The following is a 72,089-nucleotide window of genomic DNA, read 5'->3' as shown; positions in this document are numbered from 1 at the left end:
ATTATGACATATTTATATATGTAGGTGATCATTAGTACATTGATATGGTCAATTACAACAATGTAATTAGTCAATTACAAAAACCAATTATGACATTTATATTTTTGTCGATCCTACCTTGCTTCTTTATGGTTTTTGGGAGTAGCACTTTTAATTTCGCTGTAAAAAGTAAATGGTCCCGACGGGTTTCTTCTAGTCATTAACTAAAGGAACTTGCCAAAAGTAAATAAAAAATTAGAATGTAAAAACTAAACTAAAATTGAAAATATAAAAAATAAAATAAAAATGGATAAATTAATAAAAATAAAGTGTTCCTAATATTTTAGTCCCTAGCAACGACGCCAAAAACTTGAAGGTCACTAAATTAACTATAAATACGACAAAGGCAAGTGCACCTATCAAACGATAGTATAGCTAAGGTGAGTAGAGAATATCGTATCCACGAGGACTAAAAGTATTAGTAATTATCATTTTTTTATTATTTAGCTGATAATTTGGAGTGATGTGTTTTAATCTAAATTTACTAAACTAATTTAACTAAAAACATGCAACAATGAATGAATCAAGGAAATAATCAAATATTAACCAATGGGATAAACAATACCTAGAAAAGAATTCATCTAGACTTCACCTATTATTATGAATCTGAATTAAACGATTTATTCACTTGTGTCTTAATCCGTAGAAATCCCTAAATTATGTTAATATCTCTTTCAAGAGTAAAAACAACTAACTGTAGGTTGATTAATTGAAATCTCTTTCTAATTAAAACCCCTATCGTCGCATTAACTCAATCTATGGATTCCCTTACTAGATTTGACTCTAATCTGGTAGATTTATGTCTTTCTATTTCTAGGATTGCATGCAACTCCACTCAATTATGCTAAATCTACTATTAAACAATGACTTTTCCTCCACTAAATTATGCACATTAAATATGAATTAATATCCTGAAAATATTAAAATAAGAAATAAGCATACATAATTGAGAACAAGAATCAAGTATGTATCACGTAAAAACAAGCATTAATTAAAAGGATTCATCATAGGTATCATCCTCTCTAGGTATATAGGGAATTAGTTCTTAATCTTGAATGAAAAGATCTCAAAGTCAGAATAACCACACGACATAAAGAAACTCAATAAAACTTCAAAAGAAATTAAAAGGAGATCTTCGATCTTGATGCAGATCCACATTCTAGTCAATTTCAATGGTGTTCTTTGAGTGTTTTCTTCGATCTTCTCTAATGGCTCCCTTATGCCTTCTTCTCATTGGTATTTATAGACTTTAAAATGCTCAGAAAGCCTAAAATTTTTTTTTCTGCATAATTTTGAAGCAGGGGACAAAATCGACACAGGTTGGTACATGGGCGTGTGTCTAGCCCGTGTGGAAATTGCGCAGGCCGTATGGCTCCTGAAAAAAACTCTATTTGTATGATTTTGGCTCATTTTTCACTTATTTTTCTCCCAAATGTTCTCCTAAGTATAGAAGCATGAATTTAAAGAATTAAGAGCATCAAATTCACTAATTTGCAAAATTAACCATCCAAAACTCATTAAGAATGAGATTAAAATATGTTATTTTTATTGCTTATCAAATATCCGCACACTTAAGCGTTTGTTTGTCCTCAAGCAAAATCCTGAACTCACATGTAAGTTAACATTTCTCATCTTGTAATTCTCATCAACAATATCTCAAAATAATTCACAAATAATCATGCATTGGCAATTGAACTAAAAGAGCACTAAAGTCTCAAATAATCCAAGTCGAAATTTTTTTAAAGCATGAAAACATTGGTATTTCCTCTTATCTAAGTAATTACCTTTAATTCAAAATTGACAAGAATCAACATCCTCACTAAAGATTCACTCAAATCACTCAAAGTGTTTAAGGTTCAAGAATAAGCACTTAGTAGTTAACAAGAAATGTCATTAACATAGGCTTGCATAAATATCAAATCTCCACTACTATAAAATGATATGATACACAAACCAAAAGGTCTTTAAGAGGTTGTAATGGAGCTTAGGTTAAGGGTGTGGAAAAAGGATAGAAAAGTTGGTTAGAATCGAGATCAAATTGATAAATTACCAAACTAGAAAAATAAAAAAATGCTAAATTAATGCAAATGCATAAATCAAGAACAATTCAAGAATAAGAAACGAGCTTCTTCTCAAAATATGAATTTAACTGTTCAAGCTCGATCAATATAGAACTAAATAATATTCGATATTTTTTGATATTTTTTTAGAACAAAAAGAAATAATTCAACAAATCAAACAAAGAGCATAGTTAAGTAATTAACCATAAAAAATCTCGACAAAAAGGGAGTTAATAAAATGAAAAAAAGTCTCCAAAAAAAAAGAGTTATGGGTTAACAGTAATGGGTAAATCACGAAATGATGTGTTAGGCTCAATGAGGTTCACTAACGGTTAATTAAAACGGTAGGCTTTTTATGGGATAAGTGGGTTAAAACCTAAGTGCCTTTATCATCTTAGTATATCGAATCAAAGGTGTGGTCTCGACATGTATAATAGAAGCAAGTTCTAGAATGACAAATCAAAATGACACACTCATAACCAATAATAAAATGAACAAGAAAAATGTATGCTTTAAAGGCTCAAAATCTCACAAAAAATCATGGTTTTTTTTGTCAAACTTGTAAATTTAAAACTTCAAGATAATACCTCAATCCAGAGAAACAGACTAAATTTTTTTAATATCTAAAAAATAACTTATCATGCTTGATTCTTTCATGTCTTAAAGTTTAAATAAACCAATGCACAAATATCTACAAATTAATCCAAAACACATCAACAAAAACCCCAAATCAAAAAAAAAAATCATTTTAATGGAAGTATGAGAAACTTGCTTAAATACAAAACATAATTCAGGGATTTTCTAATAATTATACAAATAACCTCCTGAAACTTAAGATGTAGATTGTCCTCAATATACAAACAGATATAATCACAGTATAAGCAGAATATTATAAGAGAGGAAAAAAACTGAAACTGTCCTGAATATTGGATGGAATCGCCAGAATGGTGAAAAGCAGAATTGTATGCAATTCTAAATGTAGTGCAAGATTCTAAGAAAACTAATAAGAAAATAAACAAAAATAATGAAGAAGATTAAAATGTTACAACTCAATTAGAAACAACCATAAAAATAAAAATATAGTTCAAAAGATAAAAAATGGAAAAAAAAAACTAAAAACAAAAATAAAAAAATATGATAATAAACTAAGAAAAATAAATCAACCAATAATAAGAATAGTAATAACAAAAGTAATAAAATTAAGGTAGCATGTAAAATAGTAATTGTAACACCCCAAACCCGACCTAGACGCTATGGCCGAATCTGACGATGTCACATGGTAGTGCTTTTCGAAAAATATGTCGTCGCTAAATCCCCTTTTCTATTTAACCATTTTTTTCAATATCTTATGTTACTTTCAAATCGTGTCGTTCGTTTTCAAAACATTATTCATTTACAAATCGTTATTCAATTTCAAAACATTTTTTTATTGCAGAAGATTTTAAATAGTTTGCATATTCGTGGTATTTTTGATAAAACATTAATTTTATTTGAAAAACCGAGTTTTACCTAACACTAGCAGATTTAAATCATAAAACCGTATAAAATCTAAATTTAAACCAAAATTTGTAAAGGCCATAATTACAACAAAATACTACCAAATAAAAGTAAAATCATAAATAGGTAATAAACAGTGTAAATAAAGTCGTGTGGCCACCAATGAGTCCTCCGCCGCACTGATCTACCTATATCTGCAGAATACCTGTAAAGATTAAACAGAAGGGGTAAGTTTACGTAAACCTAGAGTGTAATCCCCATACAAATGAACAAATAGTAAACAGATAATCACAGTCTAGACTTAAGCCTTTTTCAGTATCAGTATCAGTCTAGTTTGTGCCTTAGCCCATCTTAGTACAAAAACAGTCATGCAATAAGGCTTTAGCCCATCACAGTATCAGTAGCAGTAATAGATATGCAGTCACAAAAATCCTACCCATCCAGCCTCTACACACTATCTCCGTCCAACCCTACACTCCATGTGGGGATATAATCAACCCGTCCATCCCTACACTCCAAGTAGTACCGAATGCAGCACTAGACAGTAGTTTGCAGCTGAGTTGCCAGTAAATTAGGCTCGAGGCCTTTCAGTACACTTCCTCCAAACATTATAATCCCCCAACCCAATGCAATGCAATATACAGATATGACATGCTATGACATAATATCCTGCACGTAAATAGAGCATACAGTATCAAATCAGTGGGACATCATCAGGCTTAATCATATCAGTCATACAGTCATTTCAGTCAATTAGGAGTCTAGTTAAGCTTACCGACCCTACAGTAGATTCATAGTCAACTTGGGTGACCCGTGCAACCTTTTATGTCAAACAGTAAAAATGGGCCTATAAGCCCATGATGTTCGCCCATGTAGGCCCACACGCCCATGTGGCCTACATGACCCAAATTGGCCTTGGCCTCGTGATCCATTTTAATGTAACCCGTGCTAGTTAATTATTCATATGTGTTTCCATTATTTACTCATATGATCCTTCAAAGCTATCTACTTGAGTCATTGTTACTAAATTATTTGTATCTTAAGCTACAGAATTCTGAATTAACATCTGCAAATTTTCCCTGAAACCAGACTCACATATCTTTTTACCATAAAATTTTCAAAATTATTGGTTTAGCTAATAAGTACAGTTTATTCTTTAAAATTTCTCCGTTCTGCTTTTTGACAGTTTTGACCTTTCTGCACTAAAAATTAATTATCTTCTCGTATAGAATTCTAATGATGTTTCTATTTGTTTCTCTTGAAAGTAGACTCATTCAGGATTTTAAAAATATAAATTCTAACCTATAATTATTTTTCTCCAATTTTTGATAATTTTCCAAAGTCAGGATAGGGGATTCTGGAATCATTTTGACCCTGTCTCACTAAACTTCAATTATCTCATAACATGAAATTTTTTTGCTCACTTCGTTTCTTCTATGAGAAACTAGACTCAAATATATTTTTGTGGTGATTTTTCAAAGTTATCCTACTGCTGCTGTCCAAACAACAAGCAATTTCAGCTTTTTGTCGAATCCCTTATTTTTGTGTTTTGGGTACACACCTGGTTTCGTGTCACTGCAAATATGCTCCCAAGCACTCCAAGACCTAAAAATAAATAATTAGATCCCAATTTAGATCACTAACAAAAACTCACAACTGAAAATCGTCTACATCAAAATCGATAGCAAACCTAAACACTTATCGACAACAAACCGAAATTTCTAACGCTCAATTTGCTTGGGCAGCCGCAACTGATTTCTGATTTTTGCCTAAACCAAGAGAGCCAAAACAATCCTTTTTAGGAACTAGCTAAGAAACGATAAAATAAAGGCATTTAGATACTTACAGAACAAGTGTATACAATTGCTGGCCAGAAAGTAGGCTAGTAGAAAAATCAAACAGAGAGGGTGGACTAGGGAGCAAAAATTCGGCAAAGCAAAGAAGAAGAGGATGGCAGAAAAATTGGGGAGAAGAGGAGAATGCCAAAATTTGGGGAAAATAAAAACCAAATAGAAACTTAGATGATATCGATAGCTACCCCCACATACCTAAATTTTCTCCCACTAATCCTACTTACCTACAACCACTCCAGAATCCCTCTCTGCCGAAATACTTGACCACCACTGCGTAAAAATAATGCCTACGCTCCAGCATGGATTTGAACGTAATACCTCATGCAATCAAACACTCCACTTAAACACTAGACCAGCAAGCCAATTCTGTTATTTGATTACCAACTATTAAACTTAAGCCTTTTAGGCCAGGTTAAGGCTTTATTTATAAAAATACTAAAATTTACCCAAGTCATGGCTTGAACTTGGGACCTCCCAAACACACCCAAAACACAAAACCACTAAAGCAGATAGATATTTGTGTCACACATTCAGAATACCCAAAATTAAAATTTTGGGGTGTTACAGTAATAAAACAATAAAATTAAAATCACTAAACAGAATAAATAAAATAAAATAAAAATAAAACCAAGAAAAAGAAATTAATAAAAAGATAAAATAAAATATTAAAATAATAAATAAAATAGGGAAAATGTGGCAAAAGACCAACGGGGGTTGGAGATAGTGGCAGGAGACGTAGCGGTGGGGCGTGGCAAGGAAAGGGGCGTGATGGAAAGGAAGAGAAAGGGGAGGTTCTTAGGGAGTGGGTGGTGGTGCGATAAAGGGGTGACGAGGTTTGGATTAAGAGAAAGAGGAAGGTTGTTTGTGGGAGGAAAAAAATAAAGCGAAAATAAAAGATTTAGGGTTTGGGGGTGAAAAGATGGACACAATTGTGTAAGGACCCGTGTTGGGCCACATGGCCATGTCACATGCCCGTGTGGGGCTTTACCAGCCCGTGTGCGATTAAATATGCTAAGCTAGTCTTCACAAGGCCTCGGACACGCCCGTGTGTCTAGGCCGTGTGGACTACCTCAAGTCGTGTAACCTTCAAAATTTTTAAAAATTAAGTCCCAAGACTCACACGGCCAAGGACATGCCTGTGTGTCCATGCCGTGTGGGTTAATTTTTTTATTATTAAAATTTATTTTAATTAATTTGAAAATACATGAAGTAAAGTTAGCAGAATGTTAAATACTCAGGTTGCCTAGATTATTCATTCTGCCTCTATTTATCTCGCATTACATTACCGGATGTACTTGTGTAAAAACATGCAAACCATCAATTTTCTTATTTAAAAGTTCTACCTGATTCGATAATATAGTGATTGCATCAATATTAAAAATACCAGCAGCTTTAATCGGCTTAGTCCTCATGACTTGTCACTGATAATTATTCAGTGCCATCTCTTCTATAAATTCATAAGTAGCTTCAGGTGTTTTATTGTTAAGTGTACCACCAGCTGCTACATCGATTAATTGCCTCATTTAAGGGTTCAAACCATTGTAGAAGGTTTGAACTTGTAGCCATAGAGGTAACCCATGGTGAGGGCTTCTTCTCAATAAGTCCTTGTATCTCTCCCATCATCGTACAAAGTCTCTAAATCTATCTGAACAAAGGAAGAGATATCATTCCTCAACTTGGTTGTCTTAGCCGGTGGGAAGTACTTCAGAAGGAACTTCTCGGTCATTTGAGCCCATGTAGTGATGGAACCTCATCGTAAAGAATTCAACCACTACTTTTTTTGTTCCTCAACGAGAAAAGGAATAGCCTTAGGCGAATAGTGCTGTCAGTGGTGCCATTAATCTTGAAAGTATAAAAGATTTCTAGGAAATTTGCCAAATGAGTATTTGGATCTTCGTCTTATAAACCATCGAATTGAACAAACTGTTGTACCATCTGAATAGTGTTCAGCTTTAGTTTGAAATTATTTACAGCAATGGTAGGTCTCACAATAATCGATTCAGCCCCAGTTAGAGTGGGCTTGGCATAATCATGTATAGTACGAGAAACAGGATCTGGATCTGCAGCAACTGCAAGAGGTAGCTGATTATTCTGATTACCACCCATCTCTTCATTAATAATAATGCGCTATTGTTCGTCTACTATATTTTGTTGATTTTGCCTTGCTTCTATACGATTTCTGCGAGTAGTACTTTCAATTTCATTGTCAAAAATCAATAGTCCTTATGGGTTTTTTCTAGTCATAAACTAAAGAAACCTGCCATAAGCAAATAAAAGAAAAAAATTAGAATGTAAAAATTAAATTAAAAAAATATAAAAATAAAATAAAAATGGCTAAATTAATAAAAAATCAAGTGTTCCTAATATTTTAGTCCTCGGCAACGATGCCAAAAACTTGATGGTCACTAAACTAACTATAAATACAACAAAGGCAAGCGCACCTATTGAACAATAGTATAGCTATGATGAGTAGATAATATCATATCCATGAGTACTAAAAGTAATAGTAATTACTGTTTTTCTATTATTTAGTCGATAATTTGGAGTGATGTGTTTTAATCTAAATTTACTAAACTAATTTAACTAAAAAAATGCAACAAGGAATGAATCAAGGAAATAGTTGAATATTAACTAATGAGATAGACAATACCCAAGAAAGAATCCACCTAGACTTCACCTATTATTATGAATCTAAATTAATTGATTTATTCACTTGTGTCTTGATCCATAGAAATCCCTAAATTATGTTAATATCTCTTTCGAGAGCAAAAATAACTGACTCTAGGTTGATTAATTGAAATCTCTTTCTAATTAAAACCCCTATCGTCATAGTACCTCGATCTATGGAATCCCCTATTAGATTTAACTCTAATCCGGTAGATTTATGTCTTGCTATTTCTTGGATTGCATGCAACTCCATTCAATTATGCTAGATCTACTCTTAAACAGAGACTTTTCCTCTATTGAATTAAGCCCATTAAACAAGAATTAATATCTCAGAAATATTAAAATAAGAAATAAGCATATATAATTGAGAATAAGAATAAAGTATTTATCGTGTAAAAATAGGCATTAAATAAATGGATTCATCATAAGTTTCATCTTCCCTAGGTACCTAGGGAATTAGTTCATAATCTTGAATGAAAAGATCTCAAAGTCAGAATAACCACAAGACATAAGCAACTCAATAAAACTTGAAAATAATTTAAAAGGAGATCTTCGATCTTGATGCATATCTATTTTCGAGTCGATTCCGATGGTGTTCTTCGAGTGTTTTCTTTGATCTTCTCTGATCGCTCCCTTATGCCTTTTTCTCATTGGTATTTATAGACTTTAAAATGCTCAGAAAGCTTAAAAATTGTGTTTTTCTATGTATTTCAGAAGTAGGGTATGAAATCATTTCTCATTGGTATTAATATAAATTCTCGATTCTTTGTACGCTACATCTCTGATCTGCAATCTGTTTTATCGTTGTTGGTAAGTGGTTATGGTATGATAAGGAGTCATCTGTTACTTTTTGAGAAACAGTATTGAGTGATAAGTGGGGTGCAATTGAGATGGTTTGTCAAGTATGAGTCTAATATAAAGATGGTGACTTTTGTGTAGGTGGTGGTCGAGGTTGATTGGCACATTGCCTGGGAACTAAGGGTATGATGATCATTGATTTTCGGAACAAGAGTGTTCGAAACGAAATGAATCTTCAAATCGCATCAGGTGTGTAAGCACCCCACTGTAACTGTAGAACGAAAAAAGTTGAAAAGCTAGAAATAAGGCATTTGAGACCAAATGAGCGTGCGATCGCTCGTGTGGTAAGCCAAACCCGTGAATCAAGGCCTTTACAAAATGGGCCATGTGGGCTCAATGGGCTCGTGGGCTCCACACGGATAAAATCCACGATTTGTGGCAAATACTGGACTGGGCTATGTAGATCTCATAGCCTTGGCGAAATCTATGCTGAACGAGCCGTACGAGCGTGTGGGCCCACTTGGGCCAAGTAATGGGCCTTGGGCCTATTTACACTGTTCTGACCATTTAGGTTACCTGAGTTGCTTAAGGTGACTGCGGACCTTTCGAGAGGTCGATATATACACTGAAACCCTAAAATAGGTAAAATGACCAAAATACACCCATAAAGCAAAATGACCGAAATACCCCCATAGGGTAAAATGATTGTTATGGCCTTATGTTCTGTATGACTGATTTGCTCTATGATATGTATGATCATGATTGTTATGGGTTGTTAGATTTGGAAGAAGTGTATCGTATTGATAAGGTTGCACAGGTCGCTCAAAACGACTATAGACCTACTGATGGCTATATGCTGTTTATTTTACTGGCAGATTTGTTGAAATACTATTTAGTGCCGCAATCGATGCTAATCTTGGTGTGTCTGGCTGGGTGGGTCGATTTTATCCCCATATAGTGTGTTTAGCGAGACGGAGTGGTGTGTAGAGGTTGGATTGGGTAGGATTTCTAACTTCATATCTACACTAATTAATGATTTTGTACTGTTACTGCATCGATTAATGATATTACATATTGTTCATTACATGACTGATATTTGTTACTGTTATGGGCCAAGGCCCCACTCATACTATTACTGAAATTGGGCAAAGGCCCTACTGATTACTGGCATTGTGATGGGCTCAAGCCCAATCGTTTACTGTTACGGGAAAGGGCTTAGGCCCACACTGAACTGGATTGTTACTGTAACGGGATCAGGCCCAAACTGCATTTATCTACTATTTAAATGACTGTTTGCTTGTTAAGGGATTACACACTGAGTTTTTTGTAAACTCACCCCTCTTTTTAACTGTACAGGTATTCCCTAGTTGTAGGTGGGTCGGTGCTGTGAGGGACTCGATGATGGCCACACAACCGCATCAGCTTTTGTTTTTAGCATTTGATTTATAAGTAACTGAATTTGGGTATTTTTATGTAAAACGGCCTCTTTAAAGTTATACACTTTAAATTGGGTTTTCATTTACTTAGTTTGTTATAAACTGTTAGTTGTAGAAAAAGACGGGTTTTCAAAAGGTCACTGTGTTTAAAGACACCATGTTTTCGCAACATTTCCAAAAAAAATTCCGCAATAAATGAGATTTTGGGAAGTTTATAACATTTTAAAAGTGCTTAGCTTTTAATGATGCACGCTTGGAAATGAACAACCAGTTTTGGAATCATCGTTTAAAAACAAAATGATTAATTGGTTTTAAAGATTTCAATGAAAACAAGTTTTACGCTAAACACCTGAATGTCACACTGCCAGATTCAGCCTTAACTTTTAGGCCAGGTTTAGGGTGTTACATTTAGTGGTATCAGAGCCAGGTTACAAAACTCAGCTGTGGAATGGGTTTTGAAAATAGTTGGAATTTCTAGAAAACTATTCTTGAAGTGTTTTGGATGGTTTACAAGTGTGGCACACCGAGTTTCTAGCACCAAATCCGTAAGTTTTCTTTATACTGTAGACTGCTTAAACTGAAATATACTGAGAGACTACTATAGATAGTAGGACTGTACTGAAACTCTTTAGTGAGAGTAAATTGAAACTGTAGGGAGACCTTGATTTGTGAAAAGAAAACTCTGATTACTTTTTTTCATAAGACATCTGTTAATAATTACAGGAATTAAAAACTGATACATAAAAATTCTTAAATTGATAATACGTTATTGGATATGAGCACAAGAGGTACACACGGACGAGGTACAAGAGGCCATGGTAGAGGCCGTAGAGGTGTTCGAGTTGGGTCCTCGTCGCTTTGGCCATATACCTAATTTAGAACTAGAGTGCGCAACGGAAGCGTAATGGTGGAGTCTGTATTATGTGACTGATCTGATAATTGGAAATTTTGAGGACGTAATTTCTTTAAGGAGGGGTGAATTGTAACTTCCCGAATTTTGGGCTTAGAAGAAATAGGTTTTGAACAACGGAACAGTTAGGAGACTGCACATAAATATTTAGTTGTGCAAGGAAGTGACATAAATGAATGTCTGCTTCAGTAGTTAAGTGATTTAGGAGTGTTTGAAAGTGTCTAAGAAGTCAGGGGTTCAAGCCTTAGCTTATGCAAAATTTTTATTTTAAGTAAATAAAATCCTTGGATCTAGATAGTAGGTTCTTAAATTATTGTGGTTAGAATATGATACAAAGGAGTTGTTGGTCTAGTGGTAAGGGGCGTGTGGAGTGTACATGGGGTTTAAAGTTCGAGTGGTGGCGCATAAAAAAGGGAGTATTTATTTTGTTGCCTAATTTGTGTGGGTGGTAGAGTTGGATTGAAGTACTGCTAATTGGAGTTTGAACTGGTCATAGAGAGAATTGAGGAGGGATATTTGGAGAGATTTGAGGATAGAATATTGGGATTTGGGGAGGTTGTTGTTGTGGAGAGATAATAGTAGAAAATTAGGGGATAGGAAGTGGATGGAGAGTGTGTAGCCGAATTGGAGGAGGAAATTTTAGGATTTGGGGTTGTTGTTGATTTGGTGAGAGTTAGAATTAAGGTTTCATTGCTTTTCTTTCAACCTTGACCGAATACAGCTTCTCTCCTCCTTCACCATTTTTCTTTTCGATTTTCTCTCATAGTCGATTCTCCCTTATTCTTTTTTTAACCTCTGCCGAATAGCTCTCGGCTTTAGTAAGGGTTTGTTGATTAATTGAGAGCGCACTGTTTTTCTCTTTCCCACCCTCAAGTGCTCTCCGTTGGCTAAATACTGATAGATTAATCCCGATTCTCAGTTCTTTGTATGCTACATCTCTGATTTGCAATTTGTTTTATCGTTGTTGGTAAGTGGTTATGGTATGATAATGAGTCATTTGTTACTTTTTGAGAAACAATATTGAGTAGTAAGTGGGGTGCAATTGAGATGGTTTGTCAAGTATGAGTCTAATATAAAGATGGTGACTTTTGTGTAGGTGGTGGTCGAGGTTGATTGGCACATTGCTTGGGAACCAAGGGTGTGATGATCATTGATTTTCGGAATAAGAGTGTTCAAAACGAAGGGAATTTGCAAATCGCATCAGGTGTGTAAACACCCCACTGTAACTATAGAATGACAAAAGTTGAAAAGCCAGAAATACGATGTTTAAGACCACATGAGCGTGCGATCGCTCGTGTGGTAAGCCAAACCCGCGAATCATGGACAATAGACTGTGGAGGCCTCCATGAGCATTTTCATGGGCTTAGGCCGTAATGGGTCACATTAGGCCAAAATGGGCCGTGTGGGCTCAATGGGCTCGTGGGCCTCACATAGATGGAATCCACGATTTATGGTAAATATTAGACAAATCTGGGCTAAACGGGCCGCATGAATATTTGGGCCCACTTGGGTCGAGTAATGGGCCTTGGGCCTATTTACATTGTTATGACCATTTAGGTTACCTAAGTTGCTCGAGGCGTCTGCGGACCTTTCGAGAGGTCGATATCTACATCGAGACCCTCTAAATAGGTAAAAAGATTGAAATACCCCCATAGGGTAAATGGCCGAAATACCCTAATAAGGTAAAATGACCAAAATACCCCCATAGGGTAAAATGACCAAAATACACCCATAGGGTAAAATGACCGAAATACCCCTATAGGGTAAAATGACTGTTATACCCCTAGAGATGAAATGACTGTTATGGCCTTATGTTTTGTATGACTGATTTGCTCTATGATATGTATGACTATGATTGAGCATGACATTTTGCACACACATATGATATTATGTCACGATATATTGCATGGGAATGGGTTGTTATATTTAGAGAAAGTGTACTGTACTGATAAGGTTGCATGGGTCGCCCAAGACGAATGTGGACCTACTGATGGCCATATGCCATTTGTTTTATTGGCAGCTTTGTTGCAATATTGTTTAGTGCCGCAACCGGTGCTAATCTTGGTGTGTCTGGCTGGGTGGTTCGATTTTATCCTCACATGGTGTGTTTGGCGGGACAGAGTGGTGTGTATAGGCTGGATTGGGTAGGATTTCTAGCTGTATATCTGCACTGATTAATGATTTTGTATTGTTACTGCATCGATTAATGATATTACATACTGTTCACTGCATGACTGATATCTGTTACTGTTATGGGCCAAGGCCCTACTCATACTATTACTAAAATTGGGCAAAGGCCCTATTGATTACTAGCATTGTGATCGGCTCAACCCCAATTGTTTACTGTTAAGGGAAAGGGCTTAGGCCCACACTGAAATGGACTGTTACTGTAACGGGCTCAGGCCCAAACTGTATTTATCTACTGTTTAAATGACTATTTGCTTATTAGGGGATTACACACTGAGTTTTTGTAAACTCACCCCTCTGTTTAACTGTATAGGTAATCCCTAATTGTAGGTGGGTTGGTGTTGCGAGGGACTCGATGATGGCTACACAACTGCATCAGCTTTCGTTTTTAGCCTTTGATTTATAAGTAACTGAATTTGGGTATTTTTATGTAAAAAGGCCTCTTTAAAGTTATAAACTCTTAGTTGTAGAAAAAGACGGGTTTTCAAAAGGTAATTGTTTTCAAAGACACCATGTTTTTGCAACATTTCCAAAAAAAAACTTCCGTAATAATTGGGATTTTGGAAAATTTATAATGTTTTAAAAGTGATTAGCTTTTAGTGATGCACGCTTGGAAATGAACAACCCATTTTGGAATCACCGTTTAATAACAAAATGATTAATTGATTTTAAAGATTTCAACGACAAGTTTTACGCTAAACACCTCAATATGACACCGCCAGATTTGGCCATAACTCCTAGGCCGGGTTTGAGGTGTTACATATATAAAACATCAAAATAAGTATCTAATTGCACAATTTTAATTAAGTGATTGTTTGTTCTTTTATTTAACGTACATGGACAAGTATGTTCAGTTTTTTAGTGAAAGGATGAAAGTGCAATCAATAGCCTCATTATATATATATTTATTTGTTTATTTACTATAAAACATACAAAAGGGTTAGTCAATTATAGATAAAAAAAATCAAAACAACAATCCAAACCCAAGTCTATAAACTACCTGTTGTCAACCATGCTATGGTATTATTAGTAAAGTTCCATGTTATGGGTGTTTGAGTATTTATGTGTACAATTGTTATATATGAGTATGTAGTTCTATCATATACAATTGTCTGGTGTGGATTTTATTTAAATTGTTTGTCTTTTTTATTGATTTTATTTTATTTTGTAATCACTTGTACATATATTTATACTTATAAACTATCAAGAAAACAATATACCAATATAAATATATAGTTTTTTAAGCCTGGCTTGTTATGTGCTCCAAATTTTATTGTATCCCACCCATACTTGTAAATGGCTAATCTAAATTCATTTAGATTTACCAGTATATATATATTAAACCTCCTAAATTTCTAGTAGACCTTCAAGCTTGGATGAGTAGTTTGGCCCTTAAAAGTTCCACTAATATAGGTCAATACAATGCACAGCAGACGAGGAACCAAACAAAACAGAACAAAATTCGGAGAGAAATCAGGCAAAACCCACACACACCATATGCACATGGTGTAAGACAAACCTACACATCTTAAATGCGGCTGGTGGGGCTCAAACCCAAGCCTTCTAGGCTCGCGGCCATAACCTTTGGCAACAGTGCCAAGGCCTCATTGGCAGTACTAGTATATCTTGATTTAGTATTTCAGGTTTATCTGCATTTTCAAGTATTTTTCACATATATATATTTATAGTCTAATTTCTTTTCTTTTTTTTCATAAAATACATATCATAGATGCAAATATATCTCAATTACATGTTTTAAATACATATACACACATATAAATTTTAAAATTATTAATTAAGTTCATTAACTTAATTTAACAATTATACTTTTAAAAGAATTATAAAAATAAGAATAATTAAAGAAAAATAAAAAAAATTGACATAAAATATGAAAATTTTGTATCAATTTATATGAATTTCATAGAATCTAGTATTAAACTTTGAATCCAACCACAAAGAATAGGATAAAAATGATAGAAGATTAGTTGTTTCTCCCTATTTTCTAAGTATTTTTAAGTTGTGAGGTTGTATTTTAAGAATCCAAACAATATAGAAATATTATTTGCTTGACAAAATAAAATTAAAAGATCTATAAAATTTTTATGTATGTATATATGGAATCACATATATTTGTATGTATAGATGTATGGATTATCAAAGGTTTTACCCTGTAGAGCCTGCCTGACAGCACACGATGCTCTTCAGTCAACCAACCAGCCAGCAACCAACTATAGTGGGGGTCGTTGCTGTCAAAGTGCCTAACAGTACCTCCTGGTAGCTTCCTATTGCTCATTTGAGGAGGCTGATCTTTTACATTCTGCAAAGTAACCATCGATAGTGGCAATAATTGATTTGGTTTGACATTCGCTGTTCTTACATTCCTTCTTGAGCTTGACTCACCACTTGAAGTCACTATGACCACTAAAATGCTAATGCTAAAATGTTTATGCATGCGTTGTTTCCGGGTGTGTTTTTGCACCCTTTATAGGCCCTTGGAGGGTTGGTGTGCTTTTCTCTTTTTAAGATTTTGCAGTTTTTGCTCTCAATTTTGCTATTGTTTTTAAATTAGTCCTAATAGGTTGTTTCATTTCTTTTATTTGAGCTATTATTCAATACTTTGGTTGAGGAAGCATAGTTTTTCTTTTGATATACCCCTATCTCATTATGGACATGCGACGTGCATGCACGAATAATATTACGTACGTTGCATGAAATTGTGTACAGCATGTATTTTTTATTTTAAAATTTTCACATATTTTTTTTAATTTATGGTTTTTAACTTAAGCATCAGAAAAATAAAAGTATTAATTAAACAATTGCATTATGGATTAATTTTTAAGTAAATGAATCATCATATGTGTGCTGCTACATTAATTATTCTTAAAGAAAATAGTATCAACATGATAGTAATAGTGTTTCATGATGTTATCAATATATAAATCTATACACATGGGCTAAAACTGCTTCACACGGGTGTGTGACACGATCGTGTGGCACACACGACCATGTCACATAGCCGTGTGAAACCTCTTTCTCTTCTCCCATGGCCGTGTGGCTCGATCGTGTCTCACACACGGCCGTGTACCTTACCCGTGTAACTCTCTGACTTGACTTAAAAAAGAAAAAATTAGCTCCACGTTTCACACGATCGAGAAAATGCCCGTGTGTCCAAGCTGTGTAGGGCACACGACCATGTTGCCAGGCCGTGTAACTCACTGTCAAACCCCTTATAGTGCACATGGCCAGGGACATACCCATGTGTTCAGGCCGTGTAGGTCTAAAAATATTCTTTTAATTAATTAATTTTAAAATAATCATGGAATAAAATTAAGAAAATTAGCTATGTTAATACTCGGGTTGCCTCCCGAGAAACACTTATCAAAGTCTAAGCTCGACTTACCTTTTGCAAATAATTACGAAGGTTCACGGAGCCGAAGCTCCTCTCTACCATTTCTAAATTCGTCACCACTATAAAGTTTGAGTCGATGATCATTTACCTTAAATGTGCCATATGCTGGATGGGTTACCTCTATCGTACCGTACAGGAAAACAATTTGTACTATGAATGGGCCTGACCATCTTGATTTCAGCTTTCCGGGAAACAACTTGAGCTTTGAGTTGTATAAAAGGACAAGATCTCCAGCTGTGAATTGTTTGGGCTGCTTCAAATGAGCATCTTGGCATCATTTTGTCGCTTCTTTATATAGTCTCGAGTTCTCCTAAGCATTCGCTTGCCACTTATCTAACTCGTTCAGCTGATCAATCTCTTTTTACCTGTAAGTTTAAAATCATAGTTTAGGAATCTTATTGCTCAGAATACTTTGTACTCAAGTTCAAGCGGTAAATGAAAACTTTTTCCATATACAAGTTTGTAAGGAGATATTCAAGTTCAAAGATGCGTTTGAGTTCTCAATTCGCAACTTCAACTTGCCCACTAGTTTGAGGGTGATACGGGGTAGTCGTTCTATGATGCACCCCATACTTGTAACAGCCCGATTTTGGGTCAAGTCGGAATAGTGGTTTTAGGACCAGAAATTGGACGTGGAAAAATGAAATGGCCTGAATTTTCAGGGGTGTCGGAACGGTGATTCGAGATCACTAAATCTGACAAATGAGTAGAAAATATTATTAATTTAGTGAGTATAAGTTAAATGTGAAGTTAAGAAAATTTTTGAAATAGTGAATAGTGCACTAGAAATAAATATTAAAATAATTAGAAAAAACAAGGTATCGAGACCTTAGAGATTTTAAACGGAGCCATAAATATTTTTATAAATATTTATGGAGTGTTAAAAAGTTAGTATTAAAGTTTCGTTAAGAAATTTTAAAGTTTCGATAATTAATTGAATAAAAAGGACTAAATTGTAACAAATGCAAAATTAAGGGAAATGATTAAATAGCTTAAATGATAAAAGGAAGAGGGCTTAAAAGACAAATAGACGCAATGTCTATTTGGGCTGGACGGCAAAGGCATGAAATCAGCAAGATAGTATGGAGAATTAAGGGCAAAATTGGAATATTGCAAAATTACTTAATAAAGCTAGGATCCAAGTGGAATTATCTAGATTTCTCTTTATTTTTCTGCATTCTCATCAGAAAAAACACCATAGAAGGGTTTCCTTAAGCTGGTTTTTCATATTTTTACTGCAAGTAAGTTCAATTCTTGATTATTCTTAAAATTTTTGTGTTTTTGTGACTTTTACAACTAGGCCTACTTGTTGAATTCATTAGTTTTTGATTCTATGATGATTCATTAGTTTATATGCTGATTTTATTGAAAGAATTGAATAGAAAGTGAATGTTTGGGACCTAATAGTAAAACAAGTTAGGGTTTTATGAAGAAATTCTGAATTTCAATAATTATGAATAACTTATAATGTCTAGGTAAAGTACTAATTGAGAAAGATTAGCTTAATTGAGGGGTTAATTAAGCAAAGACTGAATTGTATGAACTGTGAAATTTGGGGCAAAATGGAAATCAACATTTTGCACTAAAACAGTTTTGGACAGCAGCAAGAGTTTAATTTTGAAAAATCACCAAAAATTATGGGAATCGAATTAGAGAATGAATAAAATATGAAATTAAAGCTTATTGAGTCTAGTTTCTCATAGAAGAAACAATGTAAGTAATGGAATTATAAATTATGAGATATAATAAATTTTGTGAGACAAGATCAGAATGATTTCGGGTTCCCCTGTTCTAACTTTGGAAAATCATAAAAAATTGAAGAAAAATAATTAGGGGATTAAATTTATATATTTAAAACCCTGAATGAGTATATTTTCATGAGAAATAAATGGAAACATCATCCGAATCCCGTACGAGGAGATAATTAATTTTAGTGAAGAAGGGTCAGAATTGTCTAGCAATGAAACATGGGAGAGTTTAAAGAATAAACTGTACTTATTGGCTAAGCCCAAAATTCTGAAAATTTTATGGTAAGAAGATATGTGAGTCTAGTTTCAGATAAAATTAACGGATCTTAATTTGGAGTTTTGTAACTCAAGATATAAATAATTTAGTGACTCTGACTTGGATTGACATATTTGAATTTACTTATAAGTAAATAGTGAAAATATAGTTAATGTTATTTAAGCGTGTTATATACATTAAGGATGTGGAATGGAGAGGAGGAGGAGGAAAATTGGAAAATATAAGAATGACTTGTGTATAAATCGGTCATATATTCGATCATAATCGATAAACGTTGAGTTAAATGGTAAATACGTATTAGTATTGAACTTAATGATATTGAATTGTATGAGAAGTAAATGAAAATTTCTATTGCTAGTGATATGATTTGAATTAAAAGAATTATTGTGATATGGAAATGTATATTGGATTGAGAAATTAATTTGAATTGTGAACATGAGAAATTATGAATTGAATGAAATGGAAATGAAGCATTGAATTGTTAAGACTTGTGAATTGCATGAATATAAATCGGGTTTCGTAGGCCCTATTTATTATGAATATAATATTTAGAGGATATATTGTGAAGAATTATAAAAGCATGTTAAAAGTTTGAAATTTTTAATTTAGATGAAATTTTATAATACGGTTAAATACGTTTACAAGTGTATGTGTTATGGTAATGCCTCGCACCCTATTCCGACGACAGATACGGGTAAGGGATGTTACAATACTTCTTAAGAACTTTATCAAATTCAGTGTTACAAAAATGAGTACCCCTATCACTAATAATTGCTCTAGGTGTTCCCAATCAAGAAAAGAGCTTATTAAGAAATTAAACTACCACTCTAATATAGTTGGTAGGTAAAGCTTGAGCTTCTACCTATTTTGACATATCGTCGACTGCTACTAGGATGTATTTGTTACCAAAAGAGCTAGGAAATGGGCCCATAAAATCAATTCCCCAGACGTCTAAAATTTCACATGAGAGCATATAAGTTTGAGACAATTCATCATGTTTAGAAATATTACCTGTTCTCTGGCATCTATCACAAGAAGCAACATACCTGTTAGCGTCCTTGAACAGTGTGGGCCGATAAAAACCTGATTCAAGTGTTTTATGTGTTGTCCTAGTCCCACTATAATTTCCTCCTGTTGGTATTGAGTGATAGTGTTCCAAGATTTTACTCACTTTTGATTTTGTAACACACCTCTGAATTACTTGATCTGCACATACATGAAAAATAAAAGGACCCTCCCAAAAATAATTTTTCACATCGATAAAGAATCGCTTCTTTTGATGATGGGACAACCCTTTTGGTAGATCTTAGCAGCTAAGTAATTTGTGATATCTGCAAACCAAGGGAATTTATAATCGGTTATAACCAAGAGTTGTTCCTTAGGAAACGAGTCATTTATCTCATTCTCATTAAGCTCCTTGAGATGTGAATTCTCTAGTCTGGAAATGTGATCTATTGCAAGACTTTCAGCTCTCTTCTTATCCTAGATTTCCAAATCGAACTCCTAGAATAATAAAATCCATCTTATAAGTTGAGGTTTTGCATCCGATTTAGTTAGGAGATAGCGAAGAGTTGAATGGTCAGTGTAAACACCAACTTTAGATAATATTAAATATGGTCTAAATTTATCGAATGCAAAAAACCACAGCTAGCAATTCTTTTTCTGTAGTAGTGTAATTTTCTTGTGCGTCTTTCAACGTCTTGCTGACATAATAAATTGGCTTAAAATGCTTGTCCCTTCGCTGTCCAACAACTACACCTACTGCAAAATCGCTCACATCACACATTAGTTCAAAGGGTAAATTCCAATCAGGTGCAACCACAACCGAGGCATTAATTAATTTTCCCTTAAGAGTATTAAATGCTTCTAAGAATTCTTGACTAAAATCGAAAGGCACATCCTTTTCTAGCAAATTCGTTAAAGGCTTAGCTATTTTGGACAAATCTTTAATAAACCTTCTATAGGACCCAGCATGTCCTAAAAAGCTTCGAATAGCCTTAACTGAACTAGGGAAGGTAATTTCTCGATGGTTTCAATTTTTGCTCTATCAACACAATCCCTTCTCGAACCATAAAGTGACATTTTTTTTCCAATTAAGCACAAGGTTTGTTTCCTCACATCTCATTAAAACTCGTTTTAAGTTTTTAAGACAACTATGGAAAGAATTACTGAATACCAAGAAGTCATCCATAAATACCGTCATAATGTCTTCTACAACTTCATCAAAGATGGCTAACATGCAACGCTGAAAATTAGTAGGAGCATTATGTTGGAACGTCGGCACCCCTACGTCGTAGTGAAAAAATAAAACATCCGGTGATCCTAACCATGGATCCATGTGTGAGGAACGAATCGACGTGAAATAAAGGTTTTGAAATTACCGAATCTTTATTCTGAGTAGACACCGACACCTCAGCAACGAGTAATCTGATCTGCTATCGAACCAAGCCGCAATCTATCGTGACTCCGGCCTCTACGTAATCAACCCAGTTGACAATGAACGGAAGGAATCCCCAAAACTGTTTTGGAAAAGACTTTGCTTTGACGGCTGCTAGACCCACCAAGCAAAGAAAAAACAGGATTTTATAACTATTTTTAGGGTTTCTAGAAATTAAATAAATATAACAATATTTTTAAACCAAAAATTATAATTACATTAATTAATGATTTCGATAAACTATATATTTATTTGAATTTATATATGAACCAAATTCAAGTTCTCATTATGTGTACAACAATGTTGTACATATAATGTATTCGATATTTGATTACCAAATTAAATTAGTTCTATAATTAATTTAATTTAAGCGACAACCAAACACAATATCAACTATGTTTTATTCCGTTCATTTCAACTATAGGGTGTGACCTTGTAGGTTCTTGTCATGTTAGTAGTAATACTAGAACGATTCCAATGTTACAAACAATGAGTGGCACCTAGCAATGCATCATTGCTACCTAAGTCAGAAGAAATCATGATTCGACATAACCTTTTTATGATTAACCTTTCATGCAATAATCCTTAAGTCCTCTATCTCTGGATTGGACACAAGCCATGGAATAGTCACACTTCCATAGTCCATTCCATGTTCCTTAATATCTTAAGTAGACTATGATATACAAATAAGTGTGGCATCTCATATCAGCTTATTTGAGCATGGCCATGCATTTCTAGTCTCACTCAATCAAGTGGCCTAAGATATTACTCCCATTATGTAGGAGGGACTTATCCTATATCGATCAACCTCTACACAGATCGTGGTATATCCAACATCAGCCTTTATAGAACAACCAGTTATGGTGTACGTTTGACTGTATCAAAATATACAACTCACGATGTTGGGATTATTATGATCTCAAGTCTGAGGATCATATGCATATTAATCACTATGAGTAATGTTATGACAATTACATAATAATCCAAGAAACATACTCATAACGGGTCAGTCCAATATGTTGTTCTCTAACACATATATTCATGCATCGATTTTGACATTTCATATCAATGACAACTTTTTATCATCAATCAACTACATGTTAGTCTTAATGCATTATTGTTGTCAAAGCCAACAATAATACTTGACTAAGGACCTTTTAAGAATAATCATATTATTCTCAGGAAATTATTATAAAACAGTTTATTTATACACACAGAAAAGAAATTGAAATAATAATGGTAACGCCTTATATTAATAAACATGATAAATCAAGTATGTTATTACAACCATCTCATGATTGATCTTTGGGCATACTCTAACATATTACATAATCCAAAAGGCATTCTTCGATAAGCAAAGTACCATATGGACATGTAAATGTCGTTTTTTCTTGGTCCTCATGAGCTATCAGGATTTGATAGTAGCCACAGAGTCCATCTAAGAAGCAATAATACATATGCCCAATAATCTTTCCAACATGTGATCTATGAATGACAGAGGAAAATGATCTTTTCTCGTGGCATCATTCAACTTCCTATAGTCAATACAAACTCTCCATCCCGTGACTGTTCTTGTTGGAATCAACTCATTCTTCTTGTTGGCTACAACAGTCATGCCTCCTTAGGAACAACCTGCACAGGACTCACCCAAGTACTATAAAAAATAGGATAAATAACTCCAGCATCTAGAAGTTTAATTACCTCAACCGTAACAACTTCCTTCATGTTAGGATTTAGCCATCTTTGAGCTTGCACACATGGTTTGTATTCATCTTCCATTAAATTTTATGGGTGCGAAAAGGACTAATCCCTCTCATGTTAGAAATTTTCCAAGCTATAGCTTTTTTATGTTCCTTCAATACTTTCAATAACTCATCTTTCTCATTTGGCTTTAAATCTGAAGCAATAATCACTGGTAACGTAGAATTGTTTCCAAGAAACGTATACTCTTGGTGATTTGGTAAGTGCTTTAGTTCCAATTTGGGAGGTTCTTTAATAGAGGGTTTCAATTTCAATTCCTTGATTACCTTAATGTCCTCATACTTTGTCTATCTCAGTGAAGACTCATTAGAGTCTAAATCGATTTTCGTCTTACCTATTAAAGCATCATCGCCATCGACCTCCTCTCCTTGAACCAGACACAGTTCCAACGTGTCCCTATGAATGATTTAATGTAATGAATCTTGAATAACATGATCAATTGTAACACCCCAAATTTTGGGCCTAGAAGAAATAGGTTTTGAACAAGGGAATAGTTAGGAGACTACACATAAATATTTACTTGTGCAAGGAAGTGACATAAATGAATGTCTACTTCAGTGGTTAAGTGGTTTACGAGTGTTTGGAAGTGTTTGAGAAGTCAGAGGTTCAAGCCTTGGCTTATGCAAAATTTTTATTTTAAGTGAATAAAAGCATTGGATCTAGATAGTAGGTTCTTAAATATTTTGGTTAAAATATGATACAAAGGAGTTGTTGGTCTAGTGGTAAGGGGCGTGTGGAGTGTACATGGGGTCTAAGGTTCGAGTGGTGGCGCATCAAAAAGGGAGTATTTATTTTGCTGCCTAATTCGTGTGGGTGGTAGAGTTGGATAGAAATACTGCTAAATAGAGTTTGAACTGGTCATAGAGAGAATTGAGGAGGGATATTTGGATAGATTTGAGGAGAGAATATTGGGATTTGGGGAGGTTGTTATTGTGGGGAGATATAGGTTGTTATTGTGGGGAGATATATATCATCTCATTTGTTCTTTGTTCTCAATGGGAGATCGGCGAGGTTTTCAAGGTTTTCGTCGCTTTTTCCAACCTACATTGCTTTCATTCCTAATTGGTGGTGGTCGAGGTCGATTGGTACATTGCCTGGGAACCAAGGGTGCGATGATCATTGATTTTTGGAATAAGAATGTTCGAAACGAAGGGAATCTGCAAATCGCATCAAGTGTGTAACCACCCCACTGTAATTGTAGAACGGCAAAAGCAGAAAAGCCAAAATACGACGTTTGAGACCACACGAGCGTGCGATCGCTCGTGTGGTAAGCCAAACCTGCGAATCATGGGCGATAGACTGTAGGGGCCTCCATGAGCATTTTCATACGGTTAGGCCGTAATGGGCCACGTTGGGCCAGAATGGGCCGTGTGGGCTGAATGGGCTTGTGGGCCCTACACAGATGAAATCCATGATTTGTGGCAAATAATGGACTGGGCTATGTAAATCTCATATCCGTGGCGAAATCTGGGTTGAACGGGCTGCACGAGCGTGTGGGCCCACTTAGGCCGAGTAATGGGCCTTGGGCCTATTTACACTGTTATGACCATTTTGATTACCTGAGTCGCTCGAGGCGACTACAGACCTTTCGAGAGGTTGATAAATAACCCAAATAACCCTATAAGATAAAATGACCGAAATACCCCCATAGGGTAAAATGATCGAAATACACTCATAGGGTAAAATAACCAAAATACCCTTATATGGTAAAATGACCGAAATACCCCCATATCATAGAATTACCAAAATACCCCCATAGGGTAAAATGATCGAAATACCCCCTATAGGGTAAAATGACCAAAGTACCCCCATAGGGTAGAATGATCGAAATACCCCCATAGGGTAGAATGACTGAAATACCCCAATAGGGTAAAATGATCGAAATACCCCCATAGGGTAAAATGATCGAAATACCCCCATAGGGTAAAATGATCGATATACCCCTATAGGGTAAAATAACCAAAATACCCCCATAGGGTAGAATAATCGAAATACCCTCATAGGGTAAAATGACCGAAATACCCCTATAGGGTAAAATAACCAAAATACCCCCATAGGGTAGAATAACTGAAATACCCCTGTAGGGTAAAATAGCCGAAATACCCCTATAAGGTAAAATGATCGAAATACCCCCATAGGGTAAAATGATCGAAATACCCCCATAGGGTAAAATGATTGTTATACCCCTAAGAGATGAAATGACTATTATGGCTTTATGTTATGTATGACTGATTTGCTCTATGATATGTATGACTATGATTGAGCATGACATTTTGCATACACATATGATATTATGTCACGATATATTACATGGGGATGGGTTGTTATATTTGGAGGAAGTGTACTGTACTGATAAGGTTGTACGAGTCGTCCAAGATGACTGTGGACCTACAAATGGTTATATGTCGTTTATTTTACTGGCAGCTTTACTGCAATACTGTTTAGTGCCACAACCGGTGCTAATCTTGGTGTGTCTGGCTGGGTGGGTCAATTTTATCCCCACATGGTGTGTTTGATGGGATGGAGTGGTGTGTAGAGGCTGGATTGGGTAGGATTTCTAACTGCATATCTACACTGATTAATGATTTTGTATTGTTACTGCATCGATTAATGATATTACATAGTGTTCATTGCATGACTGGTATCTGTTATTGTTATGGGCCAAGGCCCCACTGATAATATTACTGAAATTGGGCAAAGGCCCTATTGATTACTGGCATTGTGATGGGCTCAAGCCCAATCGTTTACTGTTACAGGAAAGGGCTTAGGCCCACACTATACTGGATTGTCATTGTAATAGGCTCAGGCCCAAACTGTATTTATCTACTGCTTAATTGACTGTTTGCTTATTAGGGGATTATACACTGAGTTTTCATAAACTCACCCCTCTGTTTAACTGTATAGGTTATCCCCAGTTGTAGGCGGGTTGGTGCTGCGAGGGACTCGGAGGTGGCCACACAACTGCAGCTGTTCTACACTTGCTTTTATTTAAAATTAAAGTTTGTGTTGGGTTTTGTTAATGTAATAAGGCCATTTATGTTTGTTTAAATTTTTAATTGGGCTTTTGCTTACTTATTTTAAACTACTAGTTTAGCAGAAGATAAATTTTCAAAATAATTATTATTTTCAAAGACACGAAATTTAAACATTAGAGTTTTCAAAAGCTTCCGCGATTTTAGATCAACATTTTATAACAATAGCAGATAACAATATAAACATTTTGACTAGATGATTTGTTAAATAATAAAGGGGTTTTTAAACCTAGAAACGAATTTTTACCAACGAGTTCAATTTTTGCTAAACACCTCAATGTGACACCGCCAGTTTTGGCCATAACTCCTAGGTTGGGTTTGGGGTGTTACATCAATAAAGTCAATAAAATAACAAGAACCATCTTGTTCTCTTCAAAATCGCATAGTATTATATATTTTAAAGATAATCTCTTTGTCACCTACCCTAAGCACAAGTTTACCATCTGTCACATCAATGATAGCCCTAAAATTAAAGGACAACCTAAAATTAAAGGCACCCCGACATCCTCATCCATGTCAGGCACAACAAAATCAACAGGGAATATGAATTTATCTACTTTTACAAGGACATATTCAATAATACCCCTAAGATAGTTAACAGATCTATCAGCTAATAGAATACTTATCCTAGTGGGTTTTGGGTCCCCAAGGCCAAGCTGCTTGAACATTTTATAAGGCATCAAATTGATGCTAGCACCCAAATCACCTAATGCTTTCTCAATGTATAAATTACCAATAAAATAGGAATAGTAAAACTTCCTGGATCTTTTAGCTTAGTTGGTAGTTTATTTTGGAGAATAGCTGAACATTCCTAGTTGAGTTCCACAGTGGATAGCTCTTCAAACTTCCTTTTATTTGTTAATAGCTGCTTTAAAAATTTTGCATATGTGGGCATCTGCGAAATAGCTTTAACAAACGCTAAGTTAATATGCAACTGTTTGAAAAGTTCAAGAAATTTACCAAATTGTGCATCCATGCGGTCTTTCTTCAACTTTGCTGGATATGGGACCGGTGGTTAGTAGTCTTTAAGCACTTGTGTTTGAATTTCTTTTGGATTTACCCCTCGTCATTTTCCTTATCAGATTACAGCTTCTTTTCAGGTTCAGCCAACACTTTTCCATACCTTAATGTAACTGCTTTCACATGCTCTTTTGGGTTGGGTTCGGTGTTACTAGGTAAAGTACCTTGCTGCCTTTCTGAACCAATTTAGAAAGTTATCCAATTTGATTTTCGAGGCCATGAATTGATGCTTGCTACTTTTTCAAAGCTGTCTCGGTGTTTTGAAAATGGGTCTCTAACACCAAAATAAATTTTGCCAACATCTTTTCAAGGTTCAGTTTCTTCTCTAGCTAATAGGGTTGTTGAAAGCCTAGAGGGGGTTATGGTATTTTGTTTCCTTGACCACCCCATGAGAAATTTGGGTGGTTCTTCCATCCTGCATTATAGTTATTACTATAAGGGTTATTTTGAGGTCTATAATTATTACCCATATAATTTATTTACTCATTCTCCATGCCAAGACCGAAAGGTAAATATTCTGGATTATTTATTCCTCCTCCATTTGCATCGCATTGCATCATCGGATGTACCTACAAAGAAACACATAAACCATCAAATTTTTTATTTAAAAGTTCTACCTGATTCAATAACATGGTGACTACATCTAAGTTGAAAACACTGGCTGCTTTCATCGGCTTTGTCCTCATAACTTGCCACTGATAATTATTCAGTGACATCTCCTCTATAAACTCATAAGCCGCTTCAGGTATTTTATTGTTCAGAGTACCACCGGCTGCTGCATCGACCAATTGCCTAGTTGAGGGATTCAAACCATTGTAGAACGTTTGAACCTGTAGCCGTATAGGTAACCCATAGTGAGGGCACCGTCTCAATAAGTCATTATACCTCTCCCATGCATCATATAGGGTTTCTAAGTCAATCTGCACAAAGGAAGAGATATTATTCCTTAACTTAGTTGTCTTAGTCGGTAGGAAGTACTTCAGTAGGAATTTCTCGGTCATTTGATCCCATGTAGTGATAGAACCTCGTGGTAAAGAATTCAACCACTGCTTAGCTTTGTTCTTGAACAAGAAAGGGAATAACCGTAGGCGAATAGCATCGTCAGAAATGCCATTTATCTTGAAAGTATCACAGACTTTCAGAAAATTAGCCAAATGAGTATTTAGATCTTCTTCTTGCAAACCATTGAACCGAACTAATTATTGTACCATCTGAATAGTGTTCGACTTTAGTTCGAAATTATTCATAGCAATGGTGGGTCTCACAATACTCGATTCAGCCCCATTCAGAGTGGGCTTGGCATAATCGTACATAGTACGAGGAACAGGATTTGGATTTGCAGCAATTGCAAGAGGTAGCTGATTATTCTAATTATCACCCATCTCCTCAGTAATAATAATGTCCTCTTGTTTGTCCACTATACGCTGTCGACTCTGCCTTGATTCTTTACAATTTCTGCGAGCTGTACTTTTAATTTTGCTGTCAAACAGTAATGGTCCCGACGGGTTTCTTCTAGTCATAAACTAAAGGAACCTGCCAGAAGCAAATAAAAGAAAAGAAAAATTAGAATGGAAAAATTAAACTAAAAATAAAAAATGGCTAAATTAATAAAAATTGAGTGTTCCTAATATTTTAGTCCTCGGCAACGGTGCCAAAAACTTGATGGTCACTAAACTAACTATAAATACGACTAAGGCAAGCGCACCTATCGAACAATAGTATAGTTATGGTGAGTAGGGAATATCGTATCCATGAGGACTAAAAGTACTAGTAATTACCATTTTTCTATTATTTAGCCAACAAATTGGAGTGATTGTTTTTAATCTAAAATTACTAAACTAATCTAACTAAGAACACAACAGAAAATGAAATAGGAAAATAATCGAAGATAACACATGAGATAGACAATACCTAGGAAAGAATCAACATAGACTTCACCTATTATTATGAATCCGATTTAAACGATTTATTCACTTGTATCTTGATCCGTAGAAATCCCCAAATTATGTTGATATCTCTTTCAAGAGTAAGAACAATTGACTCTAGGTTGATTAATTGAAATCTATTTCTAATTAAAACCCCTATTTTCATATTAACTCGATCTATGGATTCTCCTATTAGATTTGACTCTAATCTGATAGATTTATGTCGTCCTATTTCCAAGATTGCGTGCAACTCCACCCAATTATGCTAGATCTACTCTTAAACAGGGACTTTTGCTCCACTGAAATAAACACATTAAATTTGAATTAATATCTCAGAAATATTAAAACAATAAATAAGCATACATAATTGAGAATAAGAATCAAGTATTTATCACGTAAATTAGAAATCAAATAATAAGATTCATCATAGGTTTCATCTTCTCTAAGTATCTAGGGAATTTAGTTCATAATTTTGAATGAAAACATCTCAAAGTTAGCATAACTGCAAGACATAAAGAAACTCAATAAAACTTCAAAAAGCAATTAAATGGAGATATTTAATCTTGATGGAGATCCGCTTTCGAGTTGATTCTGATGGTGTTCTTCAAGTGTTCTCTTCAATCTTCTTTGAGTGCCACTTTAGATCTTTTTCTAATTGATATTTATAGACTTTAGAATGCTCAGAAAGCCTAAAAATTGGGTTTTTCTGCATATTTGAGAAACAGGGTGCAATATCGACATGGGCTGGCACATGGCCATGTGGCCAGCCCATGTGGCTCACTCGGGCATGTGGCCAGCCCGTATGGAAATGCCTAGGCTGTGTGGATCTTTAAAATAGCTTTATTTGCCCGATTTTTGCTCGTTTTCTGCTTCTTTCACTCCAAAATGCTCTCATAAGTTTAGAAACTTGAATTTAAAGGATTAGAGCACCAAATTCACTAATTTACATAATTAATCATCCAAAAATGCATTAAGAATGGAATTAAAATATGTTACTTTTATGACTTATCAGTGGTAAACTAAAAATAGAATTTAACTGGGAGAAGAAAAGCTAAAAATACGAGGCATAACTCTACATATCTCTACCTTGACTCATATTTTCACAACACCTTATTTGCCAAAACCCACCATGGGCTTATCTCAAACTATGCAGGATATGAACTGAGTCAAAGTTATGTTTAGAAGCTGGAAGTCTTCTAGTCTTCGATTTGTGCACTGCCAAATCAAAACTGGCCCAGGTTTGATTCCACGAACGCAGTGCTTTATCTTTTCAAAATCTGCATCCAAAAGAAAACCTCTCTTACACGAATCTGTCATACCATTTCCCCTCATATGACCAAGTTGTATATATGAAAGCTTATATCATATATGTTTGTATATATAGATGTATGGCTTATCAAAGGTTTTACCTTATAGAGTCTGCCTGAGGGCACACAACGCTCTTCAGCTAACCAACCAACCAACAACCAACTATAGCGGGGGTTGTTGTTGTTAAAGTGCCTAATAGTACCTTATGGTAGCTTCCTATTTCTCTTTTGATAAGGCCGATCTTCTATTATTTGCAAACTGGCCACCGATAGAAGTGACAACTGTTTTGGTTCGGCATCTGCTATTCTCGCCTTTCTTCATATACAATTTGCCAGATAGTTATTTTGGAACATTGATTACAAGTTAAAGAATTGGATGTGGATGTTAATTAAGGAGTAACACATAATTGGAGGGAATTAATAGAAAAAGATTTTAAATTACTGGATTAATTAAATTGAAATTAACCAAGATATTAAAAAACTTTGTAGTTCTTGTCCAAATACAAACATATTATTATTGCTACTATACATCTAATGAATCCAAATGGATTCTTATTGTCATTTGTGTAGAAATCTGAGTCAAAACCTTGTATTTGGCCTAATGGTTAGGGTGTTTGCCGTCTTAGGTGTAGCCTGGGGTCAAGTTGCACCACTACAAAAAAAAAAAACAAAGACAATTCTGAGTTATCATTTATTATGTATTTTTTGTTTTGAAATTAATTTTTTAGAAATACTTGTCAAATATTTTTTTAAGTTTAATTAAAAAATTAAGTAAATTTATTAGTTAAGTTATTGCTTATAGATTTATACTAATTTTAAAATTTTAGTATTTTCGAGTTTTATTATGAGTAAATCATGAATTTTTAATTCAAAATTTATTTTGATTTAAGATTTTTCATATGTGACCTAATTCAAAAATTTTCTTATATTTTGTAATAATTAGTGTCCATAATGATTATTTAAATATGTATTATTTATACTCATAATTATAATCTAATTTATAATTCTACTTGTATCTAAAAAGAAAGTATAATTTACAATATTGAGAAGTGATGAAAAGCTTTTTGCTTAAAATATAATTATTTGAACTTGGTGTTTGTCCTTTTAACATTTTTTTACTACGGAAATCATTAACTTGAATCTTGTTGCTCATCTAATTCTCTTTTGTTTTGCTCTGTTGTGTTGCAGTACTATAATTGCTCTGTGTGTCACTGTGATATGGACTTGTTGCTGTGGTTCAATCACTTATATTATCGATGGGTGAGACGGACCTACACTCTGTGAGGTTGGGTCTATGTACTGCCAGTTGCGTCAAGTATTCCCTTCGGATGTTGTGCTTGCGTCCTAACTTGATGGTTTACATGTAAAGATGAAAATTAAAGGGAATGGGTGAGCTTTGACGTTCAGTGTGAGTCCATTTACAACAAAATCAATGTAATACTTATTAACACACATTAATTAACTTTGCATAGAATAATAAAAGATAGCAATTCATTTCAGAATAACGGTTTTTCAAATATAACTGTCGTTGATATATCAAAATTCACAACATCATTTTTCAGGATAATCAAATTATTAGATTTGCGACTATAATCATATTCCATGCATATAAAGACATGTATAGACTCACACATATGTATCATAGCATAATTTTCCAAATTTGTATGCACATGATTTAAATGAGGTCATACAGTTCTGGATTTTAAACAGTATAATTCCTACCCCACCGCTACACACCACAATAGGAGTTCCCCAAAGCTCCTCTACCTTTACGCCACGGTGTGGATAAACCATTATTGGTTCGCAGATAATAACTATCATTTTGCTGTAGATACACAACAAGTCCTCGCGCTTGGAATCCACCTTTGACTGTGGATTCACAATAGTACCCACAGATGAAATCTGCCTTTGGTTGTGGATTCACAACAAAAGTCCTAGAGATGAAACCTGCTTTTGGTTGTAGATTTTATAACATAAACTCATAGTTGGAATCGACCTTTGGCCACAGATAGAATTTTCCTTTGGCTAGGGATACACAACGAATTGCAATTAAGAATTGTCACATGGTTATGCTCTACACTTACCATTTTTTCTATCTTTACAAAATGAAAACTATTAAACTCATTAAGTTAATTTTTTCTATTTCCAAAATTTGATGGGCCAAAAAAAATTAGCATATGTGTAATGCTATGTTAATTTGCTAATTCCACATATTACTTAATGAAAATCTAGTTAAATAAAAGATTCCATCATTGTGCTCCCAATTCCCATATGGAAGATCAAACTTCTTCCTAAAATTTACTATTACTTAACAATTACTTTAGAAAATTTCTTTAACCATGCAAATTAAAAATATTACACCATGAATTAGAGATAAAAATAATGACCAAAAAAATATTAAAATAGATGAATAATAAAAAGACGTTCATTTTTTAGAAAAAAATATAATTTATTTTACCTCAATATTAATTAAGGATGAATGACGATCACACCAATTTTTCCCATGTATATAGCACTTCAGTTTTTGTGCGGAACTGACACCCAGCTAGGTTATAATAATACAATACCTCATGGTAGCTTCCTGATGCTCTTTTAAATCCAATAATTTAAACTCTTTTTCTATTAAATCCCTCCAAATATGTGCTACTCCTTAATTAAAATCCACTTCCACTTCTTTAACTTGTAATCAATGTTCTAAAATAGCTTTATGGGAAATTGTATATCAAGAAAGGCAAGAATGGTGGATACCAAACCAAAGCAATTGTCACTGCTATCGGTGGCTAGTTTGCTAATAGTAAAAGATCGATCTCATCAAAAGAGCAATAGGAAGCCACTGAGAGGTACTGTTAAGCACTTTGACAATAATGACCCCCCGCTATAGTTGGTTGTTGGCTGGTTGGTTGGCTGAAGTGCATCTTGTGCCATCAGGCAGACTCTACAGGGTAAAACCTTTGATAATCTATACATCTATACATATGAAGATATATGACATAAGCTTCCATATATACATGCATATAGATTTTATAGATCTTTCAGTTTTATTTTTTCAAGCAAATTATATTTCTATGTTGGTTGGATTCTTAAAATACAACAACTCAACTAAAAAATACTTAGAAAATGGGGGAAAACAACTAGTCTTCTATCATTTTTATCCTATTCTATGTTGTTGGGTTCAAATTTTAATACTAGATTGGATCAAATTCATATAGATTGATACAAAATTTTGATATTTTATGTCAATTATTTTTATTTTTCTTTAATTATTTTTATATTTTATTATTCTATTATAAAGATAATTGTCTTCTATCATTTTTATCCTATTCTATCTAGTTGGATTCAAATTTTAATACTAGATTCTATGAAATTCATATAGATTGATAGAAAATTAAAAATATTACACTATGAATTAGAAATAAAAATAAGGATTAGGAAAATATTAAAAGAGATGATTAATAAATAAAATTCAAAAACGTTAGTTTTTTAGAAAAAAAAGTATAATTTATTTTACCTGAATTAATCAAGGATGAATGAAGATGACGCTCATTTTTCCCATGCACACAACACTTCAGTTTTTGTACGGTACTAACACCCAGCTGGGTCATAATAATACTACACCCATCATGATTACCAACCATTTCTTATTAATGTAAAACTTTCATTATATTTATTTACTGCAAAACATAAAAAAAGGGTTAGTTAATTATAGATAATTAAAAAAAAGAGCTATCCAAACTCTAGTCCATAAACTACCTGTTGTCAAGCAGGCTTTAGTATTATCAGTAAAGTTCAAAGTTATGGGCCTTTGATTATCTATATTCGTGTTTTACTATGTATAATTGTTATATTTGAGTCTATAATTCTATCATACACGTTTGTCAGGTGTGGGTTCTATCTAATTTGTTTGTGTTTTCTATTGGTTTGATTCTATTTGTAATTGCTTGTTCATGTATTGTATTAGATTTTTACTTATAAAGTCTCAAGAAAAAAAAACATACCTCTAATTTGATAGCTGAAATCTCACTACCATTTCGGTTAACATTAGAAATGTTAATATGCTAGGTCAGGTTTGAGCTGGATCAGTGTATGGTATCAATATCATACATAGTTGTTTAATCCAAGCTTGACATGTGCTTCGAAATTAGTGTGTCCCACCCATACTTGTAAATGGTTAATCTAAGCACATTTAAATTTACCAATATATATTAAATCTCCTAAATTTCTAGTGGACCTTCAAGCTTGGGTGAGTAGTTTGGCCATTGAAAGTTCCATTAATATAAGACAATACAATGCATAGCAGACCACGAACCAAGCAAAACAAGACAAAATGCAAAGAGAAACTAAACAAAACCCACACAAGCCATATGCACATGGTGGGAGACAAACCCACACATCGCAAATGCGAATAATGGCACTCAAACCCAAGGCTTTAACGCGGCCACAACCTTTGGCAACAATGCCAAGGCCTTAGTGGCAGTACTAGTGGATCTTGATTTATTGTTTCAGGTTTATCAACATTTTCAAGTATTTTTCACACATATATATTTGTAGTTTAATTTTTTAAAAATAAAATATATACCATAGACGCAAATATATCTAAATTACATACTATAAATACACATACACATATAAATTTTAAATTTATTAATTAAGTTCTATAATTTAATTTAACAATTAAATTTTTAATACAATTATAAAAAATAAAAATTACTAAAGAAAAAAATAAAAGAATTGACATAAAATATCAAAATAATGTATCTATAACACTCCGAAATTTTTATTTTTGTTCTTGTGAAGTTGTGACACAACTGTGTATCTGCTTCAGTGGTTAAGTGTTTTGGGTGTGTGAGAGATCCCAAGTTCAAACCAGGACTTGGGAAAATTTCGGTATTTTTATGAATAAGCCCTATCTTTGGTCAATAGGCTTTTAAGTAAAAGTTAGCAAATAATTAACAAAATGGGCCTGCTGGTCTAGTGGATAAATGGATTTTTGGTGTGAAGGAGGTCCTATGTTCAATTCTTTGTGATGGTGTGGAGATAGTATTTTTGCTCCAATTTAGGCTAAGAGTTGTGTTGGGGAAAAATTTTGAGTAGTTATGTTTTAGTGGGTTAATAGGGAGTAATTTTAAGAGATAATGAGGGAGAGGTTATCAAAAAATAATTTGATTATCTTTTTGTTGCATAAAAAAAAGGAGAGTTTTGGTTTTCTCTCCAATTACCCAAACTTTTTCTGACGTTTTCTTCTTCTTTTTTTCCTCCTCTGTCGATTCTTTCCCCTAGTTGCTACTGAAATTTCCACTATTTTTTCCCCTTCCATTTCTTTCTTTATTTTCCAATTGATTTGGTTGTTCATCATTGGTTGCGTGTGTTTGGTTAGTAACAGTTTTGTCTATTGTTAATCGTTCTTGGTTAATCTCTGAAAGGGGGATTCCTTTTTGGTGTTTAGGAGTTAATCAAGGGGCTGGTGGTTTTGAATCGACGCTGTGATTATGCAAAGTCGTGGTTACTCAAGCGAGGTAAAGGTTTTGTTAGGTTTCTAGTCAAGTTCCTTCCAAAATTGGTTGATTAAAAATTAATTAATTAATTAATCTGGAGATTTGTTGGTCAATTTTTAGGTTCTGGAGGCTTAGGAGTGCTTATGCATCAGAAACGATACCAGGTATGTACTCGAAACACAGAAAATGGGATTTGGTAAAAAGCCGAAATTGCTTGCTGTCAAGAAATAAGAGAAAATAATGTGAAAAATTGTAGACAAAGGAAATAAGGGTGTTATAAACTTGGAAATCAACATTCTACACTAAAATAGTTTTGGACAGCAGCAATAGTCTAACTTTGAAAAATCATCAAAAATAGTGAAAATTGAGTTAAAGGTTGAATAAGATACGAAATTAAATTTTATTGAGTCTAGTTTTCATGGAAGAAATAGTGTAAGCAATGAAATTGTAAGTTATGAGATATAATGAATTTTGTGAGACAATGTCAGAATAGGTTTGGGTTCCCTATTCTGACTTTGGAAAAAATCATCAAAAAATTTAAAAAATAATTACGGGATTAAATTTATATGTTTAAATCCCTAACGAGTCTATTTTCAAGAGAAACAAACGAAAACATCATTCGAATTCCGTACTAAGAGATAAATAATTTTTAGTAAGAATAGGTTGAAACTGTCAAACAGCAGAATCGGGATAGATTTGAAGATTTTACTGTACTTATTTGATAAACTATAAAATCTAAAAATTTTATGGTAGAAAGGTATTTGAGTCTAGTTTCAAAAACATCAAGCGGATCTTAATTTGGAATTCTATAGCTCAAGATATAAATAATTTAGGGACAATGACTCAAGTAGACAGTTTTGAATAAACATATAAGTAAATAGTGAAAACATGTATGAATATTTAACTAGCATGGGTTACATTAAAAATGGATCACATGGCCAAGGAAAATTTGGGCCGAGTGGGCCACACGGGTACACACGGGCGTCTGGGCCCATTTTTACCAGAATATTTCTAAGGTTGCACAGGTTACCCAAGTCGACTGTGAACCTACTGTAAGGCCGGTAAGCGCTACTTAAACCCCTAAATGTGTGAAATTGAGTGAATGATATCTGTACTGAGTATGTTAATATTGAACCGAATATATGTACTGAAATTGCGTAATAGCATATCATCCATTGTATGTTGCATTGCATTGGGTTAGGGGTTGTTATTCGGAGGAAGTGTACTGAAAGGCTTTAAGCCTAATTTACTGGCAGCTCAGCTACAAACTACTTTTTTGTGCCACATTTGATACTACTTGGAGTGTAGGGATGGGTGGGTTGATTATATCCCCACATGGAGTATAGGGTTGGACGGAGATGGTGTGTAGAGGCTGGATGGGTAGGATTTTGCTACTGCATAACTGCAACTGCTACTGATATTGTGATGGGCTAAGGCCCTACTGCACTTTTGACACTGTACTGAGATGGGCTAAGTCCCAAACTGTCACTGATACTGAAAAAGGCTTAGGCCCAAGACTGTTCAACTTTGCACTCTGAATACTGATTGTTTGTTTGTTTCTACGGGATTACACACTGAGTTTATGTAAACTCACCCTTTTTGTTTCATGTGCACAGGTAATCCCCAGACTTAGACGGATCGGTGCGACAGAGGACTTAACGGTGACCGCATAAATTTTTGGACTTCATGGTTTTCAATTTATGTTTTATGATTTAATTATTATTGGTTATTTGGATTGTAATTTAAGGACCCTCTAGGCTTTGGTTTTAAATTTTGGGTTTTTATTTATTTATTTTACTTTATGGATTTATACCTGCTGGTCGTAGGAAATTCGATTTTCAAAAAGTGAAAATAGTTTCTAAACGTATGATCAGTTAGACTGTTTTACTAAAGCTTTCGCATCGAGGGATGTTTCAAACAAATGTTTTAAATGAATAAAGACGACTTCCTAAGTTCTAACAAAGGTTTAGTAAAGATAATAACATGGAATGTTTTCAACGTAACAAAAGGTTTCAAAAACACTATCGTGTGACATTGCCAAATATGGCCATAACGTCTACGCTAGGTTTGTGGTGTTACAGTATCAATCGATATCAATTTGATACAATCTAGTATTATAATTATAATCCAACCACATAAGATAGGATAAAAATGATAGAAGACTAGTTGTTTTTCCCTGTTTTCTAAGTATTTTTAAGTTGAGATGTTGTATTTTAAAAATCCAACCAACAGAGAAATATCATTTTTTTGACAAAATAAAACTAAAAGATCCATAAAATCTATATGCATGTATATATGGAAGCATATATCATACATTTTTGTATGAATAGATGTATTGATTATCAAAGGTTTTAGGTTTTAGCCTGTAGAGCCTGCCTGAAGGCACACGACGCTTTTCAACCAACCAACCAACCAACCAGGAACCAACTATAACGAGGGGTCATTGTTGTCAAAGTGCCTAACAGTACCTCTTGGTAGCTTCCTATTGCTCTTTTGATGAGGCCGATATTTTACTATCTTTAGAGTGGCCACCAATAGTGGCAACAACTGCTTCGGTTCGGCATCCACCGTTCTCGCCTTTCTTAATATACAATTTCTCAGTAAGCTATTTTATAACATTGTTACAAGTTAAAGAATTGAAAGTGGATGTTGATTAAGTAGCACATATTTAGAGGGAATTAATAGAAAGAGTGTTTAAATTATTGGAATTAACCAAGATATAAAAAAACTTCGTATTTCTTGTCCAAATACAGACATATTATTATGACTAATAAACATCTAATAAATCTAAATGGATTCTCATTACCATTTGTGTAGAAATCTGAGTCAGAATCTTGTGTATTAGCCTCAGAGTGTTTATTTTCCCAGGTGTGATCCGAGTCAGCATCTATTATGTAACTGCTGTTCTGAATATAATTTTTTAGAAACACTTTTCAAATATTTTTTAAGGTTAATTACCAAAAAAAACATTAAGTAAATTTATTAGTTTAGTTAATGTTTATAGATTTATACTAATTTTAAGATTTTCAGTTCACTTGAAATTTTTAGTGTTTTCAAGTTTTATTATGTGTAAATCATGTATGAACTTTTAATTCAAAATTTATTTTGAGTTAAGATTTTTCATGTGTGACCCTATTTAATTTTTTTCTTATTTAAGTTCAAATATATTTTAATTATCAATTTTATTATATTTTGTAATAGTTAATTCTGATAATAATTATTTAAATATACATTATTTATACTCATAATTTCAATCTTATTTATAATTATACTTGTATCTAAAAAAACTATAATTTACAATTTTTAGAAGTGATTAAAAGCTTTTTGCTTAAAATATTAAATATTGCTAATCTAATTCTCTTTTCTTTTGCTCTGTTGTGTTGCAGTACTATAAGCACTATGAGTGTCACTATGATATGGACTTGTTGTCTGTAGTTCATTTACTTGTATTATTGATGGGTGGGACAAATGTACACTCTGTGAAGGTGGGTCCATGTAATGGCAGTTGCATTAGGTATTCCCTTGTAAAGCTTTTGAGGCTTTCTGGGTATGATGCTGCTATTTGTGTATCAAGGTGGCATCATAGTGGCAAAGTCCCTGGAGGTATGCTAATAAGCCTCTGAATCCTAAATTTTCCCAAGCTACTTTCGATTCCTCTCTCTCTATATATGCATAAGATGTATAAGCATATTTGTATCAATTTGTTTGTAGATGATTTCATACTCGAATTTTTTATTGTCTAGAAGATGGAAAATTGGACTCATTTTGAGATTATTCTTTCTAGATGTCTTGTATATGGAAGAAAATCTATGCATCATAGTTTTTTTTACCTTGATTGCCCGTATTGGATATTTTATCCCTACCATTCATGATGAAAAGTATTGTTATATTTTGTGTCATTCCTAGGTACCCTTTGGGCAAATGGTTTTCATTTATGTATAAATTAGTAAAAAAATATTAATTTTGACAAAAACCAATTATGACAAATATATATGTAGGTGATCATCAGTACATTGATGCGGTCAATTATAGCTATTGAGGATAGACCCAATTAAGCAACAAACAAGTAAAAAAATAGCAGAAGAAATTGAGAAATTGAACACACAAATTTAACTTGGAAAAACCTCTCCAAAGAGATAAAAGACCATAGACAAAGATAATTTTACTATATTGGCAAAATAATGAAGAGTATAAAGATGGAGATAAAAACTAAACCCCGAAACCAGAAAAACAAAGAACCATCAAAACGGAAAAAAATTCTCCGAAAGTTTTATGAGTTCTAATCTTTAATGGGTGTATTCTCTAAGGTTGTAAGATAACCTATTTATAAGCTAAATTCATAGGTCAAATAATAATAAAATAAACTAGACTAATCAGAGTTTGATTGAAACAAATAAACAGAATTTAACTGAATATTGGATTCATACGAAAGAATATTGGATTCACTACTAGTTGTCTATGTTGGTTCCATGACTCAGTTCAAACAATTGCCTCAACTTATGGTTGAAGCTGCTAGGTCGTCTCTCGAGCAAAACTCGATGATGTTCCCTCTATGGAGACCACTTGCTTATTTGCAAGCAAAGTGCTACTCTGACACGACATCAGCAGCAATTCTTCTTCTTGCCATTAGCAATGCAAAGGACATTTAAGGAGGTTGTAACCTTCCTTTCAATCCGAATTAGAACCAAAACGTGTGACGCCTCAAAATTTCTAATTTCATTATTGTGAAAATATGACACAAATATATGTCAGTTTTAGTGGTTATGTGTTCTGGGAGTGTTTGGAAGGTCCCAAGTTCAAGCCTTCGCTTGGACAAATTTTGGTATTTTGAATGAATTAGGCCCTACTCTTGTTTAGTAGGTTTTTATTTGATTGTTGGGTAAATTACATCAGAATGGGTCTGCTGGTCTGGTGGTTATCGTGTGTTATTATAGTAGAGGTCTTGTGTTTGAATCCCTATGCAGGTAAGGGAATTATTTTTTTTGCTCAGATTTCGGGATAGAGTTGTGTAATAGGGGGATTCTGGTAGTGGATGTGTAGTGGGAATTAGAGGAGAAGATTAAGGGATTTTGGGGGTTATCGGGATTTTATTTTATTTTTTTCCCATAACCGAAATTTGACTCTCTTTTCCAAAAAAAAATTTTGTCGTCTATTCTTTTCCCTCTCCTCTTGCTGAAATTTTCTGAGTTTTTCCATATTTCTCTTCTTTTTCTTCTTCTAGATTTTTCTCTAATCCATTTATCTTCCTTTGTTTTCACAAGCCGTTAGTGCTCTCTTAGTTTCGGTAAGTGTTTCTCTTCGTTTCTGTCATTAATCTCTTAACGACTAAAGTGATAATTTTTTTTCTCTGCGATTTGGGCGTAGGGGGAGGCTCGGACTGGTGTATTCAGTGTTCTCGTCTTAGCAATAGTTAAACGGAGGGTTATTGTTGGTGGTAAGTTGGGTTTCTGTTCGTTCTTTGTTGTCAATTCGCTTGTAAATCCTTTAAATTGATGTTGAGTATCTTGATTATAGGCTTTGGAGTGCTCGGGGACTATTTTAGCATCAAACAAAACCAAGTGTGTACTCGAAACGCAAAAAAAAAAGGATTCGGCGAAATGCCAAAATTGCTTGCTATTTGGACAGAAGCCATAGGCTAACTTTGAAAAATCGTCATAAATTATGGAAATCGAATTAGAGAATTAAAAAAATATGGAATTAAAGCTTATTGAGTTTCGTTTCTCATAGAAGAAATAATATAAGTAATGGAATTGTAAATCGTGAGGTATAATAAAATTTGTGAGACAAGGTCAGATTGAATTCGGGTTCCCCTGTTCTGACTTTGGAAAATCATCAAAAATTGGAGAAAAATAATTAGGGGTTAAAATTTACATTTTTAAATTATTAATGAGTCTACTTTCAATAGAAATAAATGGAAACATCATCCAAATTTTGTACTAAAAGATAATTAATTTTTAGGAAAGAAGGGACGAAGCTGTCAGACAGTAGAACAGGGGTAAGTTTGAAGATTTTACTATACTTATTGGCTGAACCAAAAATTCTAAAAATTTTATGGTAGAAAGGTATTTGAGTCTAGTTTCAAATACATCAAGATGATCTTAATTCAGAATTCAGTAGCTCAAGATATTGATAATTATAGTAACAATGACTCAAGTAGACAGCTTTGAAGGAACATATAAGTAAATAGTGAAAACATATATGAATAATCAACTAGCACGGGTTACATTAAAAATGGATCATGTGGCCAAGGCCAATTTGGGTCGAGTGGGCCACATAAGAGTGTGAGCCCATTTTTCTAAAAAGTTCTGTAAGGTTGCACGGGTCGCCCAAGTCGATTGTGGACCTACTGTAGGATTGGTAAGCTTTACTTAGACCCCTATATGTGTGATCTGTCTGTCTGATTTATATACCGAGCATGACTTATGATATCTAAATGTATGTACTATTAATTGCATAATGGCATGACATATTTTGTATGTTGCATTGCATCGGGGTGGGTTGATGACATTTGGAGGACGTGTCTGAAAGGCTATTAAGCCTGTTATCTGGCAGCTCAGCTGCAACCTTCTGATTATGTGCCGCATTTCGGTATAGCATGGTATGTAAGGATGGGTGGGTTGATTTAATCCCCACATGGTGTGTAGGGTTGGACGGAGATGGTGTGTAGAGGTTGGTGGGTAGGATCCTGATTTACTGTATCTGCATTCTGTATCTGATATGGGCCAAGGCTCTAATGTATTTCTGAGACTATATCTGAATGGGCTAACGCCCAAACTGATTCTGTGATTGGCACGGACCCCAAACTGTATCTAACTAAATTCTATTGATTACCTGTATGCATCTTTTCTGTGGGGATTACACAGTGAGTTTGCAAAACCTCACCCTTTCTCTGTTTAATCTGTAAAGGTAATCTCAGACTTGACGGGTCGGTGCAACGGAGGACTCGACGGTGGCCACACGTAAATTTTAGACTGTTTTCGTTTAATGCCTAGAATTTATTACTTATTTGGGGTTTTTTATGTATCTTTTGGACTATGGACTAGTTGGATTTAAATTTGGGACTTTATACTATTTTTTTATGGATTTTTTAACTACAATTCCACAAAACACAGTTTTTTTCTAAAAACTAAGGTGTTTCGTAAATAGAAATGATTTTCCCTAAATTTATTGGTTCCAAAAGCTTCCGTTAAGAGACAAGTTTTAAAGCAAATAAACTAGATTTTTTTGAATTAAATAAAAGCTAACTTATTGTAACGGTTTTTAAACTTGACAATCTTATCTTCAAATCCCTTTCCATGTGACATCGCTAGGTTCAGCCATAACGTCTAGGTCGGGTTTGGGGTACTACAAAACGACTATTAAAACCTATAAACATCAATAATACCCGAAGATTGAAGCATAACAGGGCAAGACCTCTTCATTCAGGGCTCTCTGACATGTACAAATTTTGATCTCTAAGATTGAGATTCCTTTTCTTTTCTTTTTGAGAGCTTAACTTATTGCACCTTTTTTTTCTTTTAGCTATTTTTTTTCTTGGTGGTGAAATAAGTGAGGATCTCAGAATGAAGGGTAGGTTCATATAGCTGATGATCGATTGAGTTAATAACATGCCACCTCCACATTTGTCGTTTAAAGATTGGGATTCCTTTTCTTTTTTTGAGAGCTTAACTTATTGCGCCTTTTTTTTCTTTTAGCTATTTTTTTTCTTGGTAGTGAAATAAGTGAGGATCTCAGAATGAAGGGTAGGTTCATATAGCTGATGATTGATTGAGTTAATAACATGCCACCCCCACATTTGTCGTTTAAACCTCTTCATTTCACATCTCAAGCTGGGAAGCCATTTGCTTCGCGTCGAAATTCTAAGCACATGTATGTAACGGTATTGATATACGAGAACTACTACGGCTCAAAAGCAACTCCGAAAAGTCTACTACGACATTATAGATTATTATTTGTTTTTACCTAAGCCTAATATTTTATAAGGTTGGAGAATTTGTTTCTAAAATTTTTCCCTCTTCTTCATATATGATTTTGATTGTGAAAGATATGCTTTAAATTAAAAATATACAACAATATAAGGTAGTATATTAGTTGCTTTGTTACTTTCCCTATTCATGTTTATGGTCTATGTTACTCTTTTTATTTATTAAATTATTTAAAATTTTAGGGGTTAAATTTGAAATTAACCATTTTTAAAAAGAATAAGACAACCCAAAAAATAAGGGGAAGCCACTTATTAATCTAAAAACTCATTAAAGTATTCAAATTATATATAATTATATAATATTTTAATTTAAAAGTTGACGAAATTAATTATTGAGATTAGTTAATGACATCTTATAAATTAGGATCAAATTATGTTAGAAATTAAATTATAAACATTGAATTTCAAATTTAAAATATATTAGAGGGACAAAACTAAAATCTAATTATTTATAGTAAAGAGAAAAATAAAGTGAGCTTTGAATGTGCCACGTGTCAAAACTTTCCTTTTCCTTTTAGTGGACCTTAAAGCTTGGGTGAATAGTTTAGTTGTAGAAAGTTCCACTAATATAAGAAAGTACAGTGCACAATAGACCACGAACCAAACAAAACAAGAAAAAAATGTAGAGAGAAACTAGATAAAAACCACACAAGCCATATGCACATGGTGGGAGACAAACCCACACATCGCAAATGCGGATGGTAAGAATCAAACTAAAGCCTTCTAGGTGACCACAACCTTTGGCAACAGTGCCAAGGCCTTATTGGCAATACTAGTGTATGTTGATTTATTGTTTCAAGTTTATCTACATTTTCAAGTATTTGTAACACCCCAAACCCGCCCCAGACGTTATGGCCGAATTTGGCGATGTCACAAGGAAGTGTTTTTCATAAAGTGAGTTGTCGTTAAAAACCTCCTTTCTTTATCAATTCTTTACACTCTCTTTTGTTTAATAGCAAGACGTGTTGATCAATTTCAAACATGATTCATATACATAAGTTATTATCTTTCAAAACGTTATAAATTTTCAAAACGTTACTTATCGCGAAAGCTTTTTAAAACAGTTTGCCAATTTATGTGTACTTTGTTCAAATGCTTGTTTCGTTTTGAAACTCGATTATCCCTACTACTAGCAGTTGTAAGTCAAAACAATAGAAACCCCAAATTAAACATAAAAATCCAGAGAGGCCATTATTACAGTAAAATACCCCCAAAATAAAACCGAAATTATAACTAATTACTAAATCGAATTAAATAGGTTGTGTGGCCACCGCTGAGTCCTCCGTCGCATAGATCGCCTATGTCTAGGGATTACCTGTACAGTGAAATCAGAAGGGTGAGTTTACGAAAACTCAGTGTGTAATCTCATATAAAGCAAACAGACAGAAAGTAATCACGGTTTGGGCCTAGGCCCTTTTCAGTGTCAGAAACAATATCAGTTTGGGCTTTAGCCCATCTCAGCATAGAAGCAATCATGTGTTTGGGCCTTGGCCCATTACAGTAACAATAATCAATACAGTAATAGATTATACAGCATACAGGCCCTACCCAACTAGCCTTTACACTCCATCTCTGTCCAACCCTACATTCCATGTGGGGATATAATCAAACCACTCATCCCTACACTCCAAAAAGTACCAAATGAGGCACTAGGTAGTAGTTGCAGCTGAGCTGCCACTAAGTTAGGCTCGAGGCCTTTCAGTACACTTCCTCCAATCAATATCAATCCCCAACCCAACCCAATGCATCATACAGTCATGTCATGGTATCATGTATAATCAGTATAGTGCGAATTACATGCTCAACATATAGACATACATATCTATCGCATATAGGCATATAACAGTCTTTCAGTCATTTCAATCAATAAGGGGTCCAGAAAAATTTACCGACACTACAGTAGGTCCAAAGTCAACTCGGGCGACCCGTGTAACCTTAGCAGTCAAACAGTGAAAATGGGCCCACAGGCCCATGTTCCACATGGCCTGGCCCAATATTTCCACACGCTTATGTGGTCCACCTGTGTAGGGCCCACGCGCTTGTGTGGCCTTCACGGTCTAATTCGGCCCGGCCCATTCATCGCTCATGGCCGACCTCGTCGATCACACGCCCATGTTCGGTCACACGGCCTACCACACTAGCGATCGCAAGCCGGTGTGGCGTTGACAATCACATTTTTTGCTTTTTGTTGATTCCCTTTTTCAAAGTTATTTTTACACACCTGAGTCGTTCTCGATGCTTAAACATTTCCTAACCTTCTGCAACCTGCAAGCAGCATACCCAATCTTGAATTTAACAACTAAAACAGAATTTAATTAATACCAAAATGTGCCACATGCAATCACTTACCGCAATCACCCCCGACTACTTGCACTAATCAATTCGTTGGGAAGAAAAACTGCTTCATGATCGTCCCCTATATACAAACAACAGAATCAAAATCTTTCGAAACCAAAACTAAAAGAACACAAAAACACTACTTATCGTTATCGCATGGAAACAAAAGCTGATGAGCCAGATAAACTGAAATAAAAGATAAGGGGAAACACTTGAAATTTTGGCAACAAAACAAAACAAAAAAGAAGGAGAATTGAAGGGGAAAACGGCAGCAATTAGGGATTTCGACTGAAAAAAAAAAGAAAAAGAAAAGGTGGAGAGGGAAAAATTTTTTAGGTAGAGGAAAAGCACCCGAAATCTCGGCAACAACACAGGAAGATTGAAGTCCAAAGAAAAGGAAAAGGGGGGTGGGGAAGAAAGGGACAGAATTTGACTATGGAGCCAGAGAAAAGAAAAAAATAAAAATGAAATATGGTAGAGGAGAGTTCTATAGAGATTTTTTGAATCAATGGGTAACTCCCCAAAATCCTTGATTTACTCCACTAAACCACATCCATTCCAACCACTCAGCATCCCAGTCCAACTCAAACACCTCCACTCCTTACTTTTGTCCCCAAATCCCTCAATCCACTCCCCAAAAGCCGTCTACCTCTCCCTCAACCACCTAATTCAAATTCCACTCCAACTCTTTAGTAGTTCGGTTAGACTAAAACACCCACACGACACTAGCAGAAAAATAAAACACTCACTAACGAACACCAGTACTCGAACTCAAGACCACCAGCACTTTGCCACTCTACTTATCCACTAGACCAACAGGCCCATTCTAACATATTTCACTAACATTTATTTATAAGCCTACTGGCTAAAGATAGGGGTTTATTTAATTAAAAACAAATTTTTTCCAAGCTAAGGCTAGAACTTGGGACCTCTCAGACATTTCCTATAACACTTAACCACTGAAGCAAACATGTATTTATGTTCCAAACATACGAAAATATATATAAGGGATTTTTTTGGGGCATTACAACACTCCCCCCTAAACGAAAACTTTGGCCTTAAAATTTTACCTGATCAAAACAGATGAGGATATTGCTGTCGCATCGCATCCTAAGACTCCCATGTGGCCTTCTCAGAGCTATGATTACGCCAAAGAACCTTAACTAGTGGGATGGATTTTCTTCTTAGAACCTTTGCATCTCGCTCCAATATCTAAATTGGCTCCTCCTCAAAGGTCAGATCTGGCCTTACCTCAATCTCCTCAACAGGAATAATATGCGTGGGATCAGAGCGATAGCGCCTCAACATAGAGACGTGGAACACGTCGTTAATCCAGTCTAATTCCATAGGTAATTCCAATTGGTATGCAACTGGTCCCACTTGCTTAAGCACACGGTAAGGTCCAATAAATCTAGGGCTCAACTTGCCCTTACGACCAAATCTTAATACCTTCTTCCATGGTGAGACCTTGAGGAAAACGAAGTCCCCCACTGAAAACTCAATTTCTCGACGCTTCAGGTCTGCGTAGGACTTCTACTTATTAGATGCCGCTTTTAGTCGGTCTTGAATCAACCTAACTTTATCCTCGGTATCAGAAACTAGCTCGGGACCTAGAACACGCCGCTCGCCCAACTCAGTCTAACATGAAGGTGTGCGGCACCTACGACTATATAAAGCCTCGTAAGGTGCCATCTGAATGCTAGACTGATAGCTGTTGTTATAAGAAAACTCTGCTAGTGGCAAGTAATCCTCCCAACTGCCTCGAAAGTCAATCACACAACTTCTCAACATATCTTTCAGTATCTGAATCACCCTCTCTGACTGACTGTCAGTCTGAGGATGGAACGCAGTACTGAAGTCTAATCTTGTACCTAGAGCTTCATGTAGCTTCTTCCAGAATCGAGAAGTGAAGCAAGGATCCCTATCAGATATTATTGAAATTAGTACCCATGCAATTTCACTATCTCAGACACATACAATTTAGCCAACTTCTACAAAGAGTAGTCGGTCTGAACCGGTATGAAGTGGGCAAACTTGGTCAATCGATCCACAGTGACCCATACAAAATCCTTCTTAGTGGGTGTGAGGGGTAACCCACTAACGAAGTCCATAATCACTCTCTTCCACTTCCAAAGCGGAATCTTGACTGGCTACAACAAACCCGAAGGTAATTGATGCTCAGCCTTAACCTGCTGGCAAGTCAGACACTTACCCATAAAATATGTAACCTCACGCTTAAGACCTGGCCACTAATATAACTCACGAAGGTCTCAGTACATCTTATTTTCGCTAGGATGCATAGCATAAGGGCTACTACGTGCCTCTGTCAGTATAGAGTGCCCCAAATCAGTATCTTTTGGTATACAGATTCTCCCATGGAAATAGAGCACCCCTTCGCTATTCAGTCTAAAATCCTCGATATTCCCACTCTCAACCTGTTAGAGACTCATCCTTTATCTGTTTACCCTTAATCTGCTCTATGCACGTCGGTTTAACTTGAAGTTTAGCCAACAGACTACCATCATCAAATAAACTGGGGTGAGCAAACATTGCCCTTAGGTTAGTCATAGCCCTACGGCTCAGTGCATCAACCACCACATTGGCCTTACCAGGATGGTATTCAATAGTACAATCGTAGTCTTTAAGCAATTCAATCCATCTACGCTTCCTAAGTTTCAGCTCCTTCTGAGTAAAGAGGTACTTAAGGCTCTTGTTATCGGTGTAAATGATACACTTCTCACCATACAAGTAATGCCTCCATATTTTTAGTATGAATACCACTGCGACAAACTCCAAGTCATGAGTCGGATAGTTCACCTCATGAGTCTTATGCTGACGAGACGTATACGTTACCACCTTACCCTCTTGCATCAACACACATCCTAAACCGACATGTGATGCATCACTGTAGATAGTAAACTCTTTTCCAGACTCTGGCTGTATAAAAATAGGGGCCTCAATCAATACAATTTTGAGCTTTTCAAAACTCTTTTGCTACACATCAGTCTAGTTAAATGGCACACCCTTACGTAGCAGCTTAGTCAAGGGTGCTGCAATCAGTGCAAAACCCTTTACAAATTGTCGATAATACCCTGCCAGTCCCAGAAAACTGAGAATCTCAGATACAGTCTTAGGCTGTTTCCAATCCAACACTGCCTCAATCTTTCGAGGACTGACCCTAATCCCCTCAGCAGAAATTATATGGCCCAAAATGTTGCTTCCTGTAACCAGAACTCACATTTACTGAACTCGGTATACAGTTGTTTCTCTCACAAAATCTATAGAACCACTCTAAGGTGTTCATCGTGTTCATCCTCAGTTTTCGAATACACCAGTATATCATCAATAAATACCACTACGACCCGATCCAGATAGGGCTGGAACACTCGGTTTATCAAATCTATAAAAGCTACTGATGCCTTCGTCAGTCTAAATGGCATCACTAGGAACTCGTAGTGACCATAGCGAGTCCTAAATGCTGTCTTATGCACGTCAGCCTCTTTAACTCTCAACTAGTGATACCCTGATCGTATATCAATCTTGAAGAAAAAAGAAGCACCTCAGAACTGATCAAACAGATCGTCTATCCTCAGTAGGGGGTAATTATTCTTTATGGTCAACTTGTTTAATTACCGGTAATCAATACACATACGCATGAATCCATCCTTCTTTTTCACAAATAGAACCGGTGCTCCCCACGCAGACACACTAGGGCAGATGAACCCACGATCCAGTAGCTCTTGAATTTGAGCCTTAAACTCCACAAGCTCTTTTTGTGTCATTCTATAAGGAGCGATGGACACCGGAGCTGTACCAGGAAGGAGCTCAATCCCAAACTCTACTTCACGATTCAGAGGTAACCTAGGTAGCTCTTTAGGAAAAACGTCTGAAAACTCCTTAACCGTCTTGATATCCTTAACCAAAGAATCCCCAAAATCTGAAACAGTGATGTAAGCCAGATACGCCTCACATCCCTTACGAACCAACTTTTCGGCCCTTAATGCAGAAATCACATTCGATAAGTAGTTCCGACGCTCCCTAGTTGCGACTACCTCGCTGTCATCCACAGTTCTCAGTACAACCTTTTTCGTGGCACAATCTAAACTCACTCGGTGTTTAACCAACCAGTCCATTCCCATTATCAGAACAAATTCCCCAAAAGGCAGTTCCATCAGATCAACCAAAAAGATAGCTCCTTGAACCTCTAGAAGAACATCTCTAAATAGTTTGTTAACCCTTATTGACTGCCCCAACGGGCCCAGTACAGTGACCTCACTCGTAGTGCTCTCAACCAATATACCCAAGTTTTAAGATACGGTACAAGCTATATAGGAGTGAGTGGATCCTATATCTATCAGTGTAGTATATGATACATTATAAATAAAGAACGTACCCGTAATGACGTCTGAGCATCTCCATCCTCTCGATGACGAACAGTATAAACTAGAGCTGACTGTCTCGCCTCAATATGACTGACACCTCTGCCTAGTGCCCTCTGACCATGACCGAAACCATTACCACCTCTGGCCTGACCCCGACCTCTCGGTGGTTGATGAACTACCCTTGGTGGCTACGCAGTATTATTACCTGGAGCTTGCATCTGATCAGACCTCCATGGACACTCTCTGTAACACCTCTTACCCGTGTTCATCGCCGAAACAGGGTAAGAAGTATTATCAAACATAAAATACATATTTTCATACAATCAGAGTTTTTTTTATAAAATTTTTGACATAAAATTTTTTGCAAATGTCTAATCCCTCCTGTAAATTTTCAAAATGCAATCTCAAACCAATTCAATATTTCAACTAATACAGCTATATACTTAAACATAATTAAATCATTCACGACATTCAAAGTAACCTCGTTAGCATTTTTTAAGAAAACAACCTATCAATTAATATACATTAACATCTTAAGCTAAGTAGTAATTAGTATATATATACATCACATTAACATTAAGTCTTCTATACATGTCATAATTCAGAAATATTAGTTTCAAAATACCAAAAGATGTAGATAGTGTGGATGATCCCTGACCCTGTCTGAATTCTGAGATGATTTATAACACTATAAAATAAGAAAAAAGAAAGAGAATTAAGCATATAGCTTGTTAAGTATGTATGTAATTGATAAACAAATTTAAAACATGTTTCCATAAATAACATAATTTTAATCAACCATAAATTTGATATTTATTCAAATTCCAGCAAACTGTTTTTTTCGTTACAGTCACTAAATTATTTTTATCTGGAGCTACGAAACTCCAAATTAAGTTCCATAAATTTTCCCTAAAACTAGACTCATATACCGTCTTATAATAAAATTTTCAGAATTTTTTACTAGGCCAATTAGTACAGTTTATACTTTAAAGTCACCCCTGTTTCACTGCTAACATCTCTTACCTCTCTTCAGTAAAAATGAATTATTTCACTGTACAGAATTCATATGATATTTTTGTTTGTTTATTTTGAATATAGACTCATTAAGGATTCTAAGAATATAAATTATCCCACAGAATTATTTTTTTACAATTTTAATGAATTTTCCAAGTCAGAACAGGGGATTCCAAAATCAATCCAACCCGGCCTAACTAAAATTCAAATATCTCAAAATATACAACTCTTTTGCTTGATCTGCTTCTTTTATATGAAAGTAGGCTCATTAGGCTTTAATTCTATATCTCATCCAACCAATAAATCAATTTCTACAATTTTTGGTCTTTTTTCAAACTAACATCACTTCCACTGTTCAAATCTATTCTATTTCAATTTCACTCATTTACATAACATTACAACAATTTATTTTGTAAGCATAGTACGAAACTTCATCACTCCAGTTACTCTTTAGCAAATTTTCACACTTCAATCACATACTCATTTTTTTTTATCAATACTCATATCCCATTGAACACGTCGGTATAATAGCGAATATTCGGTGGTTTGCACATAGTACCACCCGTGTAATTATTATCATTCGATACACGTAGTAGCCTTCACATAGTACTACACACGTGATCAAACTTTCCGGTTCACGCAGTAGCCTGCACATAGTACTACACACATGGACAAAACCTTCCAGTACACATAGTAGCCTACACATGGTACTACACATGTGACCATTATCTATCGATACACGTAGTAGCCTGGACTTAGTATTACACACGTGTTTATAGGCATTTTATTCAAGCCTTTCTTATTCCGACAGTCCCACAGAGATTCTTAATTTTCAAGGATTTACAATTTATCCGTACACAAATCACAATTTCAATATTTCAGTCCAATCCCATAACAAATTTAATAATTCAATTCAACTACTTCACTTATTTCTTGTCAATGATATATCCACAATTCAAGCAGATTTTAATCGATTCAACTATAAATTCTAAATTTCTAATTGTTATATAACAATTTCATATTCAACCATTTCTCATATATTAAAACAAAATATCAAAAATAGTTATAAACAATGTATTAATTACATATTACTTACCTCGGTGCAAAATATAGAAATTTTGCAATACAATCCACAATCTTTTCCTTTCCCTTATCGAGGTTGATTCCACGTCTTTCTTGATCTATAATAGCAAATTTAGCTTGTTTAATATTCACATTTATCAAAATAATCCTCAACTCAACTTTTGACAAAATTACAATTTTGTCCCTAAACTTTTGCATAATTATAACATGCTGAACACTTTTCCCTTCTATGGCAACATCAAATTCTCACTCTAACTCTTACTTACGAACATTAAATATTTTTATCGATTATGTTATTTTGCTCGGTTTCACTTAAAATTGACTAGCAAAAGTTGTTTAACATAAATTCTAGCTTCATATTCTTCCATAAAACATCAAAATACATACATTTAACACATGGGTAATTTTTCAAATTTCAACCCTAGCTAAAAATAACAGTAGAAATAGATAAACCGAGCTACGGGAATATCAAAAATGCAAAGAACATTAAAAACGGGGCTAAAATGCACTTACAATCAAGCTTGAAAGTGGCCAAAACCCTAGCTATGGAGTCCTTCAAGTTTCAGCAGCAAGCAAATATGATAACACCATTTTTTACATCTTTTTCCCATTTTAATTCAATTTATTTACTAAATGACCAAAATGCCCTTACTTAAAAAAATCCTATTTCACTTATTTCTTGTCCATTTTTTGTCCATCACTAACTAATGGTCTAATTACCACATAAGGACCCTTAATTTATAATTCCATAACAATTAAATACATTTAACAAATAAAACTCAACTTTTGCACTTTTTACAATTTAGTCCTTTTGACTAAATTAAGTGCCCAGACGTCAAAATTTTCAAACGAAATTTTCATGAAATATTTTCATGAAATTGTAGACCATAAAAATGTAGTAAAAATAAATTTTTCCTCTTCAAATTTGTGGTCTCAAAACCATTATTCTGACTAAGCCCTAAATCGGGCTGTTACACTCTCTAATACGGTGCTCTAGAGAACTACACCTCAAACATGCCTCAGTTCCTTTTCAACAGTCGCCCTGATGGCACCTACCACATTCAGTACACAATGGCTGTCCAGCAATGAGATCCCCAACTCTAATTGACCCATCAACCCTGGCCTTTTTCTTAAGTCTGTAAACAGAACTCGAGGGCTCCGAATCCCTCTTATTCCAACCTCTCTCTCTCTGTCACAATTTTGGCGCTCAGTACGCTTCACCTCCTCGGTGATCTTCGCCTTATCAACCAGTGCAGCAAAGTATCCCTCCCTCTGTGGAGCTATCAAAACCCTTAGATTATCCCTCAGGCCATCCTCAAAGTGAACACATTGCTCATACTTAGTCGCTACCATACCACGCGCATAGCAGCTTAGTCGTAGAAACTCGGCCTCATACTCGGCCAGTGATCTATCTCCCTGAATCAAATTCAAGAACTCCCTCCTACGGGCATCCACATAGCTGGCACCCACATACTTTCCTTGGAAAGCGAACTTAAAAAACTCCCAGGCCAGTCGATCGAGCTGAGTGCCCTCCTTAAAGTGAGCCACCACTGATAAGCCTTATCTCGTAGCAGCGATACAGCACCCTTTAACTTCTACTCAAGAGTGCAGTGCATGTCGTCCATAATCCTCTCTGTGGCCTCAATCTAGTATTCTACCACATTAGGGGAAACTTCAGCAATACCCCTGAAAAGCTCAGCTCTATTAGATCAGAGTCATTTTGTAACCGACCCGCGCCCTTCAGCTCCCGTATTGGGCCCAACGACCCTCTCTAGAATCCTTAACATGGCTTGGGACAGTGCGTCGTCCCCAGCCGCTCGATCATGAGACCTAGTCTCAGTCACAGGCGAAGTTGGTGTCTCACTAGTTTCCAAATTAGGTAGATTACCAGATGACAAAAACCCAGCTCGAGCACCTCTACAACCTCTACCACAGCCTTTTGTACCCCGTCCGCCAGTACCTCTTGTGCTCATTGTCTATTTCCGTTAATCTGTATTAACAGTTTTATGCATCAGTTTATAGTTCGAGTGTTTATTAACAGATATTTTATGAAAATAGTATCAAAAGTGTAAGGTTTGTTTTCATACGATGCAGTGTCTACTAGTGTTTACCGATTTTACTACAATTTCAGTATACAGTAACCTGAGTGTTTTCAGTACAGTCTATCTATAATAGTCTCAGTATATACTACCTATAGCACTTTTAGTTTTTAAACAGATATCAGTTTAGAGGACTTACAGGATCGGCGCCGGAGACTCTATGTGTCACACATTCAGTAAAATTGTTTCAAATCATTCAGAAATCAGTAATTTAAAAAACCAAGTTTTAAACTCAAATCCATAGCTGAGTTTGGAAACTTTGCTCTGAAACCACTAAATGTAACACCCCACACTCGGCCTAGACATGATGGCCGAATCTGGCGATGTCACATGGAAGTGTTTTTCATAAAGTGAGTTGTCGTTAAAAACCTCCTTTCTTTATCACTTCTTTACACTCTCTTTTGCTTAATACCGAGACATGTCGATCAATTTCAAACATGATTCATATACATAAGTTATTCTCTTTCAAAACATTATAAATTTTCAAAATGTTATTTATCGCTGAAGCTTTTTAAAACAGTTTGCCAATTTGTGAGTATTTTGTTCAAACGTTTGTTTCGTTTTGAAAACTCGATTATCCCTACTACTAGCAATTGTAAGTCAAAACAATAGAAACCCCATTAAGCATAAAAATCTAGAGAGGCCATTATTACAGTAAAATACCCTCAAAATAAAACCAAAATTATAATTAAGTACTAAATCGAATGAAATAGGTTGTGTGGCCACCGTTGAGTCCTCCGTCGCACCGATCCGCCTCTGTCTAGAGATTACCTGTACAGTCAAATCAGAAGGGTGAGTTTACGAAAACTCAGTGTGTAATCCCATATAAATCAAACAGACAGAAAACAATCACGGTCTGGGCTAAGGCCCTTTTCAGTGTCAGAGACAATATCAGTTTGGGCTTTAGCCCATCTCAACACAGAAGCAATCATGTTTTTGGGCCTTGGCCCATTATAGTAACAATAATCAGAACAGTAATAGATTATACAGCATACAAGCCCTACCCAACCAGCCTCTACACTTCATCTCCGTCAAACCCTACACTCCATGTGAGGATATAATCAACCCATCCATCCCTACACTCCAGAAAGTACCGAATGCGAGACTAGGCAATAGTTGCAACTGAGCTACCAGTAAGTTAGGCTCGAGGCCTTTCAGTACACTTCCTTCAATCAATATCAATCCCCAACCCAATGCAATGCATCATACAGTCATGTCATGGTATCATGTATAATCAGTACAGTGCGAATAACATGCTCAACATACAGACATACATATTTATCTCATATAGGCATATCACAGTCTTTCAGTCATTTTAGTCAATAAGGGGTCCAAGTAAATTTATCGACCCTACAGTAGGTTTACAGTTGACTCGGGTGACCCGTGCAACCTCAACAGTCAAATAGTAAAAATGGACCCACAGGCCCATGTTGTATGCCTATGTGGGCCCACAAGCCAGTGTGGCCGACACGACCCAAAATGGCCTTGGCCTTGTGGATCACATGGTCTGGCCCAATATTTTGACACGTCTGTGTGGTCCACTAGTGTGGGGCCTACACGGTCCAATTCGGCCCGACTCGGCCCATGTATCGCTCATGGCCGGCCTCGTCGATCAGATGCCCATGTTCGGTCGTACGACCTACCACATGGGAGACCGCATGCCGGTGTGGCATCGACAATCACATTTTTAGCTTTTCGTCGATTCCCAAGTTCAAAGTTATTTTTACACATCTGCGTCGTTCTCGATGCTTAAACACTTCCTAACCTTTTGCAACCTACAAGCAGCGTACCCACTCTCGAATTTGACAACTAAAACACAATTTAATCAATACCAAAACAAGCCAAATGCAATCACTTACCGCAATCACCCCCGACTACTCGCACAAATTAATTCGTTGGGAAGAAAAACCGCTTTACGATCGTCCCCTTTATACAAACAACAGAATCAAAATCTTCCGAAACCAAAACTAAAATAACACAACAACACTACTTACCATTATCGCATGGAAACAAAAGCCGAGGAGTTTGATAGAGTGAAATGAAAGATAAAGGGAAACACTTGAAATTTCGGTAACGAAAGAAAGAGAATTGAAGGGGAAAACGAAATCAATAGGGAATTTTGGCTGAAAACAAAAGAAAAAGAAAAGGTGGAGAGGGAAAAATTTGGCACGTAGAGGGAAATGGGAAAGCACTCAAAATTTCGGCAACAACACATGAAGGTTGAAGTCCAAAGAAAACGAAAATGGGGTAGGGACAGAATTCGACTATGGAGGTAGAGAAAAGAAAAATAAATAAAAATAAAGATGGTAGAGGAGAGTTCTGCAGAGATTTTCAGAATCAAAGGGTAACTCCCAAAACTCCTTGATTTACTCCACTAAACTACATTCATTCCAACCACTCAGCAGCCCAATCTAACTCAAACGCCTCCACTCCTTACTTTTCTCCCCAAATCCCTCAATCCACTCCCCAAAAACCGTCCACCCCTCTCTCAACCACCTAATTCAAATTCCACTCCAACTCTTCAGTAGTTCGGTTAGACTAAAACACCCACACGACACTAGCAGCAAAATAAAACACTCCCTAGTGCACACCAGTACTTGAACTCAAAACCACCAACATTTTGCCACTCTACTTATCCAGTAGACCAACAGACCTATTCTGACATATTTCACTAACATTTATTTATAAGCCTACTGGCTAAAGATAGGGGTTTATTCAATTAAAAACAAAATTTTTCCCAAGCTAATGCTAGAACTTGGGACCTTTCAGACACTTCCCAAAACATCTAACCACTTAAGCAAACATGTATTTATGTCACAAACATATGAAAATAGATATATAAGGGGTTTTTTGGGGGGCGTTACAGTATTTTTCAAACATATATGCAAATATATCTAAACTACATAGTATAAATACATATACACATTTAAATTTTAAATTTATTAATTAAGTTATATAATTTAATTTAACAATTGTATTTTAAATGGAATTATAAAAATAAAAATTATTAAAGAAAAAATAAAAAAAACTAACATAAAATATCAAAATTATGTATCAATTTATATGAATTTGATACAATCTATCATTAAAATTTGAATCCAACCACATAGAATAGGATAAAATTGATAGATGACTAGTTGTTTTTCCCATTTTCTAAGTATTTTTAAGTAGAGATGTTGTATTTTAAGAATCCAAACAACATAGAAATATCATTTCCTTGACAAAATAAAACTAAAAGTTCTATAAAATCTATATGCATGTATATATAGAAGTTTATACCATATATATTTGTATGTATAGATGTATAGATTATCAAAGGTTTTACCCTATAGAGCCTGCTTGAGGGCACACGGCGACCTTTAGTAAACCAACCAGCCAACAACCAACTATAACAAGGGTCATTGTTGTCAAAGTGCCTAACAGTACCTTCTAGTGTCACGGACTTAGAATTTTTCCACGCGATCCGTACAGCCTTAGGTAGTTTCTTTGCTTAAAAATGCCTAAGTCAGCCTAACTCACAATGATAACAGATTCAACAGTAAAAACACCTAAGTCAGCCTAATCACGCAACGATAAAGGATTCAACAGAATTCCCTCAAGGCACCCACGAAGAACAGCAGAAGAACGAAGTAAGAACGAACTTTGAAAGATGAACAAAAGCCACAGAAGAGAAAGAACACTTGAGAGAAAGTTTGAGTGAATACTCTCAAAATTCTTATTTACCACTAAATGCATTACAATGAGCAGAGAGGTCTCCATTTATAGTTGAGCCTCTCTAAAATCAACGGTGTAAATCAAAGTACATCAATGGTTACAATTAAAAGCTGTATACAATTAGAACTCTAAGATTACATAATTAAAAGTTGTATACAATTAGAACTCTAAGATTACATAATCATATCTTCTTAGATCACTTTCCATATTTACCAGGCTCTTGAGATGGGCTTTTAATCTCTCCAGGCAACGGGCCAGTTTGGTTGGGCCAAATGACCTCCGTCAAATACAATGGATCGCACAAGTTTGTCATGGTTGCGTGTTCCCATGCGCAACCCATGACATTCTCCCCCACTTGTTCTAGCGACGCCCTAGTCGCTTCTTCCTTATGGAACTGGTCAATCTTCCCTTGGAACTGCCACAATGCCTTGGCAGGTTCCTAGCTTGCTTCGCTATCAGGAAGTCCCTTCCATCGAACTAAGTACTCATGCCGTGGTCGGTGGTACTTTTGTCTAATTACTCGATCTGCCTCAATGTTTTTGATTTCACAATCGTATGACACCTTTACCCCCATCGGTGCTCGTTCAGACTTGCCTCGATTCGGATCCTCTTGATCCCCATGAAATGGTTTAAGCATGCTTCATGAAAGACCGGGTGGACTTTAAGTTTTGCTGGCAGCTCAAGCTTGTAGGCCACCTTGCCTACTCTCTTCACAACTTTGAACGGCCCCTCATACCTTCGTACAAGACCCTTGTGCAAACTAGTATATCGCAAAATCAAGTGTAGTTTAGTGAGGACTGAGTCACACACTTGAAATTGCACATCCCTTCGTTTTTGATCAGTCCACTTCTTGCTACGCTTACTTGCCTTGTGTAAACAAGCTCTAGCCAAGTCATTCTTCTATTGCCAATCTTTTGCGAATCGATAGGCTACCGGATTTGGTCTTGTGTAATGGGTCACAGCAGCGTTGGGTGTGAGTGGCTGTTGACCCGTCACTATTTTAAATGGACTTTGATTCGTGGCCCCACTTTGTTGCAAGTTGTATGAAAATTAGGCCACATCCAACAACTTTGGCCAATCCCTTTGTGTGGCACTTACATAGTGTCGAAGATATGTCTCCAACAATGCATTTACTCGTTCAGTTTGCTCATTGGTTTGTGGATGCATGCTCGTGGAGAAGTTCAAATCTGAGCCCATTGACTTGAACAACTTCATCCAGAACCAGCCCGTAAATCGCCCATCTCGATCACTGATAATAAACAGTGGCACTCCCCAATATTTCACCACGTGTCTAAGAAACAACTGAGCTGCTTCCTCAACAGGGCACTCCTTAGTCGCCGAAATAAATGTCGCATACTTTGAAAACCTGTCCACCACAACAAGAATACTCCCAAACCCGTCAGACTTAGGCAAACCAATAATAAAATCCATGGATAAACTCTCCCATGACCTTTCTAGAACTGGCAAGGGTTGAAGTAAACTGGCTAGAGTCTTTAACTCAACCTTGTGTTGTTGGCACACTAGACAAGTTTTCACATAGGTTTCCACATCAACACCCATGTGAGGCCAGTAATAACGTTCCTCCAAAAGGGCCAAAGTGCGATGCATCCCTAGTTGGCCTGCCCATTTCGAGTCATGACACTCCTTTATGACTTCCTTACGGAGTTTCCCATAATGGGGCACATAGAGGCGGTGTCCATGAGTGTATAATAGCTCCCCATCAAGCCAAAATCTTCTTGTTTTTCCCTTCTTGGCAAGCTCAATCAAATTTTTGGCCGTGGGATCATGGGACAATCCCTCTCAAATGCGTTCCAACAAAGAACCATCAGGTTGACTAATTGCTGTGAATTCCATCTTTCGACTGAGTGCATCAGCCACAATGTTGGCACTTCCTGGTTTATATTCCATTGTAAAATCAAACTTCGCTAGTAAAACCTGCCAACGAGCCTGCTTGGGAGACAACTTTTTCTGGATTAGAAAGTAACTATTGGCAACATTATCGGTGAGGACCATGAACCTGGAACCCAATAAATAATATCTCCATGTGCGCAAGCAGTGTACTACCGCAGTCATCTCTTTCTCTTGGACCGTATATCTACACTCCGTCTCATTAAGCTTTCGACTCTCAAAAGCAATTGGGTGCCCATCTTGCATCCATACTCCCCCTATAGCATAATCTGATGCATCCGTGCGTACCTCATAAGGCTTCGCAAAATTCGGCAAGGCAAGTACGGGTTCCCTCGTCATTTCTTACTTCAATTGATTAAAGGCCTTCTCACATTTCGGTTTCCAATCCCATAACTTCCCCTTTTCAACATGTCCGTCAAGGGAGTGGTAATTCTAGAGTAGCCTTCAACAAAGCGTCAATAGTAATTTGCCAACCCAAGGAAGGATCTCAATTTTGTTACCTTGGTTGGAGGCTCCTACTCTGAAATGACTCGAACCTTGCTCTTATCCATTCGGATCTTACCACCTCCTACAATGTGGCCTAGGAATGACACCTCTTGTTGGGCAAATGAGCATTTCTCCTCCTTGATGAATAGCTCATTTTCCCTCAAAGTTTGGAGCACCTCCCTCAAGTGTCTCATGTGCTCTTCAAGAGACTTGCTATACACCACAATATCATCAAGGTAAACAACCACAAAATGATCAAGAAATGGTTGAAGTACCTTATTCATTTAGGGTGCAGAATGTGGCTGGGGCTTTCGTGAGTTCGAAAGGCATCACAAGGAACTCATACGAACCGTATCGTGTCACACAAGCTGTCTTTGGTTCATCTCCCTCGGCTATCCGAGCTTGATGATACCCCAATCTAAGATCTAACTTGGTAAACCATCTTGCACTACCAAGCTGATCAAACAAATCTGCAATAAGAGATATAGGGTACCTATTCTTCACAGTGATCTTGTTTAGAGCTCGATAATCGATACACATTCTCAAGGACCCATCATGTTTCTTTTGGAACAACACTGGGGCACCGTATGGGGATTTAGATGGTCTAATGAATCCCGCATCCAAAAGTTCTTTCAATTGTTTCAGTAACTCTTTTAATATTGGCGGAGACATACGATATGGGGCCTTTGCTGGCGGTACCACATTGGACACTAACTTGATTTTGTGGTCCACCTCCCTCTTGGGTGGCAAACTTTTAGGCAATTGAGTAGACATTATATCTCGGAATGATTGCAACAATTGACCCACTTCTTTCGGGGTCTCACTAGCAGACTCAGCGGTCTCTTCGATCTTCAAGGTTGCTAAATATGAGACTTCATTTCTACGTACACCTTTAGCAAACTGAATTGCTGACAGTGTTTTTCCCTCAAAGCTTCTTTTCCTTGTTACTTTCACCATGCATTGATGTTTCGCGTCCGAAATCACCATGTAATTGCTCGAAGGGGCAATAAGAGCATTAACCTGATATAGGAAGCTTAGTCCAACCACAAAATCATAATCATCGAGTGGTATTACCTTAATGGATACCTTCTCGGACCATTTGCCGAGCTGAAGATCCACTCCCTTTGCAACCCCTTGATTGGAACACTTTCTGAGTTCACTGTTTTGATCCGACCCACTTTATTATCTATCTTGAGGCCCAGTTTACAAGCAGCCTCCTCGGACATGAACAAATCAGAAGCGCCTATGTCAACGAGCCCATTCAATTTTCTGCCAGCCACAATGATGTCTACAAACATCAAACCATGGCTCATTCTATCTTCAACACCCCCTAGTATCGAACCAAGATTGTTATCCTCCACATCAGACTCCCCCTTTGCTTCCATAGCCGTGAGAGCGGCCTTCTTTGGGCAGTCATTGATCATATGTGGACCATCACAGTGAAAGCAACTTATAGGCCCACTCTTTTTCTTGTCCCAATGCTTCTTACCGTTGCCGTTCCTAGTGGGCCTTTCTTTATCTCCCTCACTATTACCCTTTTAATTAAATCTGGGCTTAAAAGAATTGACATTGTCTTTCTTCCCACCAAATTCAGCAAGTGATTCTGCTACGAACATAGCCTTGGTGAGTTCTTGAACTCCTCGGCGTTGCAACTCCTACTTCGCCCACAATTTTAATCCATCTATGAAGGAAAAGAATACCTCTTTCTCCCCCATATATGAGATTTGAAGCATAAGTTCGCTAAACTCCTGCACATACTCCCTCAAAGTGCCTTGTTGCGCAAGCCGATGAAACTTTGTCTGAACCTCATCCTCAGCATACTCTGGGTAAAATTGTGCTTTGAACTCACATCGAAACTCCTCCCAAATTTCGATTTTAGTCCTACCACGTCTCGCATCGGTGGACCTACGATGCCACCATAACAAAGCAACGTCAGATAAATACATCGCAGCAGTAGTTACCTTAGTGACATCCTCTGTGAGGCCTTTGGCACGGAAGTATTGCTCGATTCCCCACAGAAAGTTGTCTACATCTCTTGCGGACCTTGTTCCCTTAAACTCTTTGGGCTTGGGAACATCAATATTGGGCTTGGGTGCGACAGCAGATAACCCATCATTTCCCAAAGCAGCCTTGTAGATTGTGATTTTCACCCTTGAGCTCTGCAATCTCCCCTTTCAAGGCCGCCACCATAGTCTCAATGGCATCATCTCTACCCGTCAAGTGTTCCACATTGTCTAACACATATACTTTGAGCTGCTCCTGCATGGACTGCAATCCATCATGGAGCCTATCATCGACATCATCAATCCTCTCCTTGATATCTCCCACGGAATTCTCGAGAGTGACGACACGATCCTCTAAAGTTGACAATATGTCCCTCGAGCAGCTAGCTTTCCTAGCCCTTCCACGGGTCTCTATTCCTTCAACTTCTTTCAACATCTTTCAACGGTGGCTTCGAACCTTAGCTCGGATACCAACTGTCACGGACTTAGAATTTTTCCACACGATCCGTGCGCCCTTAGGCAGTTTCTTTGCTTAAAAACGCCTAAGTCAGCCTAACTCGCAATGATAATGGATTCAACAGTAAAAACACCTAAGTCAGCGTAATCACGCAACGATAAAGGATTCAATAGAATTCCCTCAAGGCACCCACGAAGAACAGCAGAAGAAAGAAGTAAGAACAAACTTTGAAAGATGAACAAAAGCCACAGAAGAGAAAGAACACTTGAGAGAAAAGTTTGAGTGAATACTCTCAAAATTCTTATTTACCACTAAATGTATTACAATGAGCAGAGAGGTCTCTATTTATAGTTGAGCCTCCCTAAAATCAACGGTGTAAATCAAAGTACATCAATGGCTACAATTAAAAGCTGTATACAATTAGAACTCTAAGATTACAGAATTAAAAGCTGTATACAATTAGAACTCTAAGATTACATAATCATATCTTCTTGGATCACTTTCCATATTTACCAGGCTCTTGAGATGGGCTTTTAATCTTTCCAAGCAACGGGCCAGTTTGGTTGGGCCAAATGACCTCCCTCAAATACGATGGATCACAGAAGTTTGTCACGGTTGCGTGCTCCCATGCGCAACCTATGACACTAGTACCTTCTTATTTCTCTTTTGATGAGGCCGATCTTTTACTATATGCAATGTGTCCACCAATAGCGGTGACAACTGCTTTGATTTGACATTCGTCGTTCTCGCCTTTCTTGATATACAATTTCCCAGAAAGCTATTTTAGAACATTGATTACAAGTTAAAGAATTGAAAGTGGATGTTGATTAAGTAGCACATATTTGGAGGGACTTAATAGAAAAAGAGTATAAATTATTGGATTTAAATTGAAATTAACCAAGATATAAAAAAAACTTTGTAGTTCTTGTCCAAATACAGACATATTATTATGGCTAATAAACATTTAATAAATATAAATGGATTCTCATTGCTATTTGTGTAGAAATCTGAGTCAAAACCTTGTGTATTGGTCTCAAGGTGTTTATCGTCCCAGGTGTGATTTGAGTCAGCATCTATTATGTAACTACTGTTTTGAGTTTAATTTTTTAGGAACAGTTGTCAAAAATTTTTTAAGGTTCTTACCAAAAAAACATTAAGTAAATTTATTAGTTTAGTTAATGCTTATAGATTTATATTAATTTTAAGGTGTTCAGTTCATTTGAAATATTTAGTGTTTTCGAGTTTTATTATGTGTAAATCATGTACGAATTTTTAATTCAAAATTTATTTTGATTTAAGATTTTTCATGTGTGACCCTATTCAAAAATTTTCTTATTTCGGTCCGAATATATTTTAATTATCAATTTTATTATATTTTGTAATAATTAATTCCGATAATAATAATTTAAATATGTATTATTTATACTCGTAATTTTAATCTTATTTATAATTCTACTTGTATCTAAAAAGAGTATAATTTAGAATTTTTAGAAGTGGTTAAAAGCTTTTTGTTTAAAATATTAAATATTGCTGATCTTATTCTTTTTTTTTTTCTTTTGCTCTGTTGTGTTGCAATACTATAAGCACTCTGTGTGTCACTATGATATGGACTTGCTGTTTGTGGCCATTTACTTTTATTATTGATGGGTTAGACGGACCTACACTCTGTGAAGTCGGGTCCATGTAAAGCCAGTTGCATCAGGGATTCCCTTGTAAAGTTGTTGAGGCTTTCTAGGTATGATGCTGCTGTTTGTGTATTGAGGTGGCAGCGTAGTGGCAACGTCCTTAGAGGTATGCTAATAAGCCTCTGAATCCTAAATTTTCCCAAGTTGCTTTCGATTCCTCTCTCTCTATATATGTATAAGAAGTATAAGCATATTTATATGAATTTGTTTGTAGATGATTTCAAACTCGAGTTTGTTGTTGTCTAGAAGATAAAAAATTGGACCCATTTTGAGCTTACTTTTTCTAGATGTCTTGCATGGGACAGATAATCTATGCACCATCTTATTTTTATATTTTGTGTCATTCTTAGGTACCCTTCCAGAAAATGGTTTTCATTTATGTGTAACTCAGCAAAACAATATTAATTTTGAAAAAAGCCAATTTTGACTTATATATATATGTAGGTGATCATGCGTACATTGATGTGGTCAATTACAGCAATGGGAATTCCTAGCGTCTGATTATTGATATTGACTTCTGAAGCCACTTCGAGATAGCTAGAGCAATTGAAACAATTGAATTCACTACCAGTTGTCTATGTTGGTTCTTTGACTAGGTTCAAACAATTGCTTCAACTTAAGGTTGAAGCTGCTAGGTCATCTCTAAAAAAGAACTAGATGTTGTTTCCTTCATGGAGATCTCTTGCTTATTTGCAAGCAAAGTGGTAGTCACCCTACCAATGACAATTCACTCCTCTCGAACACGACATCAACGACAATTCTTCTTCTTGCCATAAGCAATGCAAAGGACATTTAAGGAGGTTGCAACCCTTCCTTCAATTCGAATTAGAACCAGAATGACTATTGAAACTTATAAACATCAATAATACCCGAAGATTGAACCATGACAGGGCACGACACTCTTCATTCAAGGCTCTCTGACATGTACAGATTTTGATCTGTAAGATTGAAATTCCTTTTCTTTTTTGTGGGAGTTTAACTATATTGCGGCTGTTTTTTATTTTAGTTATTATTTTTCTTGGTAGCGAAATAAGAGCGGATCTCGGAATGAAGGGTAGGTTCATATAGCTGATGATCGATTGAGTCAATAACACGCCGCCACCATATTTTTTCGTTCAGACATATTCATTTCACATCTAGAGCCACGGAGCCATTTGCTTCTCGTCGATATTCTAAGCACAGGTATGCAACGGCATCAATGTTCGAGAACTGCTGCGGTCCAAAAGCAACTCGAAAAAGTCTATTTTGGCATTATAGATTGTTATTTGTTTTTCCCTAAGCCTAATATTTTTATAAGGTTGGAGAATTTGTTCTTAAAATTTTGTCCTCTTTCTTCTTAATATATGATTTTGATTGTGAAATATATGCTTTTGATTACAAATATACAACAATATAAAATAGTATATTAGTTACTTCATTATTTTCCCCGCTCATGTTCATGGTTTATGTTACTTATTTATTTTTTTGAAAGGTACTATTTTATTTTTAGGCATGTAATCTAATAAAAATAATGTTATAAACAATATTTATTAGGAGTTTTTCTTAAAAGTAGTGTTATTAAGAAAAATTAATATCAACTATTGGAAATTACGTAGTAAACAAAAGTATGAAAAATAATTAAAAGAAAAGAAGAACAAAATTGGAAAAACTAAAATTTACTTAGAATAAAAACTGAAAAAGAACAATGTTTAATCTCTAAACCTATCTACTATAGTAAACTAAAGTGTAATCCAGCCCTTTTTTATGATGTTTTTAAGTTATATTTACAGATTTCATCGTCTTTGATTTAATCGGGTTGACTGGACACTTAATTACAAGTTAATGTTCATTGTGTGGACAGAAATACCCTTGTAGATTTTAAGTCTGTCGAGCATCAATGTTGCAACATTCCAAGTCAAATGTTGTGACTTTAGAGACAGTTTACTCGAGTCCTTGGAAAATGGTTAGATGCCACTATTATAGTATGCCCAAAGACCAATTATGAGATGATTGTAATAACATACTTGTTTTACCTCATTTATTAATATAAGACATTGCCATTATTATTTCAGTTTTTTTCTGTGTATATAAATAAATTGTTTTATAATAATGTCCTGAGAATAATATGATTGTTCTTAAAAGGTCCTTAGTTGAGTATTATTGTGGGCTTGGACAACAATTGTACATTAAGACTATGTGTAGTTTATTGATGAAAAAATGTTGTCATTGCTATTAGATGTCAAAATCAATACATGAGTATGTGTGTTAGAGAACAATATATTGGACTGACCTGCTATGAGTATGTTTCTTGGATTATTATGTAATAATCACAACATTACTCATAGTGATTACTATGTATTTGATCCTCAGACTTGAGATCATCAATATCCCAACATCGTGAATCGTATATTTTGATACAATCAAACGTCCACCGTAAGTAGTTATTCTATAAAAGCTGATGTTGGATATACCACAATCTATATAGTAGGATATGATTGATCAATATAGGATTTGTCCCTCCTACATAATGGGAGCAATACCTTAGGCCACTTGATTAAGTGAAACTAGAAATGCATGACCATGCTCAAATAAGTTGATATGAGATATCATACTTATTTGTTTATCATAGTCTACTCAGGATATCAAGAAACATTAGATGGACTATGCAAGTGTGACTATTCCATGATTTGTGTCCATTCTAGATATAAAGGCCAAAAGGATTTAATACATTGAGGGTTAATCACAGAGAGATTATGTCGAATCATGACTTCTTGTAACTTAGGTAGCAATAATGCATTGCTAGATACCACTCATTGTTTGTAATATTAGAATCATTCTAGTATTACTGCTAACATTACAAGAACCTACAGGGTCGCTAAAACAAATGGAATCCAAACATAGTTGGTATTATTTTTTGATTGCCACATGAATTAAATTGATTATAGAATTAATTTAATTGAACAGTTAATTATCAAATGAATTATATGTACAAACTCATTGTTTGTAATATTAGAATCATTCTAGTATTACTGCTAACATTACAAGAACCTACAGGGTCACACCTTATGGTTGAAATAAATGGAATCCAAACATAGTTGGTATTATGTTTTGATTGCCACATGAATTAAATTGATTATAGAATTAATTTAATTGGACAGTTAATTATCAAATGAATTATATGTACAAGTAAGTTGTACATATAATGAGAACATGGTTAAATTAATATATATGAATTTGATTCGTATAAAATTTAACTAAACATAATTTACTGAAATTCTTGTTATAATTATTGTAATTATAATTTATGATTGAACATTATTATGATTATTGTAATTGTAATTCTTTTAAGTGTTGGAGCAGCTTCAATGTCGCGACTTAAATGTCTTAATGTTGCGACATTTGGTCCAATCCACTAACTCTATGGCTTTATTTGGTCCAAGTTGTTTTGTAACACCTCATACTCGACCTGATCGCCAGATCCGGACTATAGGGTACTACACTTAGAGAGTCAAATTATGTTATGATGTGTTATAGAGGTTTTGAGCATTTTTTACATGATGGAAGAGAGTACTATGATTTGTGTGGATTGATTTTAAACCTTAAATGCATGAAGTGGTAAGGGCGGAAGTGCCCAAACTTTGAATTCCATAGTTGCAGGCCTGTTTGCTGTAAAAATGAAGGGGACGTTGAGATGACGCTTGAACATCTTCGGGACATGGAACTGGTGACAAGACGCCCTATTCATGGCATTAAGATGAGGGCTTATCACTAGGGCTCACTGCTATGTGCTACTTCTCATCGTCCCAACATGGAGTTGGGTGCTCCTAAAGGTAGTTTCCTTAGCTTTACAATTTAGTCATAGGTTTTAAGTAATGCAATAAGAGCCCTAAATGGTTACTAAACCCATTGAAAAAACATATATAGGTAATTCAAATGTTTAATTTTTAAAATCCATGGATAAATTTGATAACACGTTTAATTTTTTTACTTTTTCTTCTAATGATTTAGTCCTTTAAACTCTAATTCCTAAATTAGCATAAAAATTATTATTCAAATTAAGATGATTTGTTAAATAATATGGTTAGTAACATTTTAGAACTATAATGTACTCTATAATTGTTGTTAATTGAATGTTTTATGTCGAATGTGTTGCACGCGTGCTAGAATATGATGTGTTCAGGTCAATTCAGTGACTAATGTGACGTTTTAGATTTGGGTTGGACTGTCCCAACCGGGTTTGGAGCACCACAATTTATTAAAACTCTTTTAAATGTGAAACTTACCATGGGAGATTAACTTTATAACTAAACGTAGGGAAGTGGAATCATCACTTTTTGAAATCTTTTTTCCCTAAATTTTCTTATCACCCGAGTTCTTCCAAAATCACTAATTTCTTTTTCTTCTGCCATAATTTTCTTCTTTTTTCTTCAATAGAGTGTAACTACTCTATTCACTCAGAACTTAACCCCATTTTAAAGGTAATTCTTCGATCTTCCTCTTCTTCTTTTTTACTTCGTTTGTCAAAATGGTAAGAGAGAGTTGTCGTGGTAGAGGAAGAGGCCATAGTGGTAGAACCCCAAGAGGCTGTAAGGGTAGGTCAGCCATTAAGGGTGGTGAGAGGCCATGAAATCGAGAGGTCAGTATTCCAGTAGAACCTCCTTCTTACCAGTGCCAAAATACTAACGATAAATAATGAATTTGGCGGGTAGGGGAATCCGGTTTCCTGATTTCGCTTATGAATTTGAGATCGCTAAGGGGGAATGTCGATTAAGTGATACTATAAGCGGTTTCATACTCCCTCTTTATTTGTTCAAGGTAGGTTTCCATCTCCCCTTGCACCTATTCTTCTACACAGTTCTTAAAGAGTACGGGGTTGCACCAGGACAACTCGTCGGTTTATCATGGTGGACGCTGATGGCATATTTCATAGATTGTAGTTTGCGAGACGAGCCACCACTCCTTTGCATTTTCCAACACATGTACCAGTTGAAGGTAATCACTCAAGAAACCTTGACTAGGATGGTTCATTTTGTACCCGCATGGGCTGCGAGCCCATTTTTAGAAACTGGGCTTTCAATCTTCACCTCAATCGCAACAAATACCTTTGGGTGAGGAGGAAACTAAAAGGTGATTTTGGCTTCTCCACTCAATGGTTCATTTAGTGGGAATCCACCTACCTTCAAAAAGGGACATTGGATACTAACATCATAGTTACACAATATAACTAACTGAAGAAGGGCCGCTCTTTAATACTTGAAGAGTTTTTAACGGTTAGGAATGTCTTCCAATTTTTCTTAGGCGGAAAAAGCCCCAATGATTATTTGGCGGATGATCTGGTGTTGGATGTGAATCCTAGAAGAGAAAAATCAGCTGATGACATAATAACAAATTCATCCTTCAACTTTTATACCTTTTTTTAGTTAGGCCCATTTTCTTTTATATTGTGCATCTTTACCTTTTCTCTTTTTTTTTTTACTTATATGCTACATTGATTATTATTTTTAATTAAGTGCTAAATTTATTATTATACCTTATATATAAAACATCAAAATAAGTATCTTATTACACAATTTTAATTAAGTGATTATTTGTTCTTTTATTTAACGCACCTGGACATGTATGTTCAATTTTTTAGTGAAAGGATGAAAATGCAATCAATAGCCTAATACAAATGCAACTATAAACTTTACCCAAGGAATTAGATAATATAAAAAAATTATTTGATTCATAATCAACATAACTTTTTAAATTAAAAATTTATAATAAGATTAAATGAATAAAACATAAGATAATAAAATATGTAAACATAACCAAAAATTATTCTATAGATTGATCATATTGAGGTTTGAACTTTGCAATTGTCAAGTTCAAATCCGATATAAAAATAATTACAAAGTGTAAAAATAGAATGTCGGTAATGACAATATATCACAAAGAAAAGAGAAAGAAAAATAAAGAACACACAAATTTTTACGTGGAAACCCTTTCGGGAAAAAAACCACGGGCAAAGGAGAAAAAATTCACTATGTCGAATTTAAATGATTACAAAAGGAGTAGACTATGTCTATTTATATGCTTGTAAAACCATATTCTAATAGGAGTGTAGTAATATTGAAAAACCTTATTCTAATCAATATCAAATACGTGGAGTTTAATAACGTTTTAAAAAACCTTATTCTAAAATAAAATAAAATAAGTGTAGCTGTATATGGACTATACTTTTATTTTATTTAAATAAGGATTCAGGTCACTAAATTCTAACAATCTCCACCTTGAAAAGAATTCTCAATGAACAAGTTCTTCATCGCGAACACTCAACGAACAAGTTCTCCACTTCTTCCATAAAACCCTTTAAAGGTTTAACTTCAATAATGAACACCAACCAAGTTTAAGCAATGCTCAAACTTGGTTATAAGAAGTGACTTAGTTATCATATCTACAGGATTTTCATGAGTACTAATTTTGCTCACAACGATATCACCACGAGCAATAATATCATGAACAAAATGATATTGAACATCATTGTGTTTTGTTCTCTCATGAAACATTTGATCTTTTGTAAGGAAGATGGCACTCTGACTGTCACAAATATGGTACTGATTTGAAGGTCTTCATTGAGTTCATTAAAGAGTCCTTTCAACGAAATGGCTTCTTTACAAGCCTCAGTAATCGCCATGTATTCAGCTTCAGTGGTAGACAAAGTGACTGTAGTTTACAAAGTTGCTTTCCAACCGATTGCGCAACCTCCGATTGCAAAGGCAACCTGTGAAAGATCTTCTTCTATCAAGGTCTCCAGCAAAATCAGCATCAACATACCCAATGACTCCATCTCTAGTTCTTCCAAACTGTAAGCAAACATCAATAGTACCTCGTAAGTATCTTAAAATCCACTGAACTTCTTTCTAGTGTTCTTTACCAAGATTCGCCATGTATTTACTAACTGAACTGACTACATATGATAAATCTAAATGTAAACAAACCATAGCATACATGAAAGATCCCACTGCACTAGAATATGGAACATGTGACATGTACTCAATCTCATCATTTGATTGTGGAGACAAAGCTGATGAAAGTCTGAAATGGGCTGCTAAAGAAGTACT

The 72,089-nt window shown here is 35.4% G+C and overlaps 2 non-coding genes and 1 pseudogene across 2 annotated transcripts; all 3 read left to right on the top strand.

The window, feature by feature from the left end:
• The first annotated feature begins 7,021 nt into the window (after positions 1–7,021).
• LOC121215160 (small nucleolar RNA R71) lies at positions 7,022–7,127 on the top strand. Its single transcript, XR_005910889.1, has one exon. It is a non-coding gene; the product is annotated as a small nucleolar RNA R71 (small nucleolar RNA).
• A 20,850-nt stretch (positions 7,128–27,977) lies between these two features.
• Positions 27,978–28,084, top strand: LOC121215003 (small nucleolar RNA R71). The gene has a single exon (XR_005910738.1). It is a non-coding gene; the product is annotated as a small nucleolar RNA R71 (small nucleolar RNA).
• Positions 28,085–33,227: 5,143 nt separating this feature from the next.
• On the top strand, positions 33,228–65,928 carry LOC107907927 (uncharacterized; annotated as a pseudogene).
• Positions 65,929–72,089: the final 6,161 nt, after the last annotated feature.

This window comes from Gossypium hirsutum, chromosome D02 (genome assembly GCF_007990345.1).
Source record: "Gossypium hirsutum isolate 1008001.06 chromosome D02, Gossypium_hirsutum_v2.1, whole genome shotgun sequence".
NCBI classification, from domain to species: domain Eukaryota; kingdom Viridiplantae; phylum Streptophyta; class Magnoliopsida; order Malvales; family Malvaceae; genus Gossypium; species Gossypium hirsutum.
This window is presented reverse-complemented; position numbering and strand designations above follow the sequence as displayed.